General features: G+C 40.8%; 4 protein-coding genes across 4 annotated transcripts; all 4 read left to right on the forward strand.

Annotated features, from left to right (window-relative positions):
• The first annotated feature begins 3,781 nt into the window (after window positions 1-3,781).
• LOC122662126 (40S ribosomal protein S29) lies at window positions 3,782-4,661 on the forward strand. The gene is made up of 3 exons (XM_043857691.1): window positions 3,782-3,884; window positions 4,176-4,275; window positions 4,566-4,661. Exons 1-3 carry the CDS (start codon window positions 3,823-3,825, stop codon window positions 4,572-4,574), a joined length of 171 nt encoding a protein of 56 aa, XP_043713626.1. The 5' UTR covers window positions 3,782-3,822; the 3' UTR covers window positions 4,575-4,661.
• A 4,042-nt stretch (window positions 4,662-8,703) lies between these two features.
• LOC122662257 lies at window positions 8,704-10,989 on the forward strand. Its single transcript, XM_043857840.1, has 3 exons — window positions 8,704-8,831; window positions 10,516-10,574; window positions 10,702-10,989. The coding sequence occupies exons 1-3, from the start codon at window positions 8,738-8,740 to the stop codon at window positions 10,888-10,890; spliced, it is 342 nt and encodes a 113-aa protein (XP_043713775.1). The 5' UTR covers window positions 8,704-8,737; the 3' UTR covers window positions 10,891-10,989.
• Window positions 10,990-13,887: 2,898 nt separating this feature from the next.
• LOC122662451 (probable polyamine transporter At3g19553) lies at window positions 13,888-15,928 on the forward strand. The gene is made up of 3 exons (XM_043858083.1): window positions 13,888-13,939; window positions 14,137-15,094; window positions 15,282-15,928. Exons 1-3 carry the CDS (start codon window positions 13,903-13,905, stop codon window positions 15,820-15,822), a joined length of 1,536 nt encoding a protein of 511 aa, XP_043714018.1. The 5' UTR covers window positions 13,888-13,902; the 3' UTR covers window positions 15,823-15,928.
• A 31,810-nt stretch (window positions 15,929-47,738) lies between these two features.
• On the forward strand, window positions 47,739-50,609 carry LOC122661828. The gene is made up of 5 exons (XM_043857340.1): window positions 47,739-48,033; window positions 48,151-49,072; window positions 49,126-49,692; window positions 49,813-49,935; window positions 50,273-50,609. The coding sequence occupies exons 1-5, from the start codon at window positions 47,739-47,741 to the stop codon at window positions 50,607-50,609; spliced, it is 2,244 nt and encodes a 747-aa protein (XP_043713275.1).
• Window positions 50,610-72,089: the final 21,480 nt, after the last annotated feature.

A 72,089-nucleotide genomic window follows, 5' to 3' on the forward strand; every position in this document is an offset into this window, starting at 1 on the left:
AACAACTGTTACCCTAATAAGTGGCAGATTAAATCAGTTGATGAAAAAGATCTTGAGAGTCCGGGCAGACCCACGGATATAAGTAGGGCTTGTTTTTCAATTTTTTATAAAAATAATTTTGGTAATTCGTGTGTTAAAGAAAAGGGTTTCCAATCCACGTCAGCGATCTGTGTCTAACTCTTATTGTTAAATATGGGCGCTCGGATTGTAAGCCATTTGGCCATCCCCAGCCGTGGATGTTATACCAAAACTAGCTTTTTAAATGCCCTTCAGACTTTTCTCGAATTAACCAGAACCGTTCTCTCTCCGGTGTCTGTGTCCGTCTCTCTTTCGCTCTATCTATCTATCAATTCTGTTCATGTTTTGGACTTGTAGTAAGTTGGCTTGGTGGGTTTTATCTGCTACTAGTTCTGCTGAAGCTCTTCTTTTGCTGTTAATGAGATTTGGTAGAGAAATTCCTCGGTCTTAGATCTAATCATGCTTGGTCTCAAATTTAGAGGCAAAAAGTCTTTTGGTAATCCTGCAGATTCAACATAATCCCTTCTATTTTTATTGAGATTTTTGAAGCTCCAATCAAGAAAACGAGAGCTACATGGGAGACTGAAATGTGGTATGTAGTTATAATTAAATTGGGGCTTGGGTGGAGTCGGGAGGAAGATCCTTGTTTATTATAAATGGATTAATGCATTATCAACCTAATGTGATTACTAGGATTTAAAAATAGGAAGTAAGCATTAGATTGCTTTTTATTCTTGCAAATGTCTATTATAATTTTAACTTTAATCTTATAAAATCTGTAATTCTTTAAATGAAAATCTTCCAAGTGTTAAATATGGAATGATCATAGCAACTAATGATGAGTCTACTTTTCCTTATGCACATAAAATTTACTAGGCACATAGAGCTCATTTCCAAATAACATTAGTTGTAGAAAAATATTCAATCTCATGCAAGCTAATGTTCATCTGATGCTGCAGCAACAGGCCAACATGGTTTAATAGAAATTGGACAAAGTTCGATTCCCAATTCTGCAGGACAAACTAAGTAATATTTGTGTTTAAGATGGGCATGTTAGGCAGATGCATATGAAATGTTCAGGTACAAGATAATCACTACCACTAAAATAATTGCTATCAGTTCAAACATCCATTGTGGATACAAATTGTACACAACATTGAGAAATCAATTTAGTGTAACCAGATACAAGGAAATCTACAATGTCATTTTAAGGAGCGAAGCGAAGCGATTTGGGTTCCCCTTATCAAACTGAAATATAACTGCTCCATATTTCAACAGTCTGAAGATGAACTGTTTATTTGATTATCAAAGATTTGCAAAAATTCCTAAATGGCGGGGGCTCAGTTGAAGGCTCAACTAGTCCTTACCTATTATAACTGAGTGCTAGAAAATGATTTGTTTCTTTATATTGTTGGAGCATATGTTTGTTCACAAAGTGGTTGCAGAGGACATCTTTACTGCACAGGCATAACCAATTCTCTGCTGGGTGATGGCTCCTGAAAGAGCAAATGATTTTACAAGTTTGGAATGAAAGTATAGAGGATCACTGTCATTTAGACAGTAGTTCAAGGTCTAAGGCTTGCTAGGATGTTCCAACTGGAATTTAAGGCTTCATGTTCAAAAACCAAGTTTCAAAGCTTAGATAAAGCAGTTATGATAAGAATAGAAATTGGTCTTTCAGGGTTTATCATTTAAAGAGTTATTGGATCTGCCTTGAGAATATAGGGTTTTAGCATTTAGATCTAATTTATGTTCAGCACAAGGTAGAAATCTTCCATAATGGTCTCCCCTAAACACAGTCAGAAAAGCATGACAGATGCATCAAAATTCAAGGTTAGATGGCTTTGACAAAATATTTAGTATAAGTGTCAAACAAGGACTTGAAAGACATTTCGATGACATTTCCTATTAAGAACTTCAGGAGTAAAAAAGAACTTGTTAAACAAAATGATGAGCTTCTCTGTACAGACAGTTCCCAAATGCATATTTATTGCCTCACAGAAGGAACTAGAATGGTTACAGGAAATACAGTAAGAGTAAAGCAAATAAAGATGGTAATACATGGACTTCGCTACTGATGTTTTAGTTAGCAAAAAGAAAAAGCATTTAGGAGATGGAACAGAGACTATTCAGAGAAATGATTGACACAGAGGACCTGTTTGGACTTTGGATGCAATTTCATCGATCTGATCTGATCGATGAGATCGCATCCAAACAGGTCCTCTTCTACCAATTGGGCATATTTAACCTAATTGCCCTTACCTGATACCAGAAAACTTAATACCAAACTTTCCTTGCATTAACAATGAGTGTTGGAATTGCTTCTAGGGACTACAAATAGTCAGGCAGGTTATTAGCAGCTGATAAGAAGATCAGTTGATGGTCTTGGGAGACACCAAAGGAGGGCATCATTAAATAAAAAAGATTGGCATAACTTAAGGAAGAACTTAAATAGTATAATGGCTTGAATGATTAGAAGAACATATAAGAATTATAATGGGAAAATGACTGAGCTTGTAGCTTGGTTAGGAGTTGCTAGTATGTGTATAATTAAGGGATGTCCTGGCAGAAGTATAGAAGGATTCTAGTTCCATGGGGCCTAGCTGTTTTCATGGAGTGCTATTGACACAAGTAGGTAGAAGTTAAAATTTCCCCAGATTGTTCTGGATCCGGCTCCTCTCCAAGGAGTCCATCACCCAGGGAGTGCCTAGTGAGGCATCCAACAGCTGGGCTTACTGGGTGCATAGGCACACATCTTAACGTAGACTCCGTCAGCGAAGTCGTTGGATGCTCATTGGGCACTCCCTGGCAATGGGGTTCGCTGGAGAGGTGCTTGACACGATTATTCCCCATCCTTTCCATAGTTCTATGCAAAATATTTAGTTTTTTTTGGCCTTCTCCAGTCTCAAAATCTAAGGTCTCAACTATAACAAAATCATGTACACCAATTGTGGGTTGTCAGGGTAAAATTTTAAGAAATCACCGGAGTGAGGACGATGGTCGTCAAGGTCTTCTCGACCTTCGTCGATTGACATTGGGCTTCTTTGATCGTTGGAGTGAGAGTTTACCTTCAGTTGCGCAAACAGTAACAAAGGTGTTTCTCTCTGAGTTATTGGTTGAGGAAGAAATGGTTCCTTTATTTAAAAGGGTGTAATAGGTAGTTCATACACTACTAAGGACAAAATTAACCTACTGACATCATTACTTAACCGCCCTTGACTAACGGTAGGAGTGTTTGTAATTTGTTATTTTAAAATATGGGAGGTAATTCACATTCCGATACATTGTGGGTATTTCTTAAAATTTTGGCAACCTCAGGGGTGGCGTTGATAATTTTCCAAAAAAAACTAGAACACAACCAATAGGTCCAAAAAAAAAAAAAAAAAACTACAAGGTGACTAAGGTCCATGGTTAATTAGAGAACGTCATATAAGAATCTCTATTGAAAACCGTCGGATTAAAATCGTTGGACCATAAATAAAACCATCAGATTGGAATCTCTATCTCGATCTACGATATCGGTTCATGGATGCAAGTTCCAATCCAACGACTAAGTACGACTTACTTCCTTCCTAAGAAGAATATTATTTCAATTACTATATGCACATATATATCCGATCGATGAGATCGCATCTTAAAGTGGGACCCAATTTCTTGAACTGGATCCAGCCGGCACACATTGGCTCACCTTTATAAACTTTTAACCTTTAGGGTTTCACTATAAAACCCTAAGACGCCCTTCTTTTTTGACTACGACATCATTCTTGCAGACTAGAGAATTAGGGTTTTGTTGAGAGCGGAAGAATGGGGCACTCGAACGTGTGGAACTCCCACCCCAAGAACTACGGGCCTGGATCTCGTACCTGGTAAGAGATTTCTCTTCTTGTACTTCGAAGCATCCGCGTTTTAGTTACTATCTTAGGGTTTACAGTTTCAGAGGAAAGGATGATGATAGAAACAAATCTGATCTTTTTGGGCTTTGGGATTTTCAATTTTTCTTCTTTCCATATCTGAGATTAACTTGTATCTGTAGGCTTTTTTGTTCATCCTCATCATCCTTTTCTATTTTTGTCTTTTCGATTATTCCTTTTTGTGCTTGAGAAAGGGTGTGAAGATGTTTGTAACGTGTTGGTTGATGTGATTCTTCTTTTGAGCAGCCGAGTGTGCGGGAATCCTCATGGGTTGATCCGAAAGTATGGACTGATGTGTTGCAGGCAGTGCTTCCGTAGCAACGCCAAGGAAATTGGCTTTATTAAGGTAATCATGCAAATTATATTAATAGCCTCATCTGCCTGATTAGTATTTATGTGATTCCCTTCTTATTTGTTTCGTCTTGGCTTTTATAGGAACCCTAAAAGCTTAAATTTTAAGTTTTTTTTCTTCAAGGGATTTCTTGTCTTGTTTATGCTTTGGAATTTTCTTCCTGTACCCCCTTCCCAATTCTTTGATTTGATATTTACTACCTTGATAATTTGTTCTTTGTTGAGTTCTGGCGATGGATTTGTTATTTAGTTACTTATTTTTTTTTCTTTATTTTTTGGTTGCAGTACCGTTAAGGAATGAATCGTTTTGTTTGGGCCTTCGTTGGGAGTCCCTGAATTTGTGTTAGTAATAGTTTTTTTCCCCTTTATCTCTTGCAAGCAAAGAGTTATAATTGAAGTTGGATTGGATTACTGTAGCTCTTGAACCAAGAAATTTTGTTTTTCCAGAGCATTATTTTTCAATTTATGCCCTTTTGTGGTGTTTACATTGAATCAACCAATGTTACGTGATGGTATATTCTATCTTCGTTCAAACACGCCTAGATTATGCATCTCCTAATTAGGGATTGTTTTTACAGGTAATTGACACAGCGATAATCCTTGGCCTTCAACAATGGATTTTGAGGTTTAGATATTCTTATGAAGCTGAACAAATCAATTTAGTATTTTATGGATTTTGGCTGCATTACAGCCAATATTTCTCGACATTTTGTGATTACACGACACCCCTGGTTTTCAAATGAAACTCATATTACCTCTGGTTTGTGAAAAATCTCAAACCTTCCCTCTATAGTAACGGTGTTAACTTAAATCAAACCAAATAGTAAATATGTCATATTTCACATATTTACTTTTTGAGATTGAATTAAATAAAACAAATGAGTCTCTTCTTCCACCTCTTCCATCTTATTCGATCTCTACCCATTCCTCTCATCTTCTTCTCCCTCCAATGAGTATTGGAATCGGAACCACAATCAAAGCTAGAAAAAAAAAATTCAGAATCGTCAATGTCAACAAAAACCACAAGCAAAAGGATGAAATTGGAGGAATTGGGATTCTGCTGCTGAGTTAGGGTTCACGAGAAACATCGACGAATCCAAGTAATATGAAGGAAACTCAAATTTGAGGAACATAAACCCATCAGATTCTGGCACGAGGAAAGTGGGTTCCATTTGTTGCAACAACCAATGAGCAAAGAGGTTGAGCAGAAGGGATAGGGGTGGGGCAGGGCAGAACGGGGTTTCAGTGGTGGGGATTGGGATCACACTAAAATATTGGAATCGCTTGAATAAACTGTGGAATGCAGCGGGCTTCGTTCAATCGAGAGCGGGGATAGACTGCAGAAGGTTTTCTTCATTGCTGATTTGCAATAAAGGAGATGGGCTGCAATGGGTTTCGTTCAATCTGGAGTGATTATTTTAATGCGAAATAGATATTAGGCTGCTTATGGATTCTACTTTCTGTGATTCTTTCACTGGTTTTTAGTATTAGTTACACCAAATCTCTTCTCTTCTCTTCTCCTCTGAAATATTAAAAATCTGGGGAGAAGATTATAGAAGGGAAGAGAAGGAAAAATGAAGAAATCAAAGAAAGATGTTAAAACTTAGAGTATTTTAGAATAGAGCAGATCCCATATATCAAAGTCCATGAGAGCTCCGCAGCGATGGAGAAGGTAAACCTCCAAGGGACAAAGTCAGGAGGGAGGGGGAGGAGTGAGAGGAGAAAAATCCTAGAATTTGGGGTTTTTAGTTACAAGGGTAAAATCGTAATTCAACACTAATCAAGGATAGTTTAGAGATTTAAATTTATTTAACTGGCTGATATCATCACTTAACACCATAAAACTAGGGACTAATTTGTCATATCAGGATCTAATACTGGGGATGATTTAAGTATTTAAAAAAATCAAGGGGTGATTTGAGTTTCGTTTGAAAACTAAGAGGTGACATGTAATTTATCCTATTTTTAATATCACAAAGCAGGGTATATAATTGGCATCTTGAGGATGGGTACTTGTGCTGTGTTAGGGACTTGGCAACGTGCAATGAATTTCCCCTCTCATGTATTAAGGGTCCAGTTATTGTGCATAGTCGTGGTTCGACCCTTTGTTCAATTAATGATAAGTGATGTTTCACACTCTTCATTAAGATCAAATATTCTCTGTTTTAAATTTCTTGGTAACAAACAGACACCTTTTAGTAATAACGACTACAACAAATCAGCTTATTCCCAACTAATGGGATTGGAGCTAAATTCATCCTTGCAAATACAACTAAGAGGCGCTGTTCTCTGTGCCGTAGCGCAGGTTGCGGCCAGGCACATTAGGGTGAGTGCAATGACCACCTTGCCTCCCTGAGTGACAGACTCATGTGTCGGGATGCAGCTTGTGCTGTGGCACAGAGAACATTCTCCCTACAACTAAATAGGATCGAAGCTAAATGGATCCTTGAAGGCCCAGGTACAGGTAGTGTTCTTTCTCTATGAAAGTAAAAAGAAAAGAAATACAATAATAACTACAATTTAGTCATATACAAACTAACTCGGGTCGGCTACACATATCCTTGCCTTTCAATCATCTCTATTCTGTTTATATTTAAAACAAAACTTAAACCATGCAAGTCTTTCCTCGCCACTTCTATTATGGTCATTTTAGACCTGCTTCTAGCTCTTTAAATACCTTCAATTTGAATTAAGTCACTCTTTTGAATTGGATCATCCAAAGGCCTTTGTTGAACATTGATATGCCACCTGAAACGATTTTCTCGTAGCTTATCTTGAATCGGGGCTATGCTTAAATCAACTCTGATGTGATTGATATACCAAGAATAATCCAGTCTATGAATGGCCGACACTTGGTGAAGCTCCAAAAGCAAATCGTGATTGTTACAACCCATTTCCTAGGGGTTAGGGAGCACCGACCCAACAAGCTGTAGGCTTGCATTTGCCGCAGACTAGAGTATTTATGGTTGAGGGATCGGGGATGGGCCCGTACCTTTCACATCCTGGGTACGTCCCATCTCTTCTACTGAGATACGATACGATATGATACTGCAACATTTAATGCTTGCACGCTCAAGCCGATCCTACGGTCGTCGAAAGGCTCGGGCGCCCCATTGACGGGCCTAGCCCAACATTAATGCAGTTGTCTTCATTGTCGGGTTTGGCCAAGCATTTAATGGTAATATGACTGGGCCAACTCTGCCCAAACTGAAAGACTCGAGTGCTCCTCTGCCATGCTAGGTCAGACCGATCCTCTGATCCCTCTATAAATAAGGATCAAGGACCCCAAATAAAGGGATTTTTAAACACACTCAATCTCTCTCTCTCTCTCTCTTATCCTTTTAATTTTGTTACATAAATATTTTCTGCTTAAGATTTTATATATTTAGTAAGGGAGAAAGTACGATAATCGATGCTGTGCCTGGGCGTGTACCTGCGCTCAGACAGCTTGACACAAAAAAGATGGAAAGGACTAGGGGCAACACCGATCTTTTCATGCCAGGTCGTGTCTGGCGCCCAAGTACACGGCCAGGCACAACACTAGTTGGCGGGCTTTTTCCCATTTAGTAAATAATAGTTATGATAGGTAGGTCGTTAAGAACTGAAGGGGAGGCAGACCATAAAGCATCATATACTTGACTTACATTCCCTTCCCTTTCTATCTAACAACACTAATCCTTAATCATAAATCAACCTACAACAGTAATGCTGCAGTGATTAACTTGGATTATGCAAGTCGAAATAGAGTTGTAAGAAATAGGCTAAAAAAACTCCCATAACCTAAAGAAAGTATACTTGAGGGAGAAGAGATCCTTTGTTGGGCGAAGTCAGTCAGCATCAGGTCAAACGTAACAACAGTATGGGAATGGCGCCCACCAGAAATCTGGGAAAAACTAGTTGATGAAGAAAATATATCTAAGCTATGGGGTTTGATTGATTTGCTGTTACTCAAACAAATTAAATAGTTGGAATAGTATTGGACGAGTTCAGGATCGTTGAAATGGGATCAAATTTAGTCGGAACTTAGAACTTGGAATTTGGAACAGAAAGTTCAATCGTTATTTCAGTTAAAATACACCTGCTAGTACCAAAATCAGTAATAAATTCCAGTGGAATCGAAGGGAAAGAATTTTTATCCGCTGTTGTAATTGCAGCGCTGCTGTGTGCACAGCGGGCCCCAATCATTGCATGAACCATGGAGACCAAAAAGAAGCAAAGAATGACATGCCAAATGGCGCTCTCTGTGTGTCTCAGAAGGCTCGATTTCCACCGCACCCAGCATTCAATTCTCTTCAGGCCTCCTCCTGTCTATAATCCAACACATCTTTTCTCCATTATTGAGGGGCATGAAGGAGAGAGAGATAGTTTTCAAAGTTGTTTCAAGAAATTGCCATTTTTCGAGTTATTGGAGTTCCAAGTTCCAAGCATAACTGAGTTTTGTTTTCCATACTAACACCATGAAGGTTTTTGGGATCTCGGAGCTTTTGGTGGTGGTTGGAGCAGCTTTGATGTTTCTTGTCTTCACCAGTAGCAGCACCTCCACCTTCTCTAGTAATCTTCTTTATTTCTCTCTGTTTTCTTTTCCTGCTGCTCTCAATAAATTTTACTAATTGTGTATACATACACTAATTCTTTATTTTTCCTCTATAGGTCTTCCAATTTTGTTGAGATGTTTTGGTTTTGTTAATCTGTAGTTGTTGAATAGGTTTGATTTTTATTTTACTTTTGCTAGATGTTTGTTCTTTAGACTTTTTTAAGGAGATGCTTAGATCTCTGGGAACTTGCCATGGAATTTGCTTCAGTGAGATATGAAACATTCTGTATGGACCCATTCTTATGATTCAGGCAATAGCCACTGTTTAAGAAGAAACAATGCAAGTGCAAAAAGTTCTTTTAAATCTGTAGTACATTTCAATCCGAAGAGAGGAGAAACAATTTTCTTTTATTTTGATTGACAGAACTGCTGACTTCAAAAGCATGTAGAACCGAACAAAGGAAGCATGAGTAGCAATCTGAATCCTCTGTAAATTTATCTTTAATGAATCCTCTGGATCAAGTATAACCACCAGGAAGATATATCTAGCCTCAAATCATCAGGGCAGCTCCAGTTCTGCTTCTGCTGATTATAAATCTTTCATTCCTGTTTCTTGATATGATTTTGTTATTGCTAACATGCTTAGACTATCTGTTCTAGATAAAATTTTTTCTTTTTATTGTTTTAGAATGAGATTTCAATATGAGATGGCATGCTAGACAAAGGTGAGGGGTTTAGATCCATGACTTGCTGATCTTTGATTCATTCTGATGCTTTATTTGTTAGATATTGGTTCATGGTTAAACATCCCCTGAAAGTTCATAATATTGTCTAAATTGATTGTATCCTGAATTGCTGCAGATCTTTTGTTTATTTTTTTCTGGTCAATCATATTGTTTTCTTTTAGTTAACATGGTCTTCCATCATTTAGTTGGAATCCATAGTTTGGTTGATTTTAGATGGCTTCACTTATTTTTCTTTTTATTTCTTCAAGTAAAGTCATTAACCTGTTGAACATAAGAGGACACTTTAATTCAGCATGAATGAAATCTTAGATTGGATTGCTAGGATTTTATTTATTAGTGTTAGTCACCTCAAGTTTCTGAAATATTGCCATGCTTTATGAGATTACAAGTTCTGGAAATGCTTTAGATATGTGGCAAAAAATTGAATCAATATTTTCAGATTTTCACTTGCACCTGTATTCTTCATTTTCAGTATTCCATTTGTTTATCTTATTTTCTTTATAATTTTTTGGTGATTACTAATTTCCCACTCATAATCAATGGTCGGATAAAGTTTAGAATCTTAGTAGAGATTGAAACCTGTTGGGTAGAACTAGTAAGTAAAAGCTTCAGGTTTTATAACCACCCCTCCCCCCCCCCCACACACACACCAAAAAAAAAGGATCTCCAGAATCAGTTTGAGCTGAAACTGCATTTTGGAATTTAAATTTATGGGTTGTAGATCTATTTAAACAGCAACTTACCTTAATATATGATCGTCTCCAGAAAATTCTGGATTAGTGGAGTTAACTTGGAACCAGTTTTGCTGATGCATAGAGGTGTCAATTTTTTTTCCTGCTTACTTTGGGAGTTACCCACCTTAGCATGGATGCAGGCTGCATTTGTATGTTTATCTCTATCAACTCGCTTGAATACTAAAACTCGGAAAGTATGTTCTCCTTTTTCGGCAAACCAGATGTGATAACTGCCGGCCATCAAGATATAAGGACAATGACTTTAAGCCGGAAGTTGAAGGTACATATGCTGTTCTGAGCTGCCTAAAGACTCTGCGTCTTGTCCTCGTTTTTTCTTAAGCAAAACACTACATGGGACTTTTTCTGGTTTAGATGCTGTTCTTTCATCTTTGTACTATTATTTGCAGGATAATAATTATAATACTCACACCGAGAAGATGAAAATAGATGTGGGAAATGTGAACCTGGAGGATTACCACCTCATTGATCCTGCTCCGAGTGCAAAGGCTATAAAATCTGGACCAATTCAGCATGGCACTCCTCTTATGCCTTACATTCCAAATCCAGGGCCTCCAAGTCCCCCCCAGCTCTACTAACTCTCCTTAGGTTTCTTAAACCTTTTAGATCCAGCTGTAGTAGCTACGCTAAACTAAATATTGTAACAACTTAACTCCTAGGGAATGTTTGTGTTCTTGATACACTATAAAATCACAACTCTGTCTTTTGTTAAAGTGATATGTCTTCTATCATTCAGATGCCATGTTCATCTCTACTCTTGCAGCGAGAGTTTGAGTTCTGATATTAGGTCTGTGTTTGGTATGCATTCTCGGAATAAATTGTGGATCTAAAATGTATTCCAGTTTTTCTCAATATTCTCGCTTCAGAATGCATTCTAGACCCAGAATCTATTCCGTTAATGCATACTAAACACAGCATAGATATCAATAGGCATGTTTGTCACAGGAATCAAGATCAAATTGTTCATTTTTCAACTTCCAAGAACATAAAACACGAAAATGGTTCCACTTACACCCAGTCCCTCTCACCCATCCAAATGAGCTGTAACCATAGTGCATCAAGAAAATTTGGATTTCATCTTACATGATCAGAAGCTGTTAGACCAGTTGAGGAAAATGTGATAAAATGGAAGGCAATGAAATAATTGGATAGCAACATAGACTTTGTATGACTAAAGGCTTGCCTACTGTAGATTGTCTTACCAATTAAACAAGCTGACCTATTTAAGTTTCCTAAGGAAGCAGATAGAGCTACTCTGGAACTTGAAATCTCTCTATTCAAAAGAACATGACCAACTAGCCTAGTTGAAACATACTCTAGGTAAAAAAAAAAAAAAATGTGACCATTACACTCCTCAATGAGCATTTGCTTTATGGGAGAGGGATCTAGACACTGTCCACTTATATTGTCATCTTACACTTGAGAGAAGGGACCACTACATGGATTTAATTGGAACATCAATTGAGTAAGGGGATGGAGTTAATTGAGTTTTGTATGCAAACCTAAATAACACCAAACCAAAGGCTGTTTCTGTTAATTTTTAAGTAAATTATTGCATTTTCCATTTTTTCTTTGTTAATAACTGTTGCTACATTTAAATTCCTCTAATTTTATTTTGGGAGAAAGAATGCTACCTGGGCACTTGCGGTGCGCTGCCCTGGTGTCCAGACACATGGGTGGGCGAAATGACTGCCACACCCACACGGAAAGGTGGAATTTCCCAGGGGTGCAGCGATTATTTCACCCTCCCCTATTTCTAGACACAGGGGCAGTGTACCGCACGCACTCAGGTAGCGTTCTCTTTCCCTTTTATTTTTTATTCTTGACATTGATCTTCTATTTTCTTGGACAATGGCACACATAAAAAGTGGGAGAAAGTTATTTGAATAGTCAGGCACTACTCAAGCCTTGATAAGCTTATTAAGGAGGTCATCTCATTTTACCATGTGGAATGATGATCTACCATTGGATAGTAACTACATGTCCTTTATCAGTCACATGTCAAATTTGAGAGTCTAATTCAATCAAATTCCCTCCTATGAATTTGCATGCATTCCTATGTATGTCCATGCATATTTACAATACTCCGACCACTAGTATGCACTCTCCAATTGACAAAATTTCGGTCACATTGGATTTGCCAAGTGACAAATATTTTGAAGCATTTGCTAAACTTATCAAAGCATGCATTTTGATAAGTTTTGCACTTATAAAATATGATAGGATTTTCTTATTTGACACATATTAAGGTATCAAATAACCTTATTCTTTTGCCCTAGGTATAAGACACTCTTTTTTCTTCCAATGAGGGTAAAATTTTCTCATTTCACATGTATATTCGAAAAGTGTGCAAAACATTCTTACCAAGGGCATTATGACAAGTTAGATTATTTTGATTTTTTAACTTCTGACTTGAAAAACTTTTAGGAATAAAACAACAGGAATTCAAAGAAGGTTACATTTAATGGCTTATTGACGCTACCTAATTTATGGTATCAAATATCAATCAATGGGTAAGGTAGTGTGAAGTTCATGATTTTAGTTGTTGGTACTTTTTTGGCTATACATATCAGTATCTGCCATGACCAATATCGATATGATATCAGTGAAACACCTATGAAGCAATGTTCTAAATTTCGGTTTCTAAGAAGTCTGAATTGAGTTGTGTTGGATCTCATTTTGAGGTTTTAATATTCAGTTTCGACCCTAGATTTTATTCTGATCAGGCCAAAATAGAGCAATTTGAAAATATTCTATCAATTTCGAACCAAATTTAATTCCAAGCTATAAAATATGAACCCTAGATTTTAGATATAAAAAAAAAAGTGGACTTTTGATACTCTATCAAACCGATACGGACTAAAATCGGCAATACCGAATCCAATGCAGTATACTTGTGGAGTCATGATTTGAGGTATCGATATCGTATCGCTTGGATCGGGTGATATGTATCGGTTTGCAAGTTTGCGATCCTGATACCGTGCTGATGCTGTATCAGTAACACAGTACAAATAAGGGGTAAAAAACGTTAAAGGGTTTTTGTCAAATGCCCCCTAAAAATGCTCATTTGTTTAAATGTATCCCTATGACTTTATAAATTGTAAACTCCCCCCTATTTTCAAAATATTATAATATTTTGGTCCAATCCGTTAGTCTGGGCGTTAGAGATTAGTTTTAAGAATCTAATGATCCAAATGCCCTTACGATAAAAACCAACTAAAATTAAAGAGTAAAGTGATCAAATTGCCCTTATCTTTCTCAAACAGTTCAAGGGACATTTTAAAAAAAAATTAAAGGTAAATTAGTCTGGTACAGTCGATTTGTATATGGTATCGTATCAGTGTGGAGTGCGGTCATCAAATGGTGCGTGCTCAGAAAACGATCGCGACGTACAGACGATTTACGGCCGGTGACTCGGTGAGGAAGTGAGGAGCCTTGAACCTTACGCTGCCATAGGAAGAAGGAAGGAAGGTCAACGTGGTCCCTGAATAATGTAACGTACACAAACCACCAACATTTGGGTTTTTGTCAAATCAGAAGAGTAAGAGTGTAGATTTTTCTCCCACTTGGAGTTCGCATGACGAGAGCTGATGCATCAGCGACAAGTTTTCAGCTTCAGATCTAAGCGTAAACGTTTCTCTGTAACTTTACTTTTGCCATTCTTATAGACTAGAATTTCTTTCCTGTTCTTTATTTTACCACTGGGTTGGATTTTGTTTAAATTCATCATGGAGTGTAATTGCCTTCGTGTTCTAGATTCTGATTTTTCTCTTTAATTCTTATTCTTGTGTTATTTTGTTTGTTTCCTTTGATGGGTGATGAAGAAATGGTTGGTAGTGTAAAGACTACAGATGCTAAATCAAAAACAAAGTTGACCCTTCTACCATTAATTGCTCTTATCTTCTATGAAGTCTCTGGAGGACCCTTCGGGGTTGAAGATTCCGTTAGGGCCGGAGGTCCCCTTCTATCCTTGCTTGGTTTCTTAGTTTTTCCACTGTTCTGGAGCATTCCGGAAGCTTTAATTACCGCTGAGCTTGCAACCAGCTTCCCTGAAAATGGTGGATATGTTCTTTGGGTATCTGCAGCTTTTGGACCCTTCTGGGGTTTCCAAGAAGGTTTCTGGAAGTGGTTCAGTGGGGTCATGGACAATGCGCTTTACCCTGTTTTGTTTCTGGATTACTTGAAACACTCTTTTCCAATCTTCAATCGGTTGATTGCTCGAATACCTACTCTCTTGGGAATTACTGTTTCTTTGACATATTTGAATTACAGAGGTCTGCACATCGTTGGGTTTTCTGCTGTCGCCCTTGCCATCTTTTCCCTTCTCCCCTTCTTAGTTATGGGTCTTCTCTCCCTTCCCAAAATAAGACCTAAACAGTGGTTAGTCATAGATTTAGGAAAGGTGGATTGGAGGGGATACTTTAATAGCTTGTTTTGGAATTTGAATTACTGGGATAAAGCTAGTACCTTGGCGGGAGAGGTTGAGAACCCGAGCCGCACTTTCCCCAAGGCACTGCTGGGAGCTGTGGTTTTGGTTGTTGCTTCATACTTGATTCCCCTTCTTGCGGGTACAGGAGCTTTGGATTCTTCCCCGAGTGAATGGAGCGATGGATACTTTGCAGAGGTGGGGATGCTGATAGGTGGGTTGTGGCTCAAGTGGTGGATCCAAGCAGCAGCTGCAATGTCTAACATGGGGTTGTTTGAGGCTGAGATGAGTAGTGATGCCTTCCAGCTTCTTGGGATGAGTGAGATGGGGATGCTTCCTGGTTTTTTCGCTTCAAGGTCAGTCACTTTGGCATAATTTATTTCCTTTCTAGTCTTATAATGTGCAGAATTATGATTTGTAACTTTGATCTGAATTAACCATAAAGTATAGGCCGCTGCACATCTTCTTCCCATAGTTTTTTTGTGTGAAAATGATGCCAATCTGAATGAATGCATGATAACTTTGTGTAAACAAACCTTTCAGATCAAAATATGGGACCCCCACTATTAGCATCCTGTGCTCAGCAACTGGGGTTGTGTTCTTGTCATGGATGAGCTTCCAGGAGATCGTGGAATTTCTTAATTTTCTCTATTCTATAGGAATGCTTCTCGAATTTGCAGCTTTCATCAGGCTGAGAATAAAGAAACCAGATCTTCAACGACCATACAAGGTTCCCTTAAAAACATTTGGGGTGACAATTCTTTGCCTGCCACCTTCATTGTTGCTTGTTCTTGTCATGTGTCTAGCTTCAGTTAAGACTTTTTTAGTAAGTGGCAGTGTAATCATACTTGGGGTGTTCCTGTACCCTATTATAGAACATTTGAGGGAGAAGAGGTGGGCCCATTTTGACACATTACCAGCAGTACCTAAAGATAATGTTCAGGATGCAGTTCCTGTTTTGTCCCAACCACATCAAGAGTATGTGGATGAGTCTTCAATAAGTCTTTTATCAGAACTTCCATCAACTAATAGGGGACAACAATCTTCTGAAATTTTGCTGGAGGAGGTTTTAAAATTGGAATAGAAAAAGTATTTTTATTCCTGTGCTAGTCAGATAAATGTACTAATACATTGTAATTTTTCTTTTCAGAATTGTATGGTTATATCTTGTAAGGAAATATGTTTTCTGTATAATTTATTTTCTCCATTTTGCGTTGGCGGCTCTGACAAGCACAGTTTTTTAATCCTTTTCATTTGTAGACTTCCATGCAAGGAATAATGTCTCCATCACTTTTGTTCAAGTGTCAATTGGTAGTGCTGGACCTGTAAATGCATAGATTATAGGGAAACAGATGGGTGGGGTTTAGTCTCTCAAAGTGATTTGAGAGCAGGGATAACATTTTTTTTTTTTTTTTTCCTTCTAGTTTGATTATCTCATGGGGAGTTCAATACATGGTCAGGGTGTAGTGCATTTTACCAAAAGCTGCTTCCTGCAACTGCCAATTCGTTTCTCATCTTTTAATTTTTTTTTATCTATAAAGAATGTTCTGCTTAAACTGCCCTTTCCTCATTGAGCTTCACTCAGTTCCTGTTGAAATCCTCAACTTCATGGATATATAGTAGATGTAGTTGCTATATGTCTTTAACCAGAAAGACACGCATTGCATTTTGATATGTGAATGTTCTTATCATGTCATCTATCCGTAATGTTTGCTGAGGAAATTACTGTCACTTAATTTTTGACATCAACACATCATGCTTGACACCTTTTTCTTGTGATGAATTCATCCTATATGGTTCAATGGATTCGTTGTGCTTTACAGTTATTTTTACATGAAAAAACACTGGAACTTGTAGCAAAATAAAGATTGATCAGTTTGGAGTGCCATGACTCTGAGATTCTGCTTATTTCTAGGACATTTACACTGAAAGTGGGACTTTTGGGAATATTTCATCCAATATGGCATTGTAGATGCTAAATTGTGCACATCAAGTTCTGCACTTTACCACTCTTAAAAAGCACACATTTTTCTAAGTTCGACTAGGCATACTTGGCCTGTATACTAGTGGGACCCATGTAGTTAGTCTCAGATCCACTCAACTGTCTCTGGTTGAACAGCAGTCTGGGCACAGATGCACAACATTATGATCTATTCATTGATTTTATTTCCCAGAAATTTTTATTATTTACTTCTCTTGTGGGGGTGGGGATTTGTAGATTTGGTTTTTGGATTGCATCTATTTATTTCATGTTTGAATTTAGTTTGGTAGAATTTAATTCTAATAGGCTTTTACTAGTTGGTTTAGGCGTAACTTTTCAAAAATGTATTTTCATTAGGATTCTAGTAAAGACATCCAAGTGGTAGAGAAAGAATTGTCACCTATTCCTTTCTTAAACTTCACATGAGAAAGTTTATTTTGCTCTTCGAGACTGAATGTTTACAGACTGAACAACCCATTGAAATTTCTCATGGAATAATGGTAAAACTATGTCAAAGTTTCATTATTTTTGTCTATTTCCAGTCCCTTAAACCGTTCCGGTGTACAGTAGACAAATCTGAGTGTATCAAACACCCAGGATCTAAATCCAATATCCATGGCTAGGAGAAACTTCCCAAATATATCAAGGCCTTGAAAAACTTTAATTTCTCCCAAACTGACGCATTAATTTTTAACCTTTCTGTACAATTCATAAGGCACTTGAGTTTCCATCAAAATCTTAACATTTCTGGTTTCTAAGTTTCCTCCCTAATTCTTTTTTTTTCCCTCATCCTGCAAAGCTGCAACTGTTTTACTAATTCCTATTTGGTCAACCAACTTTAAGATATCCCTTGTTTCATCTTAAATTAAATACAAATTCCTCTCCGTTCGACAATAAACCTTAACCCTTATTCTCGTTAAGACCTTCGTTTTTTTTATTTTGCTTTCTTTTTGCTGGGCTGAAGCTAATGTCTATATTCCACGGGGTTGCCCATCCAACTCCCTTTCATTAATTCCACACCAAATTTTGGTGTTATAGAAAATCAATTCTAGACTTAGTGGTTGGTTATAGTTTCAATCCTAATATAGCCACTAGTTAATTCTTTGAGCAAGACTTCAAGGTACATAGAAACCTCAAGCTTTGATCCCCTGTAAATATGGGCCAGCTCTGGTAAAAATCATCATTAGGCCACGAAAATGCAATTGCTGACCAAGTACCAGGGGATCAATAAATGGTGGAAAGGATCACCTAGAACATCTAAGAACTTTTCTCCATGATTGAAAGCAATATAGGACAAGTAAATGGAAGCATAACAAAACTATCTGTAGGAGAAACCCCATCATTGATGATGTTAAATTGTCAAACAGAACACAACTGGTGAGAGGATGTATCCTACTTCGTGTCAGGCTTCAAACAAGGCTACTTTGGTTTTCCTACCACTATCCTTGGGACTTGCTTTGTTGTTTAAAAGAATTTCATGGGATGCCCTTATCACTTAAATCTAATGCCTCATGTTAGAGGTTCCCTGCTAACTATGAGACCCCACACACTCACTATAGCAGAGAGAACAATCTGTAAAAGTATTGCTTTGGGATTAATGTTTGATGGAGCATCACAATGTTTTGAAAACTTTGCCCAGGATAGTAATTCACAAATCTTTGAGACATACAGCTGCCACTCTTGAAACACCCATTGTATAAAATGATTCTCTCCAACAGAGGTTCATCAAAAGTGAAGTGGATGCTCATGTTGGCCAGATTGTCCCTGTCAGTTTGGCCTGAACAAATTCTGAATAAGAGACAATGGACTTTCCATATCTTTTACTTAAATCCATCTTTCTGATAACTTTCTATTAAATTCTTGACACTGTGTTTGACATAGACAGTTATTTTCTTTGTTTAAACCAATACTAATTTACTTGCCCACTGCTCTTGGAATTTTAGGGATCAAGATCTGTGAAATGCTTACACTGTCTAAAACAGGTTATCTTTCTTTGTACTTGTCTCTACTATTAACATGTGACAGATCAGAGAAAAAGCAATTTTGATTATTGCACTAAATTTCAACATATATGTCTAAGATTCCTGAGGGTAGAATATGTGACCTAAAGTTCAGCAGTTTGACCCTTCCTGTTCTGAGAAAGAATACTCTGTTTCTAAATTTTTATGTAGTCTTGTAGAAAGGTTAGCATGGAGAGGGAATTCTAATTTTCAAAAATTTCAAGAATTTGTGCTTATTCCAGTTAGATATTATTCATATTATAGCAAGCTCAAAATTTTTGTTTCTTCTATCGAGGTTGCATGATACTAGACTCTTGAATATTGAATGGGCTGGGCATTGAGTTGACATTTGACATGAGAGAAAGTTTTCCTCTACTGTGTGTGTGAAGGAAAGTACTAGGGTCATAATTACTCTGCCCCCTACTATACGAAGTCGATAATGCCATCACCACTGTTTCAAATGTCCATCCCAAGACACTCATAGCCATACCACTGTTTCAAATGTCCATCCCAAGACACTTATAGCCATCGTTCTTCCTTCACTGTGGGTGAAGGAAACTGCCTTCTTTGACATGTATCACATCATATTACTATCTACGAGCATAGCATATTATTATAATAAAAAAGAAGGTATGAATTAACTTTTATTGTTTGCAATATTTTTTCATTTGACAAGAATACCTTTTTTCATGATAGAATTTTTCTTCATCATCTCCCCTCATAATATGTTTAAAACTATCTTATGAAAGAAGTTTTCCTTCACCACGAGGTTACCGCTGTCAGCAATGGTCATAAAAATCTGCCCCCTATTTATGAATGGCAAACATACCCCTCTACTTTGCACGATACCCTATGGACACTGATCAAAGGTCTCCGTCAATGGATACCTCATTGATTGTGGCTGTCTGGCTGAAGGAAAACTCCGTCCTTATTGTCTATTTAGATTTTAGATTGGTAAATAGGTAAACAGTAAGAGGATCTTGCATTCCTTGCTAACCCCTGTTTAATTGTTTAACTAGGGGTTATAAGTGTACAAGTATGTATTTAAATATGCATACATATATATTATGAGAAAAAGAACACTAATTGGGCGTGTGTGATGCATTGCCCTTGTGCCCAGACACAGGGACACGTGAAATGACCGCCATGCCTTGGGGAAAGATGGAATTTTTCGTGTGATGGTTATTTCGCATGCCTGGTGTCTGGGCTTAGGCGCAGCACACCGCACGCACCCAGGTAGCGTTCTCTTTTCCATATATTATATAGTAACTCAAGACTTGACACATGACATATCTCATCTTATCTACCAATGGTTTTTTTCTCCTTTCCAAGCATCCAAATTTAAACATGAAACCTAAAACCCAAATCCTACCCCTTAAATCCACTCTCTAAACAATAAGACTCCCAATGCTCTTCTTTTGATGCTTTATCTACTATGCAATGAGAATTTTCACATGGATAAAGCCAAGGCAAATCCTTATCCGAGCTTGTGGGGTAAAGGCAAAAGGCCAGGGTTTCAAGAATCGGCGAATTGGATCAGGAATCGTCTGATTCGGGTTGGCATTGGTGATCATCAATCCCGATTTTTTATGATTTGACCAATTTCTGGGAAAAAATAAACACATGAATAATTATAATATACCTCAGATTAGCCGATCCTATGGCTTTTTCAAATTGAATTCCATGGAACCGACCACTTTCGTCCTCGTTTCCACGTTTTAAAACCCTGCGAAGCAGTCCACACAACAATTGAATGTAAGGAGGGTAGGGGCTGTAGGTGGCCGAATTTTGGGTCTTTTGTAGTGACACAGGGTGTGTAGTGCATCATTCGACGGTTCGTAGTGTTTGGGCATGCAGTCCAATATATAGGCAGGGTGTTGGGTTATGTGCCCAAGCACTGTGGGCCATTGGATGTGCGTTACACTCCCTGTCATGCTACAAAGGAGCCCAACGCGTAGGTGGCCGGGCTTGGCCAGGCATGTTAAAACTTAAAACCTCAGTCAAACCCTAGGGGTCTTAAAGTTTGTCAAGTCCAGCCTGGCCCTGCCAGGTCCTAAGTAATACTTGGCCTAGGCCTGACCTTGCAAGGATTTACCCTGGCCCAGCCCTGATTGACCATGAATTATAATTATAATATATTAATTTTGAACATTATAATACACTAAAGTCTTGAGGTAAATGTTTCCTAAAAATCGATGTCATAGGTCTGAGTGAATCCCTTGGCAACCAGTTTGGCATTCTAGCGAGCAATGGTTCCATATGCATTATGCTATATTGTGAATACCCACTTGCATCCAACTGTCTTCTTTTTGTTAGGACAAGGTACAAGCTCCCAAGTGTCATTTTTCTTCAAGGCCTACATTTCCTCTACTATGGCATTCTCCGTTTTAGGTCTGTGATAGCTTCCTTCCAACCCTGTGGAATAGACACAGAAGACAGAGAAGAAACAAAGGCACGGTAGGGGTAACAAGGACTCATAAGAGATAAGGTTATAAAAAGGGTGTTTGGTGCAGGCCCTTGAAGAGATTCACTACGTACTGCTTGGATCAGTAGAACCTGCTTGGGGAATGTAGATGAACATGGTATGTTTGGGATAGTCTTTTTCTTTTGGCCAAGAATACGTGATGAGATCCTTTTGTTTAGTGGCAGCATCAATCTCAACCACTTGCTCTCCCTGAAGACGAACAATATCAATGAAAAAAGGAGATGAAGGATTCTCTTCTTCTAGAGTCTCCCCCTTGAAGAGAAGACTGATAATAAGGTTCATCCTCGTGAAAAGTCACATCCATCGTAATGAACAGCTTGCGAGAGGGGGGATGATAACACTTATAACCATTCTGGGAAGCAGAATATGAAAGAAAGATACATTTGATAACCCGTGGTTCAAGTTTCGACCGAAACGGGGATGAGTTGTGAGCAAAGCAGACAACAACAGCAACAAACTCAGCCTTATCCTAACTGAATGGGGTCGGTGTTAAGAGTACATAGTTTCAGGGGTATATTTGTACTTAGGCACTTACTTATGTATTTTATGTGCTATTTGTATTAGGCTAAGGGCCTGAGTGTAATTAGATATTCTTCTCAATGTAAGGTTGTTTGTCTCAAGTTGAGAGACACAACAGATTACACCAAATCGTGTTTGAACTTTGCCTCCCTTGGAGCTCTTTTTTTTTTTTTAAACCTGAATATTACCTGGGACCCGGGCTGGCCCCTAAGCTTTTATTAGAAACATGAGAACCAATAAAGAATACAGGGGGGGACATTCCGCCTTACCCTAACCCACGGTCTCAAAAGGACACTCCACTCAGGACAGTCTAAACTCCCCATACAAGCAAAAAAGAAACTTAACATCCTAGGATAGGCAAACCAGCCTTGTCTTCACTAATAATTTTTTGGAGCTGTCCCACCGGCATGCTCCCTGGCTGAAAACTGGCAGATGTCTCCGTATCACAGGAATAGTTGGCTAACCAGTCAGCTGCTCTGTTGCTTTCTCGGTATGCAAACACTACACGGGCCCTTGTAGATGCCACTAACTCTTGAATCTCCTTGTAATAGTACCATCCACCCCACAGGCTGCACCTCTTCTCCTGAACTACCTTGACAGTAGCCTCAGAATCACAGTTGACTACCACATCCTGCAAGCCCAACAACTTGCACAAACTCAGCCCATCCCTTAAAGCCCGTAGCTCTGCCAGTGAATTAGTGCACGGCCCGTAAAAATTAGCAAAAGCAGCCCGGACCTCCCCCTGTATGCACCTAATGATCCCTCCTCCACCTCCTAGACCCGGGTTACCCCGACAGGCGCCATCCACATTCAGCTTTACCGAAACAGAAGGGGGGCACCAGTAAACCGGCATGGGGCGCTTTGTCCTGAGAGCAAGTACCGACAAGCCAAGATACTCCAAAATCAAGCCCTCCCTTGCCGAAGTGCGATTGCCTACCTTGGCCGGGTAGGGCAGTTCCCTCACCCAGGCTTTGATACACTCAACAATTGAGGTAGTTGTCCGTCTTATCCCCCCATGCCTTCTGTTGTTTCTCTCCTTCCAGAGTTCCCAAATGATCAGAGATGGAAGGATCCCTGTAATATAAGCAATGAGGCTATGGCAGCCCGCCAGTCCTTGCCAATAGATCAGCCTACTTCTAGCATCTTGGGTGGGGAGGAGGGCAATGTCAAACACTCTGGAGAAATGGTCCCATACTCTAGTCGCCGTGGCACCCTGCACCAAGCAATGATCCGTTGTCTCTCTTTGGGGCCTTCTACAGCAAAAGCATTTTGAAGCTAGTGGGATACCCAGCGCCATTAGTGAGTCATCAGTGGGTATTTTTCCATTCAACAGCTGCCATGAGAAAAAGCCTATTTTTACCGGGAGTATCTGGTTCCAAAGCCATTTCGCATAGGCAACCGTAGGCGCCCCTCCCCTTACCACATTCCAAACAGCCTTGGTAGAGAACCTGCCATTTACTGCATGGAGTCCAAACCAACACATCCTCGCAGTCCGACAAGATGAACGAACCTGACAAGATATGCTCTCTAATATGATCTGAATCAATGCTACCTACCACCTCCTGCCTCCAGGAACCGTCTGCGGCCATGGCATCTTTGACCCGCAGCCCCACATCAACTACTAGGCCGTTATCCACCGTGTCTAAAAGTGGGCCAAAACCTGTCCAGTTGTCCAGCCAGAAAAGAATGTTACCTGCCCCTAGTAACCATCTGGAGTTACTCAACAGTAGGTCTTTGTGAGCCAAAGTGTGCCGCCAAGATTTCGAACCAGTCACAGCCGTCTCTGCAAGTGCCACATGCTGATTTTTAAAAAACTTGGCTTTAAAAAATTCACTCCATAAAGATTGCTCCCCAAGTACCCTCCACAACCCTTTTAGCCTTAGTGAAAGGCCAACATCCTCCAGCAACCTGATTCCCAAACCACCTTCCTCAGCCGGTCTGCATACTCTGCCAACTGGGTGAAACATAAAAGTGATGTCCATGTTGCATTTACAAATTTCTATGAGTTAGTGTATACCCAATTTCAAACCCGGATCCAAATTGTTCGTTCTGACAAAGGTGGGGAGTATATGTATAGTGGTTTGGAAACCTTTTTTTCTGACCATGGCATTATTCATCAGGTGGCCTGTGTTGATACCCCACAACAAAATGGGGTGGCTGAAAGAAAAAATCGCCACCTTCTTGAAGTGGCTAGGTCCCTTTGGTTTACCATACATGTTCCCAAAACTTTTTGGTCTGATGCACAACTCACTGCTGTCTTTCTTATTAATCGCATGCCGTCTAGTGTCTTACAATTTCAAGTTCCTCTTGATGTCCTACCCTCACGGTCTTCTTCATTCTCTCTCCCTCCAAAGGTGTTTGGTTGTATTTGTTATGTACATGTTAGCAAATCTACCAGAACTAAATTGGATCCTAAGGCTCTAAAGTGCATCTTTCTCGGGTATTCCTCCACCTCCAAAGGATATAAATGCTATCATCCTCCCACTCGTCGGTGGCTTCTCTCCAAAGATGTCCGTTTCTTTGAAACCATACCTTTTTTTCAGTCACCTCTTCAGGGGGAGTGTTCATCGCTTGGTGGTGGTATTGCAGGTGAAGAGGTTCCCGAGTCTGTCTCACTTCCTATCTCCTATCCTGTTCCTATTTCACCTTTTCAGATTGACAAGAGGAAAGAGAAGTTACATTGAGGGGAGCCTTGTATAGAGAATGTAGTTGAGGGGAGCATCCTTGTGTACGGGGAACAGAGAACAAGGGAGCTACTGGTGTATACGAAAGAAAGGAGAAATCCTGCTTCATGGCTGCCTATAAAGAAGACCTGCCAAAATCCTTCTTCATCACCTCATCCTGAGTCTCCATCCATCGAGACAGGTATACCTTCTTCTACTCCTATATCCTCAGACTTGGACCTTCCTATTGCCCACCGCAAGGGAACTCGGGCATGTACTAATCCCATTGCCAAGTTTGTTTCCTATGATTTTATTTCCCTTACAGGTATAGCCTTCTCTGTAGCTATCTCCTCCATGTCTATTCCCAGGAATGTAGCAGAGGCTATGGCAGATCCAAAATGGAGAGAAGCACTGAACACAGAGATGTTGGCACTTGAGAAGAATCATACTTGGGACCTTGTTGAGCTCCCTAAAGGGAGAGTCCCTGTTGGGTGCAGATGGGTATTCACAGTCAAGTTCAAGTCTGATGGTACCGTGGAGAGATATAAGGCAAGACTTATCGCTAAGGGTTATACACAGGTGTATGGCATTGACTTTCAGGAAACCTTTGCTCCAGTGGCCAAGCACAACTCCATCCGGGTACTTCTCTCAATGGCAGCAAATCTTGATTGGCCTTTGTACCAACTGGATGTGAAGAATGCATTCTTACATGGCGACCTAAAAGAAGAAGTGTATGTGCATCCTCCTCCTGGGTTCAAACATATTGGTGACAGTGGGAAAGTGTGTCGTCTTAGGAAGGCTCTTTATGGACTCAAACAGTCTCCTAAGGCTTGGTTTGAGAGATTTAGACAAGCTCTCCTGCAAAACGGATATACTCAAAGTCAAGCTGATCACACATTGTTTATACAAAGGAAGGACAACACTATTACGGCTCTAATTGTTTATGTTGATGACATTGTGGTCACGGGAAACAGTGAAGCCGAAATCTCAAAGCTTAAACTTTACTTGTCTTGACAGTTTGAGATCAAGGACCTCGGTCCATTGAAGTATTTCCTGAGGATTGAGGTTTCTAGATCTAAGCAAGGGATCAATGTTTGTCAAAGGAAGTTTGTTCTTGATCTTCTTACAGAGATAGGCTACTTGGGATGTAAACTAGTCTCCTCCCCCATTGAGCAGAATCACAGACTAAGGGAAGATTGTGGTGAACCGCTTGTGGATGCTGAAAAATACCAGAGATTAGTGGGCAAGCTAATCTACCTTTCCCTCACCAGAGCTGACATTGCCTATGCTGTGGGAGTGGTGAATCAGTTTATGCATGCACCCAAGGTGGGACATCTTGATGCAGTTTACAGGATCCTCAGGTACTTGAAGTCATGTCCTGGAAAGGGTCTTCTCTTTTCTAGGAATGGTCACTTGAGAATTGAAGTATATCTGAGATGCGATTGGGCCGGGTCTATTTCTCGATGAAGATCCACCTCCCATCTTGTACATTTGTTGGGGAAACTTAGTCACCTGGAGAAGCAAGAAGCAACTGTGGTAGCTAGGTCAAGTCTTGAAGCAGAATTTAGGGCCATGGCTCATAGTGTGTGTGAAATCTTGTGGTTGAAGAAGCTTGTCCAAGAATTGGGGTTTGAGACGACAGAACCTATGAGTCTATACTATGACAACAAGGCAGCCATAAGTATTGCACATAATCCGGTCCAACATGACCGGACAAAGCATGTTGAGGTTGACAGGCACTTCATCAAGGAGAAGATAGAGTCTAAGACTATTTGTACCCCTTTTGTGAAGACAAGTGAACAAGTGGCAGACATATTCACCAAAGGACTTAGTTCTCATCACTTCAGTTTTATGTTAGACAAGCTGGGTATGTATGACATATACCACCCCGCTTGAGGGGGAGTGTTAAGAGTACTTAGTTTCAGGGGTATATTTGTACTTAGACACTTACTTATGTATTTTATGTGCTATTTGTATTAGGCTAAGGGCCTAAGTGTAATTAGATATTCTTCTCAATATAAGGCTGTTTGTTTCAAGTTGAGAGACATAACAGATTACACCAAATCGTGTTTGAACTTTGCCTCCCTTGGAGCTTTTCTTCTCTCTTCTCTTTCTCCTCTAAAACCTAATAGTCGGCTACATGGATCCTTGCAAAACAGAGTAAAAGAAAATGAAAAAAGAAAAGAAAATAAGAGGAAAGAGGAACAGCCTAAGAAGTCAAAAAATCTCAGCTAGATCAGGTCGGTAACATGGATCTTGGCCCTCCAATAGGCTCTATCCGAGGTCATACTTAGTACAAGACCCAGACTACTCATTCCTTACAACCTCTGCTATGGTCATTTTAGGCCTACCCCTAGATCTCCTTCAATCGGGATCAGATCACTCCTCCGTACTCAGCCTTATCCCAACTGAATGGGGTTGGCTACATGGATCCTTGCACAACAGAGTAAAAAAACATAAAAAAAAGAAAAGAAAGTAAGAGGAAAGAGGCACAGCCCAAGAAGTCAAAAAATCTCAGCTAGATCAGGTCGGCAACATGGATCCTGACCCTCCAATAGGCTCTATCCGAGGTCATACTTGGTACAAGACCCAGACTACTCATGTCATTCCTCACAACCTCTCCTATGGTCATTTTCAGCCTGCCCCTAGATCTCCTTCAATCCGGATCAGATCACTCCTCCGTACTGAGGCATCCTAAGGCCACTGCTGAACATGGCCATACCACCTCAAATGAGATTCTCGAAGCTTGTCATTGATCGGGGCAACTCCCTAATCAACTCTTTTTTTTTTTTTTTAGAAACCCAAATATTACCTGGGACCCGGGCCAGCCCCTAGAATTTTATTAATATCCAAAAAGAATGAAAGAATACAAGGGGAGGACATGCCACTTTACCCCTAACCCAGAAGACAAGATATAAACACAAGAACCTGGGAGCTACATTATGAGAACTGGCAAACCAGCCCTGTCTTCCTGAAGGATACGCTGGAACTCTCCGAGTGGCAGATTGTCATGCCTAAAAGTAGTGGAAGACCCTGAATCACAGGTGCGATTAGCCAACCAATCGGCAGCCCTATTGCTCTCTCTATACGCAAAAGAAACACAAAGCCTGACCAACCCAATCAGCTCCAAGGCTTCCTGAAACCAGTAGTAGCCCCTCCATAAATTACACCTCTTAAGGTTAACCATGCTCACAGTGGAACTTGAGTCGGAGTTAATCACAACCTCAGAAAGGCCTAAGTCACAACACAACTTCAAACCATCTCTCAAAGCTCGAAGATCAGCAATGGAGTTCATGCAGGCACCGTAGAAGTTAGAAAAGGCTGCCAAAACTAACCCCTCCGTGTTCCTTAAAACTCCTCCCCCTCCACCTACACCTAGGTTCCCTCTACACGCACCATCCACATTCAATTTCACCGACACAAAAGGCGGGCACCAATAAACAGGAAGAGGACGAATCAGCCTAGGAGAAGGAGCCGAGATCCCAAGAGCACGAAGAATCTACCCACCTCTAACCGAGGAGGCTCTGCTAATCTTGGGAGGCAAAGGAAGACGATTCACCCAAACCTTAATGCACTCAATAATACTCGCCGTCGATCTCATCCTTTCCCCGTGACTTCTGTTGCACCTCTCCTTCCAGAGCTCCCAAACAATCAAAGAAGGCAAAAACCCTGTAATATAGTCACTGAGACTCCTGCAGCTAGCTGATTCGTGTCAAAGCAAAATATGGCTTCTGAAATCCTAAGCATGGATAAACGCCACATCAAAAATCCTCGAAAAGAATCTCCACACCTTGGAAGCCATCCCACCAGACATAAGACAATGGTCTGTTGACTCTCTCCTTGAACTCCCACAACAATTGCACTTCGACGCCAGGGGCACACCAACAGCCATCAAGGACTCATCTGTAGGTATCATCCCATTAAGGAGCTGCCACGTGAAGAAAGCAATCTTTGTGGGCAAAGTCTGATTCCAAATCCATCTGGAATAGGAAAAATCGGCGAGCTACAGCTCACCTCATTCCAGACTGACTTCATTGAGAAACGACCATCACTAGAGGGAGTCCAAACTAGCCGGTCCTCATCATCCGAAAGAGAAAAGTTACCATTTAGAATACACTGTCTTACTCCATCAGAGTCTATTTGGAGTAAAATATTCTGGTTCCAAACGCCATTTACCCCCATCACATCATTAGCACGAAGAGCTGTATCAGCCTATAGGCCATTGTCCACATAGTCAACCAACGGCCCCATCCCTAACCAGTCATCCAGCCAGAAGAGAAAGTCACCTGTGCCAACCAGCCACCTAGACTTGGCTAGCAGACCATCCTTACATGCCAAAGCATTTCTTCAAGACTTCGAGCCGACACCATTCGGCAATGCCAAGGTAATATGGCAGTTCTTCAGTAACTTTGCCTTGAAAAAGTCACTCCAAAGCGAGTGATCCGACATGACTCTCCATAGGCCTTTAAGCCTAAGAGAGAGGCCAACCTCCTCCAACAGTCTGACCCCCAACCCTCCTTCCTCAAGAGGCCTGCAAACCTTATGCCAACTCACCTAGTGCCTGTGCTTTCCCCACTCCGACCTGCCCCAGAGAAATCAGCCAAAATTCCATAGTTCCGACAAAAGAAAGCCTTAGGAGGCTCCAAAGTAGCAAGCACATGGATGGGGATAGAGGACAAAACATGTCGCAAGAGGGTAATGCATCCCCCAAAAGACAACAGCTTACCCTTCCACCCTGCTTCTTATTTTACCAACCAAGTCATCAAAGAAGCAGATTTTTAGCCGCCCCGTGTGAAGAGGAGCCCCCATATAAGTAAGTTGTAGAGACCGTCTCGTGAAACCTGTAACCGCTCCCACCATACGAGCCCTAGCTCCCGAGACTTTGTCACCCAAAATGAAGCAACTTTACTGTTTATTGACCAGCTGCCCCGAAAAAACTTCATAACTGCTAATAAAACCAAGAATCTGCTTCAAAGAACTTTTTAAACCCCTGGTAAAGATGATGGTATCTTCTGCAAATAAACAATGAGAGATGCCTGGGCACCCCCACGGGAGACTAAAGTAAGCTGCACGCCCTTCGACAAACAGATTCTTGATGCCTCTGCTGAGAACTTCTTCTGCCAAGATAAAGAGAGCAGGAGATAAAGGATCCCCTTGGCGTACACCCCAGGTCGATTTGAAGAAACCGGACGCATTACCCCCCATCACAATGGAGAACCAGTAATTCTCCATACTTTCCTGATTAAACTTATCCAAGCCTCGGCAAAGCCAAACCTCGAAAGCACCAAATAGAGGAACTTCCACTCCAGACGGTCATAGGCCTTAGCCATATCCAGCTTGAGGACAACATTACCACCCTGAGCCTTTCTGTTCAATTCCTGTGTGACCTCTTGAACAATGGAGATGCTGTCATGAATGCATCTCCCCTATACAAAAGCACCCTTTTCTTCTGCTACCAAGGAGGGAAGAAAACCAGCCAGCCTGGACACAATAATCTTGGTAATAATCTTATAAGAAAAATTGCAAAGACTGATGGGGCGTAGATCAGACATTACCTCAGGGCAATCCCTCTTAGGAATGAGCACGAGGTTAGCAGAAGTATAGCTTCTCGAGAGCGGCCCCCCTGCAAAAAAAGTCACTAACTGCTGCCCAGATATCATTGCAAATCACATCCCAGCAGGATGTGAAAAACCAACCAGAGAAACCATCCGGGCCTGGGGCACTATCGCATGACAGCGAGAAAACCGCCATTTTCACCTCCTCTAAAGAGGGCAAAGCCAGCAAATAAATGTTTTCCTCCCCCGTCACAACCTGGGGAATAAAAGAGAGCAGCTCCTCATCCACAACACAGCCTTGAGAAGCAAAAATTTCCGTAAAGTGACTCATTGCTACCGTTTGCACCCCTTCCTGACTTGTGATCTAAGAGCCATCACTTGATCGTATTTTGCGGATCTCCCCATGCCTTCTACGGACATTGACCATGGAGTAGAAAAACTTGGTGTTTCTATCCCCTTCTTTCAACCAAGAAATTCTGGATTCTCCAAGACGTTTCTGGTCTCCACTAGGGCCTCAACAGACTGAGTGTCTGCAGTCTGGTTAGCAGCCACTTCCGCCCTGCTAACCACATCCTCCGCATCTTTGACTTTTTGGTGGATATTGCCAAACACCTCCCTGTTCCAAGTACGTAAAGAATAACGAAGACGTTTAAGCTTTAAAAACAGAATCACGAGAGGAGAGCCGACGACAGGAACCTCCCATTGACTCTTCACAAACTCCTGAAAATTTGGATGAAACAACCACATTTGCTGGAATTTAAAACCAGAATAGGAATGGTTGCGAGAAGCAAAGCAGGAAAGCCACAAAGGTGCATGATCTGAACAAGCTCTGTTTAAATGGGACACCTCACACCTGGGAAACCCTGCCAACCAGGCCGAGTTAACCAGAAAGGGATCCAGCCTGGCCAGAACCCTCCTTGCACCACTCTGATTATTAGACCAAGTGAACATATTGCCCACGTAACCCACATTAAGGAGACCTGCATTACTAACAGAATCTCCAAACTCATCCATAGACATCGAGTAGGCAGGCCTTCCACCTATCTTATCCTGAGGCAACAGAATTGCATTAAAATCACCACCAACAGCCCAGGGAAGGCCGGAGGTAATGGAAAACTGATACAGAGCCTCCCACATATCTCTTCTCTCCACCACTGTGCACAAACCATGTACAAAAGTGATATGGCAACGAATAGAGCTGGCCATCAGACAATCAAGTGTAACAAACTGGCGGTTCTCCACCGTAACATGTACCTGCGTTGTTGCCCTCCAAAAAATCCAGATTCTCTTCGTTAGAAACATTGAGTCCAGACCAAATCCTTCTCAAGATCAAACGCACCTTGGATGGCTGCACCTTAGGTTTAGTAATAGCAACAATGTCTGCCGTATGCAAATTAATTAGAGTTTTCAGACGCCTAGAAGTAGGCTTATTCCCAACCCCTCTTGCATTCCAAAATAAACAATTCATGTGGAGGTTGTAGCACGTGAGTCCACCGGTCCCATTGACCTAGTAATGCGGCACTGATTTCCACCTTGCGCCGGTCGAGCACCCTTCTTTTTTATTTTTTTGTTACCCAAGAGGTCCCACCGAGCACTCTTTGGTAAGCAAGTAGTCTTAGGCAATTTCCTTTTATAAACAATGACCGCACTGACCGTGGCAGGCCGGGACCCGCCCTCCACAATGGGGAGGTCTAAGGGGGCTGTAGAGATCCCCTCCCCCAACCTCCCAAGAGTTCTACGAATTCTCCCCCCTAGAGAAGCCTGAAAGGCTTTAAAGCTCTCCAGTAAGGCAACACGATCAACTTGGGCAAATTGTACCCTGTCCACCTGCAGATCATCTTTACAGCTGAAACTTCTAGATCTTCCCTCAAAATAAGGTGAGGAACAACCATCCACAGACTGAGAACAGTCTGCCATACAGACACCAATGCTGCCCTCTTCACTACCTTCCTCACAGATAGTTTCCAGACATACCCGCATATGCACAACACTCGTCCTGTCCCCAAAACCAACAAACTCCCAAAATCAGCTCTTACACGATCATTCCTTACTTTATCCTTCGGTATATATGTACATAACCCCCGTTTTATGTACTTTATGTGTCATTTGTATAAGGCCAAGGGCCTGAGTGTAATTATATATTCTTTTCAATATAAGCATGTTAGTCTCTTGTTTTGAGACATAACACACCAAACCAAACCAAAACCGTGGCTGCTCTCTTCAGCTTTCTTCTCTTCTCCTTCTTGCACTCTAAAAGATAACATGGTATCAGAGCATTGATCCTGCTGTTCGAAGGTCTGATTAGGTTATCTTCTCCAACTTGTTTCTCTCTTGTTTGGAAACCAAATGGAGTGCTTCTTAGTGCTTTAGTTTCGTTTGGGGGCCCTCTTTGATCCCCTTGGCTCCTCTTAAGCCTTCTGCAAGCATCCATTCATCCACAAGAGATCTCGGTTTGGCTGTTCTGCCCAGAATTTCCGCTAGCTAGAGTCTAGATTGGCACCTGCTCTTCAATAGAGCCTTGTTTGGCCATTGTTTATGGTTCATTTGCATCGTTTTTTGGTAAGGAGCACTACTCATCTTTACTCCGCTGCTGTTTGAGTATTTTCTGAAGATCTACAAGTGTTTCTAGCTTTTTTTGGCTATTGTTTGCCCTGTTTTGTGCTACTGTTTTGAGAGAAATCTGTTTGCTTGGAGTACTGCTGTTTACATCTTCTAAGTGGTTGATTTAAGATCAAATATGGGTGAGAAAAATGTTGAAACACCCTTGCCCCTTGTGGAAACAGCTCCTTCTCTCCCTTCTTCCTTTGAGAGCCCCAATATCCAACTTCCTATTGCCAAGCTTGAGAACCACAACTATTTGGATTGGTCCCGATCCATGAAATTGATTATTCGGTGTAGGGGGAAGATGGGATACATCAATGGCAGCATCAAGGCTCCCCTCCCTACCGACCAAGGATACTCCAAATGGGACACTGAGAATTCTCTTGTGATGGCCTGGCTTCTTTTCTCAATGAAGCCTGAGATTGGGAGAAGATTTATGAGCAAGGAGACTGCCAAAGACATTTCGGACAGTGTGGCCCGTAATTTTGATCGAGTTGGGGACTCTACAAAGGTGTACCAACTTCTCCAACAGATTGTTAGCTTGCGCCAGGGTGATAGAAGCATCTCTGACTACTATAGTCTTGTTGTGGGCCTGTGGGAGGAGTATGATCACTATAGAGATCTTCAGCTGTGTCCTGATGATGAGGTCAAAGTGCACCGGTTGTTTGAGAAAGAGAGGGTCTTATTTGTCCTTGGAGGCCTTAATTCTGATTTTGAACCTCTTAGGGTACAAATCCTTGGCCGCCCAAGTCTTCCCTCACTGGAGGAGGTGTGTGGATATCTACAGAGTGAGGAGACCCGTAGGGGTGTCATGGGGACTGCTCCCACTATTGAGCACTCTGTTCTGGTCCTCAGGACTCCACTAAGGGAGCTGATAAGGGGGCTGCTAAGGGAGCTGCGAAGGGCCGCTTCTTATGTGACCATTGTGGCAAATCTGGGCATAAGAAGGACTTTTGTTGGGATCTCCATGGGAAGCCTCCTTCTGGTTCCTCTGGGGGACTGAAAGGGCAGCGGAAGAAGGGACCTAAGGCTTATGTTGGAGTCCTTAAATCTGATCCCTCCTCTCTTTCCAAAGAAGACATTGCTGCATTTCGTCGGATTGTGGGCCATCTGGATGGTTCCTCTGCTCCTCCTACATCCACTGCATTGCAGGCCTCTTCCTCCTCCGGTATTACACCTTGGGTCATTGACTCAGGTGCCACGGATCATATGACTGGTAGGTCTCAGCTGTATAACTCCTATTTTGTTTGTTCTGGGAAAGATAAGGTAAAAATTGCTGATGGTTTCTTTTCTTCTATTTCTGGTAAGGGAGATATCCAGGTTGCACCACTTTTACCCTTGAAGTCTGTCTTTCATGTTCCCAACTTTGCCACTAACCTTCTTTCAGTTAGCCAATTGACTAAATCTTTGAACTGCTTTGTCACCTTCTTTCCTACCCATTGTCTCTTTCAGGATTTGGTGACGAGGAGGGTGATTGGCAGTGGTCGTGAAGCTAATGGCTTATATGTTTTGGAGACTGGTGCTTCCCCTGTTGTGCAAGCTCAGTCCTATGTTTGTGGGCAAGAAGGTGGACGTACTTAGGAGGATATTTTGCTTTGGCATCGTCGTTTGGGGCACCTTTCCTTTTCTATTATGAGGAAATTGTTGCCACATTTATTTACTTCTTTTCCTGTCACTCATGTTTTTCATTGTGAACCTTATCTATTTGCCAAGAGTTGTAAAACAGTTTATCCATCTATTGGAAATAGATCTACTTCACCTTTTCATCTTATTCATACTGATGTTTGGGGACCTTCCCCTGTTACCTCTTTGCGTGGCTTCCGCTACTTTGTTTCTTTCATTGATGACTATTCTCGGGTTACTTGGGTTTACCTTTTAAAACATAAGAGTGATATCTATATTGCATTTAAAAATTTTTATGAGTTAGTGTATACCCAATTTCACACTCGGATCCAAATTGTCCGCTCTAACAAAGGTGGGGAGTATATGTATAGTGGTTTGGAAACCTTTTTTTCTGACCATAGCATTATTCATCAGGTGGCCTGTGTTGATACCCCACAACAAAATGGGGTGGCTGAAAGGTAAAATCGCCATCTCCTTGAAGTGGCTAGATCCCTTTGGTTTACCATGCATGTCCCAAAAACCTTTTGGTCTGATGCCCTACTCACTGCTGTCTTTCTTATTAATCACATGCCTTCTAGTGTCTTGAACTTCAAGGTTCCTCTTGATGTTCTACCCTCAAGGTCTTCTTCTTTTTCTCTTCCTCCAAGGGTGTTTAGTTGTATTTGCTATGTATACATTAGCAAATCTGCCCGCACTAAATTGGATCCTAAGGCCCTAAAGTGCATCTTTCTTGGGTATTCCTCCACCTCCAAAGGGTATAAATGCTAACATCCTCCTACTCGTCGGTGGCTTCTCTCCAAAGATGTCCATTTCTTTGATACCATACCGTATTTTCAGTCACTTCTTCAGAGGGAGTGTTCATCTCTTGGTGGTGGTGTTGAGGGTGAAGACTTAGATCTTCCTATTGCTCACCGTAAGGGAACTCGGGCATGTACTAATCCCATTACCAAGTTTGTTTCTTATGATTCTATCTCCCTTACAGGTATAGCCTTCACTGTGGCTATCTCATCCATCTCTATTGCCAAAAATGTAGCAGAGGCTATGGCAGATCCAAAATGGAGAGAAGTAATGAACACAGAAATGTTGGCTCTTGAGAAGAATCACACTTGGGACCTTGTTGAATTCCCTAAAGGGAGAATCCCAGTTGGATGCAGATGGGTATTCACAATCAAGTTCAAATTTGATGGTACTGTGGAGAGGTACAAGGCAAGACTTGTTGCCAAGGGTTATACACAGGTATATGGCATTGACTATCAGGAAACCTTTGCTCTGGTGGCCAAGCATAACTCCATTTGTGTACTTCTCTCAATGGCTACAAATCTGGATTGGCCATTGTACCAGCTTGATGTAAAGAATGCATTCTTACATGGTGACTTAGAAGAAGTATATATGCACTCTCTTCCTGGTGACAATGGGAAAGTGTGTCGACTTAGGAAGGCTCTCTATGGACTCAAACAGTCTCCTAATGCTTGGTTTGAGAGGTTTAGACAAGCCCTCCTACAAAATGGGTATACTTAAAGTCAAGCTGATCACATTTTGTTTATACAAAGGAAGGGCAGCACTATTATAGCTCTCATTGTTTATGTTGATGACATTGTGGTCACGGGAAACAGTGAAGCTGAAATCTCAAAACTTAAGCTTTATTTGGCTCGGCAGTTTGAGATCAAAGATCTTGGTCCATTGAAGTATTTTCTGGGGATTGAAGTTTCAAGATCCAAGCAAGGGATCAATGTTTGCCAAAGGAAGTTTGTCCTTGATCTACTTACAGAGACAGGCTACTTAGGATGCAAACCAATCTCCTCCCCTATTGAACAGAATCACAAACTAGGGGAGGATTGTGGTGAACCTCTTGTGGATGCTGAAAAATATCAGAGATTAGTAGGCAAGCTAATCTATCTCTCCCTCGCCAGACCTGACATAACCTATGCTGTTGGAGTAGTGAGTCAGTTTATGCATGCACCTAAAGTGGGACATCTTGATGCAGTTTACAGGATCCTCAGGTATTTGAAGTCATGTCCTGGAAAGGGTCTTCTCTTCTCTAGGAATGGTTACTTGAGAACCGAAGTTTATACAAATGCTTATTAGGCCGGGTCTATTTCTGATAAAAGGTCCACCTCTAGATACTGTACTTTTGTTGGGGGAAACTTAGTCACCTGGAGAAGTAAGAAGCAACCTGTGGTAGCAAGGCCATGTGCTGAAGCAGAGTTTAGAGCCTTGGCTCATGGTGTGTGTGAAATCTTGTGGTTGAAGAAACTTGTTCAAGAATTGGGGTTTGAGACAACTGAGCCTATGAGTCTCTACTGCGGTAACAAGGCAGCAATAAGTATTGCCCACAATCCGGTTCAACATGACAGGACAAAGCATGTTGAGGTTGATAGACACTTTATCAAGGAGAAGATAGAATCTAAGACTATTTGTACTCCTTTTGTGAAGACAAATGAACAAGTGGCAGACATCTTCACCAAAGGACTTAGATCTCATCACTTCAGTTTTATGTTAGACAAGCTGGGTATGTATGACATATACCACCCAGCTTGAGGGGGAGTGTTAAGAATAGTTGTATCAGGGGTATATATGTACATAACCCCCGTTTTATGTACTTTATGTGTCATTTGTATAAGGCCAAGGGCCTGAGTGTAATTATATATTCTTTTCAATATAAGCATGTTAGTCTCTTGTTTTGAGACATAACACATCAAACCAAAACTGTGGCTGCTCTCTTCAGCTTTCTTCTCTTCTCCTTCTTGCACTCTAAAAGATAACACAACCCTCCCATGACCATGGTTAGAATATAAGAGACCACGTCCAGGAGCCTTCTTGATATATCGTAGAACCCGTATAACTGCATCCCAATATGATGACCGAGGAGCGGACAAAAACTGACTCAGTACACTAACAGGAAAGGAGATGCCAGGCCTAGTCACAGTCAAATAATTAAGTTTCCCTACAAGTTTCTGATACTTCTCAGAATCCTCAAGAACATCACCATCATCTGCCATAAGCTTCAAATTTGGATCCATAGGAGTATCTAGTAGTTTAGCGCCCAACAACCCTATCTCTGGAAGCAGGTCAAGAACATACTTCCGCTGTGAGACAAAAATTCCTTTTCGTGATTGAGCAACTTCAATGCCTAAAAAATATATCAATCTTCCCAGATCTTTAGTCTGAAACTGTTGTCCCAAATGTACTTTTAATTTCTCAATACCAGAAGAATCATCTCCTGTAATGACAATATCATCCACATAGGCTATCAAAAATATCCTTCCAGCATCCGATAGCCGGAAAACACCGAATGATCACTTTTAGATCGAGTCAGCCCAAACACCAACACAACATCAATAAATCGCCCAAACCACGCTCGAGGCAACTGTTTCAGCCCATACAATGATTTCATCGGCTTACACACCTTACCAGACTCCACCTGAGCAATAAACCCAGGAGGTTGCTCCATAAATATTTCCTTATGGAGATCACCATGTAAGAAGGCATTTTTCACATCTAGCTGAAATAAAGGCCAATGATGTGTAGTAGCTAAAGAAATCAATATGTGGATAGATGTAAGCTAGGCAACAGGAGAAAAAGTATCCAGGTAATCCACACCATATACCCGGGCATAACCCTTAGCAATGAGTCTGGCCTTCAAACGAGCTAAGGAACCATCAGGGTTGACCTTCACCACAAATATCCAGTGACAACGAATAGCAGACTTACCAGATGGTAAGGAAACAAGGTCCCATGTCTAATTCTCCTCCAGTGTAGATAATTCCTCAGTCATAGCAGCTCTCCACCCAGGACTAGACAAGGCCTCTACAATAGACTTAGGGATAGGATGACGCTCAACTGTAGACAAACAAGCAGTAAAACTAGAGGACAAACCAGAATAGGAAACAAAGTTAGAAATGGAATGTTGGGTACAACTCCGAACATCCTTATGATGAGCAATCGGAACATCTAAGTCAGAAACAACAAGAACAGCAGGAGAAGAGGAAGTACCAAGTGCAAGATCAAGATCTGCCGACAAAAAAGGGGTGGTAGAAGCATTCAACCGAGTGGTGTATCTCTCAAAAGGTGTAATACGTGGTGCAGCCTCGTTCGGAGTGCGAACTGAAACACAACACGAAGTTCTGGAGAAGTAGGAGGCAGAGCAGAAGACAAGGGAACCTGCAAACCAGGGAACTTTCGGCAACATATACGGGCAGATCATCATCCAAATCAGAAGAAACTATTGAAGACTCAACAGAAGGAGTAGACTCAAAGAAGATAACATCAGATGTCATAAAATATTTATTTAAATCAAAAGAATAACAGCAATAACCCTTTTCAGTTCTAGAATACCCAACAAAAAGACATTTAAGAGCTCTAGAATCCAACTTAGAACAACCAGGACGATGATCCCGAATAAAACAAACACTCCCAAATACACAGGGTGGTAACACGAACAATGGTGTAGAAGGAAACAACAAAGAGTAGGGAATGCCATCTCCCAAAACCAAGGAAGGCATGCGGTTAATGAGATAGCATGCAGTCAAGACAACATCAGCCCAAAAAGTCTCGGCCACTTTCATCTCAAACAGAAGAGATCGAGTGACCTACATTAAATGTCTATTTTTCCTCTCTGCCACACCATTTTGTTAAGGTGTGTCAGCACAAGAGGATTGATGAACTATCTTATGCTGCATCATAAAAGTACTGAAGGAAGCTGAAAAATATTCTTTACCATTATCACTATGAAGGATTTTCAAAGAAGTACTAAATTGATTCTGAATTTCAAGAACAAAGGTCCAAAAAATTGAGAATAACTCAAAACGACTTTTCATTAAATAAATCCAGGTAACTCTGGAGTAATCATTTACAAAAGTGACAAAATAACAAAAACCCAACTTGGACATTACTAGACAAGGACCCCATACATCTGAATGAACTAAAGAAAAGGGTTGGTCAGACCATTTATCGACTCTGGGGGATAACTTACACGGTGAAGTTTCCCAAATTGAAAAGACTCACAGTGTAAACTGGACAGTGACCGAAAATGACTATCCAAAATTTTTAAACTTTCCAATGAAGGATGACCCAAATGACAGTGAATTTGGTGAGGAAGCGCCACACTCAAACATGCGACCGCTGATGTGTCCTCAAGTAGATAAACCCCCCAGATTCATGGCCTCTACCAATTGTCTTCTTCGACTGTAGATCCAGAAAAAGGTAATAGAACAATTATAAGTTTTGGTGAACTTTTGAATAGATAATAAATTGCAAAGAAATTTGGCCAAATAAGAAACAGACGATAATGACAAAGAAGGGGTAACATGCACAGTACCTGTATCTCGGACTTCTGCTAAAGACCCATCAGCTAACACAACATGGAAGAGGACTCACGAAATAAAGAAAAAATACCTGAAACCCCAGTCATATGATTCAAAGCACCTGAATCAATGATCTAAGGATGATAAGTGGACAAAAGACATGCAGTAGCATTACCTATTTGAGCAAGTGTGGCAGTGGAGAACTGAGATGACTGGGAATTCTGAAATTGGGTAAAGCGCTCATACTCTTCATCAGACATCTTCACTGTCTTTCCCTCAAACTGTGGAGATGAAGCAACAACAGAATCACTACTAGCTGAATTGGCAAACTGAGCTAGTTTACCATGACATTTCCAACAAAAATGTTGGATGTGACCAGGCTTGCCGCAATGATGGCAAGTTCTCACTACCCCCGAAGCTTCTGAAGTAGTCTGAGTACCAGACATTGGGTCCTTACCAGCCCCACGACCACGGCCAGCACCACCATTCCCAACACTAACCCCATGGTTAGGGGTGAAAGACACCAATGCAGAAGTTTCCACAAGTGTGGCATCATGTGTATTCTCATGTGAGACACGTAGAACACGAGAAAAAGTCTTTGAAAGGGTTGCCACTTTATCGCCTCCAAGAATCTGAGAGCGGACAGCATCCAACTCTTTACCCAGACCACCCAAAAATCCCATAACTGCAAGTTGTTCACACTGATTTTGCATCTGTTGCACATCAGAAGTAATAGGAAGTAAGGAATTCAGTTCCTCATACATCCTCTTGAAGTCTCCAAAATACTGAGTCAAAGAACGACCCTTACGGTCAACACGATAGAAGTCTTGAGAAAGCTCATAAATCCGAGAGAGATTGTTCTGTCCAAAATACAGAACATTCAAATAATCCCACAGTTTCTTTACAGTATCGGTATGGGTAACCAGATCAACAATATGGTGATCCATGCAGTTTAACATCTGTCCTAAAATTCGGGCATCCACCACTGTCCATGTAGCATCAAAATCATCCTTGGTCTGTGTTAAGTGCTTCTTATGTCCTCGACTAGTCAAAACCAGTCCAACAATTTTCTTCCACTATTGAAAATTGTTGGCACCTTCCAACTTCTTTTCCACTAACTTGCCCACTTCAAGAACTCGCGAGATCTCGGTGAGTTTCTCGATTTTTTGAGAAACCGAGATGAGTTGACACACGAGTTGAAAAAGTGCAACAACTCGATTGAGATCTCACCAAGTTCTTGAGAATCTTTACCCAACCTCCTTTATATGAGTGCCCGATCTCAAGATCTTGGTGGAAAATCTTGGTATACAGAAACCTATCTATGCAAACCTTGGTAGACAGACATTTATGCTAAGAACCAAGACAGACACTTATTTATGCCTAATATCATTTAAGTAAATGCTTTTGTATTTGTATTTCATTTACTTAAGATACTATTCATAAATAAGCAATTACCCCCTATTTGAATCCAATAAAAATAGTTAAAAAATAAAATTCCAAAAGGAAAAAAAGTCAACCTCCCCAGTTCAAGAACAAAAACTGGATTTTCGGCGGTAGGTGCAACTTTAGACTTTCTAATGCTGGGGTTTTTCTCAAATCTAAAAATTTCATAAATCTTAATATGGTAAAACATTGCTAAAAACCAAAAGTGTGGTAAAATATTCATTTGTTTTGATGTCCAAAAAAATATTTTCATTCAGACCGATTTTGACAACATTCGCACACACCAAATTACGTTTGATCGTTACATAACTCCTTCAATATAAATCAGATTTAAGCAATCTTGGACTTGTTGGAAAGCTTTAAAGCTCATCCATTGCTTGTTCCCTCGGCCCGATCATCCAATTCGCTCCAACAGACAGGCATGGTTCAATAGTCAAAGCAACTTCGTCACTTTCGTGTACCCATCAGACAACAACCCTTTCGGGGGTTCCTTAGGGACCGATCGAAAGAATATAACGACCGAAGCGCTATCGCTCAGCTGCTTTGCGTATTACGAAAGCCGTATTGCCCGAAGGGGGCATGCTGGACGCCACTCTAAAGGATGCAACAGTGTCCTTGCTCTCCCAGTGCATCGAATTATCCCTCTCAAATGGTACCATAAGCCAATTTTGAGACCTCATCGCCTGCCAGAATTAGATAAGAGGGGTGGTGGCGTTCTTGAATTCAGTCTATCCGAACCGAATTAGCACTTCTCAGATCAGGCTAGGCCTCTCCAGCTGAGCTGGGCGCCGGGGCCCTGGATGCGCTAGCGATCTGCACATAGGGGCGCAAGCAACTGCTTGTTGAACAAAGAGTAGAAAGCATTCTTCGTGCAAAAGGGGTGAAGCCCGAAAGCATTTTATCGAATAGACACAAGATTCGGGGATATGTACTTTACCCCGATAGCTCCCCTGTAAACTAGACTTATGAGATGGGATTAGATAGATTCATGTGAGCATGTGACCTGTGGTGATGAGATAGGGATGGATAGTATTCATCTCAACCCAGCTCCAAGCAACGTTTATTTTCTCGTATAATTGCAACGCTTTGAACAGGTTAAGAGTTTTGAAACTCTCCCTTCAAAATAGAAGCACATTGCTCTCGTAGTTCGTGTATTTGTAGATCCTAACTCTCAAACTCAAGGAAAACAAAGCTTTCCAACAAGTCCAAGATTGCTTAAATCTGATTTATATTGAAGGAGTTATGTACCGGTCAAACTTAATTTGGTGTGCGCGAATGCTGTCAAAATCACTCTGAATGAAAATATTTTTAGCAATGTTTTAGCATATTAAGATTTATGGAATTTTTAGATTTGAGAAAAACCCTAACATTAGAAAATTGAAAATTGCACCTACCGCCGAAAATCCAGTTTTTGTTCTTGAACTGGGGGGTTGACTTTTTTTCTTTTTGGAATTTGATTTTTTAACTATTTTTATTGGATTCAAATAGGAGGGTATTTGCTTATTTATGAATAATATCTTAAGTAAAAGCATTTACTTAAATGATATTAGACATAAATAAGTGTGTCCTGGTTTCTGGCATAAGTAACTGTCTGTCCTGCTTTCCCACTAAGTGAAACTCCTATTTGGACTTTGTTTTTGCCAATTCTGATAGTGCCATTGTGTTTAAATGGCCTAAAATAGGCTGAATACCAAGTTTCAGACCCAAACTAGGTCTAAAACCCACCGAGTTGAGGCTTCAAGTCGGAAAAAAAAAAAATGCACCAACTCGGCGAGATCTCGACTCGACTCGGTTTTTCCAAGGGTCGAGTTGGAACCGAGTTCCGAGTTTTAGTACCTTGCTAACTTGTTGGAAGAGATTTCAGTAACAACAGATTTATTATCACCCATTGATCCAAATAAACAGTCCAAATATGATGCAAAATGTATCCAGAAAATTGACCAAAGACTGATATAGAATCTGTCCAGAAAAACTCTGAAAAATGATCCAGAAAACTGTCCCAAGAAAAAACGATGCAGATTATGTCCAGAAATTTGATGCAGAATCTGCCCAGAAAATTAATCCCTAAAGCTGTCCCAAAAACAAAACATGTTTTGTCCAGAAAAACCGATGCAGAATCTGCCCCGAAAATCAATCCAGAAACTGATCGATATCACTATCTCAAACACTTAGCAACACATACCTGAATTGAGATAGAAGCCGCAACCTTCTACTCCATAAATCGATCACCAAACAATAGAGAGCCCTAGTTCTTAAATTCGAAGCATGAACTAGGCTCTAAAACTCTCCAAAATACAGCCTAGGGTGATGTACCCCTTCAAACGATGAACGAAAGAAGTCTCAAATCACCAACCAGCAATGAACCAATTGATATTGGTTGAAACCGTGAGAAAGAGGAGATCAAGATACTAGGCAATATGTAGCAGCCCTAAGGATCTTGCTCTGATACCATGTAAATCTGTAAAAGAAGAAGAAAAAGGAGAAGAAAGGAGGGAGGAAGAAGAAGACGATGTGCTGAAACTCTTGGGAGTCACAACCGTAAGGTTGGGACTGCCCATCGATTTCAATATATAATAGGGAAAACCCCTAAAAACACAAAACAATAAAAAAGTCATAATACTCCCACAGAGAAATCGTGATTAAATCACGATTCCCCTCCCCTCTTTACATAGTGACTTCTAACAGATTTCAACATCATCATTAGATTCAAGTTCAGCTACAGCAAGATTAGCACATCGTGCTTTCTGTGGACAGAACTCAGCAAAATGGCCAGGCTTGTTGCAATGATAACAAGTTTGGTTTCTATCACTCTCTTGCATAGGGGACTTTCCTTTGTTAACAGTTTTAGGGACAACACTTGAGTGAAAAGGGGGCCTATTGTTGGTTGCCCGGTTGAAAGTAGTCCTCCTAGCATCTCTGGTAGAAGCGTTAAAAGACCTAGACAGTAATTTTAGCAAATCTTTAGCTTCCAAGGCCTTTTGATAACAGTCTTTAATATCATAGATACTAGTAGTTCCCATTGCTTTACGAACCTCAAGCTTCAAGCCAAGCTTGAATTTGGACATGAGTTGAGCATCACTAGTTCGAGAGAGTAAAAAAGTGAATTGTTCCGTGCATTCAGCCACGGATAAAGTTCCTTGACGGAGGAGGGTATTAAACTGATCATGGAGTCAATCAATGAAAAAATGGGGAAGATAGTTATCTTTCAAATAATCTTTCATTTCTTCCCAAGATGTGATGGGAGTGCCCTTGGCAGCCATCCTATTTTCATGCATTTTCCATCATTCTCAAGCCGGGCCTGTTAATTTGGTCGTGACGAGTTTGATTTTCCTTAACTCGGGCATCTCATACCAATCGAAATAATCATCAACAACATTTAGCCAATCAAGAAATACCTGGGAATCGAGCTTCCCATTGTACTCTTTCAGCTCCATTTTGACCTTGTGAGTATCGTCTTGCCTTAAGGGATGTTGACCAGCATTTTGCCAAAAAAAAAGTTCTCATACAATTCTCAAAGGTTGGTGGTTGATGTGGTGGTGCTGGTGCTGGTGCATGTATATTGGTTCTTAAAGGAACCCTGCTGGCTGCATAAGATCCGCTGGTGGATGATGTTCACTTCCAGCCTCCATGTTGTTGATCGGAGGGTGAGAAGTAGAGGGCTGTCGCTGCTCTATTGCTAATATACGAGCTAACATCTCTTGCATGGAATTAAGAATCTGCCTCATGGTAGAAGAAATTTCCCAAAGAGATGGGAGTTATTCTCTTCACCAGTCATAGCTCTGATACCTTTGATGCAAACCCGAGAGGGTAAGCAAGCCAAGATCGACTCTGGAAGAGAATTCTGATTTGAATCTGGTTAGGGTGGGTTATGGGTAGGTATGATGGAGGTTGATGGAGGGTGGCTACAGAGAATGGATGATGGAGATGATGAGGATGATAGTAGTTGAGGATGAAGGCATATAGGTGGCAGCCTAGAGTCCCACTAGTTGCCCAACTGCCGGAGTCCCACCGAGGTCACAATCGAAGGAGTCCCACCTTGATCCCACTTCAGGCTCATAAGAAAAAGTTCTCAAAGAGAGAAGACTAAGTCTTTTTTTTTTATGAATTCTGGAAATGGCTTTACAGCCTGCACGATTTTGGTATATATAGGGGAAGAGAAGACTAAGCATTCTCTGAAGATACATGCATATGAATTAAAGAGACTGTTGAAATTCCAAGACAAGTGGAATTCCAACACCTAGAAACCAGACCCCCTTACATAGAAACTATTCCCATGAAAATAGAAAATTGTTCCAAGACCTTGGAACTACAAACAAAACCAAAATAAATGAAAGCAATAAACTAGCCTAGGAATATGAAAAGGCACAAAATAAAGCCAGACTTTGTAGGGCCATCTTCATAGCTCCAAGGAGTCCATGTTTTAGGCTGGTTAGGTCCAAAGTGAGATTTAATTCTTGCTGGGCTCAATGGGGAACTTGGGCTGGAATTTCTTCCTAGTCTGGGCCTTCGGCTGCTGCTGGGCTGTGGGCTTGAACTGGGCCTTTAGCCGAGTATATTTCTTAGCAAAATAATGGTTTGGCTTCCTTGGTGCTGGATCAGTAGGATGCTCTGCATCACTCCGGCTGCATTACCTTCTCTATTACAAAACGAATCTGCCAACTCCTCTGAACTTCAGCAATGGCATGACCGATTAGGCCACCCACCTATAGGAACTTTATCTACTTTATTTCCTAATTTAGTTAAACAATTTGATAAATCTGAGTTTTTTTGTGAAGTATGATGTATTCTTGCGAAACAAACTCGAACTTATTATTCTATTTCTAATAACCGGAGTTGCTCTTTTTTTGATTTAGTTCATACTGATGTTTGGGGCCCTAGGTGGAAACCCTCCATTTCTGGTCATCGTTGGTTTGTTTCTTTTATAGACTGCCACTCTAGAACTACTTGGATATATCTTTTGTATACTAAAAGTGAAGTTTTTTCGAGTTTTCAATACTTTCACCACATGATCCAGACCCAGTACAGTGCCACTCTCAAAATATTGAGAAGTGGCAATGGCAAGGAATATATGGAAGGTCAGTTCCAAACATACCTTGCTACCCATGGATAATTCACCAAACAGTGTTGACACACCTGCTCAGAATGGCATCGCTGAAAGAAAGAATCGTCACCTCTTAGAGGTTGCCAGAGCAATTATGTTTGCTCGTCCTGTTCCCTCCCAATACTGGGGGGATGTTGTTCTTACTGCTACATACCTTATCAACAGGAAGCCCACCAAGATCCTTGAGAACCGCTGCCCGGTCGAACTTTTACTTGGCCATAACTTTTTTGTGGTTCCACCTAAAGTGTTTGGGTGCACCTGTTATGTGTGAGATACTCGCCTTCCCGGAAAACTTGAACCCCGTAGCTTAAAGTGCATTTTTTTGGGTTACTCTGTGACCCAGAAAGGGTACAAGAGTTATCATCCACCTACTCAACGTACCACTGTTGGTATGATGTTGTGTTTCACGAGACTAGTTCTTATTATTCCTCCCCACCTATTCAGGGGGAGAATGTTTGTGAAGAGATGTTTCCTATTGACACCCTTTTACAGTTTAGCCAAGCCAACCTAAGACCAATACCGAACTTTCACCTTAGGGGGAGAACAAGGAAACCGAACTTTCTCCTCAGAAAGAAAACGTGGAAAAAATGAAGAAACAGTTCCTATTCAGGGGGAGTCTACTCCGGTCCAAAAAACCATTGGCGAATTTTAGAAGAGAATTAATTATTCAAAATTATGACCATATCAGAGGGGTGACACCAGAGTATGGCAGCCTCCATCCAATCGAGTACCAACTGATGCAGATCCAAGTTCACGCAGGAAGAAGAAGAGCAGCCTTTGATTTTCGTTGGAGCCTTATTTTATATATTTAGTTTTTATTAGGGTTAAAACAGTCTTTTATTCCCCTCCACGATTTTAGAGGGATGATGTTTTTTGTTTATTTGTTTGTTAAACTTGTACTCCTAGTTAGAGTATGAGTCTACTGTTTTTATATTGTTTTTATTAGGATTCAGGTTAAGGGAAGTCACTACTCCTAATCTGATTAGGATTGGTTTTAGGATTTAGAATTAGGACTCCTAGTTCAAATCTACATATCTTTTGAAGGCCTTTTGCCCCCCCCCTTTTATTATAAATAGAAGAAATCGTGGGCAGGCTCCCCCACTTATTATTGCATTAAAAAAACTGTGTTTCAGATCTGAGATTGCTGCCATCAAGCTGCTGCCTCTGCTCCATCTGCGAGCCTGCATCCTTGTGGACTCAAGGTGGTTAAAGGGTGGGTTCTCCTACGACTCCTTGCACTGTGAAGGTCAGGAGGTCTTCTTCTATCTTCAAGCTGTTGCTGCTCCTGCACATTAACCCTGCAACTTATCCATTCAACCCTCAACCCCATTAAACCTCCAACTCCTACTTCAACTAGGATTCCATTATAATTCCAGATCTAGCCATCACCTTCAAACCCTATTCTCAGCCCACCTTCCCTACATCATTCCCCACACTCGACCTCAGCCCTAACCTATAATTCCCCCTCTAACCCCTTCATCTCTTCACTCCATTAAACCCTAAAGCCTGTGACCCGACTCTGCCCAAAATTGCAGAAATTCAAAACATCTCCAAACCCTAATATCTTTATACCATTAAGACCTCTGAAACCTGCCTTTTAAAACCCTATAAACCCCCTTGTCATTACTCAGCCCTGACCCTAAATTTTGCCCTAATAACCCTAGTCTGCCCATTCGGCCAAGTGGAAGTTATTTCACCTAGGCTACATCAAATTGGTATCAAAGCCATGGACAAACATGGCAACCCTATTGTTGATCCAACACTACCACCCCAACCTGATTCCCTTGCTGCAATCATGGCTATGCTGCAGAAGATCTCAACAGACCAGCAAGTTCTTGGTGATCGAATGACAGCCATGGAACAAAAGCAAGCTACGCCTATTATAAACAACCCTCTATACGTAGAGGAAGATCGGCTACAAGTCCATTCTGAAGTTCATGGCACTCTGGGAAGGAATGAGCACTACAGAGATCATTCCAGACGACACAGGGACCACAGAGATCAGTCTAGACATGACCGAGGCTACAGGGATCGAAGAAGATATGACAAGGATGACTACAGAGAAGATAGGGACAGAACTACTGAAGCACCTCGAAGATCTAATTTTGAGGAATATTTGAGATCCTACTTCACTGGAGATGAAGCCCAGAACAGAAGATTTGATACACAAAAGGTCAAGCTAGAATTGAAAGAGTATGATGGGATTGGTGATCCACAGAAATTCTACAACTGGCTTGCTGCCCTAGATGACTACTTTGATTGGTATGATTTGCCTGAAGATCGAAAGATGAGACTGGCACGCACTAAATTAATTGGTGCTGCTCGAGACTGGTGGCGCAAGACAGAGAGGGATATGGAACGTGAAGGTAAAGCACCTACCAACTGGGAGGATATGAAGTATGATTTGAAAGAGAAGTATTTACCAAGACACTATACAGCTCAGATGCAAGACCAATTCAACTCCCTTCGTCAAGGGAATATGACTGTATCCGAGTACATGCAGAAGTTTGATTCTCTCTCATCTCGCACCGACACAATAGAAAGTGCTACTCAAATGTTGTCCCGATTCCGATTGGGATTGAGATCTGACATCCTCAGAGCTATTGGCGTTGTGGATGTTCTGGACATCAAGGATTGCTTTGAGAAGGCATTGAAGGCAGAAGACCTATTGAACACTACTAGAAGGTTTGGTTCTACTGTTGTCAACACCAGACAATCTTTTCCAGCATCCAAACCAACTAATGGTTACAATAGAGGTAATAACACCACTGCTGGTTCTACACGGACAGCCCCTTACACTGGCAGCTCTTCACGTGTGGACAAGGGTAAAGCCCCAATGACTACCAGTGAGACCAACACTTGTTATCGCTGCAATGAGAAGGGATACTATGCTAAGGACTGCCCACAACGACAACGGCAAATTCATGTAACTGAAAGGGAGAAAGCCCTGATGAATTTGATGAACAGGGTATTTATGCATTACCCCCCGAAGATGGTGATGATGGGACTACTTATTTTGACGACTTGGGTGATGAATTTGAAGATACCTGAGGTGTTCACGTAGTAGCACGTATATTGAGTGCTGAATCCAAAGGTGAAGATTGGCGACGTAGTTGCATCTTCTATACCCGCTTGCGAGCAGGTGAGCGCACTGCCCAGATAATTGTTGATAGTGGTAGCTGCGTTAATGTTGTGTCTGAAGATCTTGTGAAGAAGGCGAATCTGAAATTTGAGAAGCACCCGATGCCCTACAAAGTCTCCTTATTGAATGGGAATAAGCTTGATGTGAACAAGCGATGCTATGTTCCCTTACAAGCCCAAAAATACTCAGAGGAAATTTGGTGTGATATCATTCCGATGAGAATGACTGATGTCCTACTAGGGAGACCGTGGCTTTATGACAATGATGTTGCTCTCCTAGGAAGAAAAAACCTCTGTGTGTTTCAACATAAAGGAGAAGAGATCAAGTGGTACCCACTTAATTTGCCTGCCGAAATATGGAAACGTCGTGCCATGCGCACTAATCAAAAGGGGACAGAATCTGAAAATAAATTGCTAGCTGTTCCACAAAGGGAATTTGAACAAATCAGCCATGATACGGGACTGGTTCTTGCCTTGGTGACTCAAGAGGTTGCTGCCCCAACCGAACAGAAGTTTGCACAACCCATCAAGGATCTATTGTAGGACTTTTCAGATGTAGTACCCGAAGAACTGCCCAATGAGTTGCCACCACTCAGAGATATTCAACATGCCATCGATTTGGTACCTGGTGCTATATTATCAAATCTGCCCGCCTACAGGATGAGCCCCTCGGAGCATGAAGAGCTTAATAAACAAGTTGGAGAGCTTCTCAAGAAGGGATTTATTGAAGAAAGCATAAGGCCCTTGTGCTGTTCCCGCCTTGTTGACACCGAAGAAGGATGGTTCATGGCGCATGTGTGTGGACAGCCGAGCTATCAACAAGATCACCATCAAGTATAGGTTCCCAATTCCTAGGCTTGATGACATGCTAGACATGCTGTCCGGTTCTAAGATCTTCTCCAAGATTGACCTCCGCAATGGATACCATCAGATCCGCATACGGCCTGGGGACGAATGGAAGACAGCCTTCAACACCAAAGATGGATTATTCGAGTGGAAGGTCATGCCCTTTGGCCTGACGAATGCACCTAGCACCTTCATGAGAGTCATGACCCAGGTACTTCGTCCTTTCATCAGTAAATTTCTTGTTGTTTATTTTGATGATATTTTGGTCTACAGTAAAGACCCCGATGAGCACATAGATCACCTGAAACAAGTTCTCAGAGTACTCCGGCAAGAGAAGTTGTTTATCAATTTAAAGAAATGTTCCTTCATGCTTCCCAAGGTTGTTTTCCTTGGTTTTATAATTTCTTCAAAGGGTGTTGAAGCTGATCCGGAAAAGGTTCGAAGTGTGGTTGAATGGCCTACTCCGAAGACATTTACTGAAGTACGAAGCTTCCACGGTTTGGCTTCTTTTTATAGGCGATTCATTCGCAATTTCAGTGCCATCATGGCACCCATAACCGAATGCACCAAACAGAACAAGGGTCCGTTCGCATGGACAGCAACCGCTTAAAAGGCCTTCCAGATGATTAAGAAGAAGATGACTGAAGCTCCAGTACTACGCCTGCCCAACTTTGACCATATTTTCGAAGTTGCTACAGATGCTTCCCATGTTGGTTTAGGCGGAGTTCTTATGCAGAGTGGGCATCCTATTGCATTCTACAGTGAGAAACTTAATGATGCCAAGACTCGGTACTCTACTTATGATATAGAGCTTTATGCTGTTGTTCAGGTCTTGCGGCATTGGAGACACTACCTTATTGGCAAAGAGTTCATCCTGTACACTGATCATGAGGCACTCAAGCACCTCCACTCACAGAAGTCCATTAGCACCAGGCATGCTAAATGGGTTGCATATTTACAGGATTTCAACTTTGCCCTCAAATACAAGTCAGGAAAGGAAAATACAATGGCTGATGCACTGAGTAGAAAAGTCCTGACCTTGAACACTTTCTCAGCCCATGCACTTAGCATCGAGCAGATCAAAGACGAGTATGCTAGTGACAAGGACTTTCAAGTCCTATATGCTGATTTGAAGCAGGGTGGACAGCACCCTAAGTACTCCTTGCATGATGGTTACTTGGTCTTCGGAACCCGGCTGTGCATTCCCGATTCGTCCTTACGACACCACATTATCAGGGAGTTACATGGAGGAGGTTTAGGAGGACACTTCGGGAAAGATAAAACCATCTTACAGGTAATTGATCGGTACTATTGGCCTCACTTGGCCAAGGATGTAGAGCATGTAATCAAGCAGTGCCGAGTTTGCCAGCTAGCTAAAGGTACCAAGCAAAACACAGGCCTCTACTCACCACTGTCGATTCCTCACCAGCTATGGGTTGATCTCAGTATGGATTTCGTACTTGGTCTACCCCCTACCAGAGAGAGATTTGACTCCATCATGGTGGTTGTTGACAGATTCACCAAGATGGCTCACTCATTCCGTGTCGAAGAACATTTGATGCATCCCACATTGCCAAGCTATTCTTCAAGGAGATTGTTCGCATCCATGGGTTACCCAATACCATTGTATCCGATCATGATGTGAAGTTTATGAGTTATTTCTGGAAGACTCTATGGCTGAAGACAAACACCAAGCTCTTGTTCTCTACTGCATTCCATCCCCAAGCTGACGGACAGACAGAGGTAGTCAACAGAAGCCTTGGTAATTTGCTGCGGTGTTTGGTCCGAGATTATGAGAAGACATGGCCCTCTATCCTTGACATTGCTGAGTTTGCATACAACAGCTCCGTGAACAGGACCACCGGTCGTACTCCCTTCGAGATTCTTCTTAGGATACAACCCCGTCGCCCGATTGATCTCATTCCCTTACCCCCTCAAGCTCAGGTAAGTGTTGAAGCCGATGAGTTTATTCGTCATATCACCGAAGTGCATGCAGATGTTCGGCGTAAAATTGCACTCAGTTATGATCACTAGTTCGTTGAGTTCAAGCCAGGCGACATGGTCATGGTACGGGTGAATCCAGAGAGACACCAACCGGGTGTCAACAGTAAGCTCCATCCAAAGAAGATGGGTCCATACAAGGTGTTGAAACGTATTGGCCCTAATGCTTATGTTCTAGAGTTGCTTGATGATATGGGCATAAGCAATATTTTCAATGTGGCTGATCTATATCTGTACACGGGGCATCATTCTGATGATGGCAACTCAGAGCACATGTTGCGGCTGCCCCAACTGAAGCCGCCTCCGGAAGATGTGATTGAAGAAGTTTTGGATGATATGCACAAGACGACTCGTCAAGGCGCCGGTTATCATTCTTTCCTTGTCAAGTGGAAAGGTCGCCCACGCCACGACAGCACGTGGATACATGCTGATGATTTCAAGAGGCTCGATCCGGAGTTGTATGATCGCTACATGGCATTCACCCATTCATCGGAGATGAATGTTTCTAAGCCGGGGAGAGCTGATGCAGATCCAAGTTCACGCAGGAAGAAGAAGAGCAGCCTTTGATTTTCGTTGGAGCCTTATTTTATATATTTAGTTTTTATTAGGGTTAAAACAGTCTTTTATTCCCCTCCACGATTTTAGAGGGATGATGTTTTTTGTTTATTTGTTTGTTAAACTTGTACTCCTAGTTAGAGTATGAGTCTACTGTTTTTATATTGTTTTTATTAGGATTCAGGTTAAGGGAAGTCACTACTCCTAATCTGATTAGGATTGGTTTTAGGATTTAGAACTAGGACTCCTAGTTCAAATCTACATATCTTTGTAAGGCCTTTTGGGGCCCCCCCCCCCCCTTTTATTATAAATAGAAGAAATCGTGGGCAGGCTCCCCCACTTATTATTGCATTAAAAAAACTGTGTTTCAGATCTGAGATTGCTGCCATCGAGCTGCTGCCTCTGCTCCATCTGCGAGCCTGCATCCTTGTGGACTCAAGGTGGTTAAAGGGTGGGTTCTCCTACGACTCCTTGCACTGTGAAGGTCAGGAGGTCTTCTTCTATCTTCAAGCTGTTGCTGCTCCTGCACATTAACCCTGCAACTTATCCATTCAACCCTCAACTCCATTAAACCTCCAACTCCTACTTCAACTAGGATTCCATTATAATTCCAGATCTAGCCATCACCTTCAAACCCTATTCTCAGCCCACCTTCCCAACATCATTCCCCACAATCGACCTCAGCCCTAGCCTATAATTCCCCCTCTAACCCCTTCATCTCTTCACTCCATTAAACCCTAAAGCCTGTGACCCGACTCTGCCCAAAATTGCAGAAATTCAAAACAACTCCAAACCCTAATATCTTTATACCATTAAGACCTCTGAAACCTGCCTTTTAAAACCCTATAAACCCCCTTGTCATTACTCAGCCCTAACCCTAAATTTTGCCCTAATAACCCTAGTCTGCCCATTTGGCCAACCCTTAGACAGAACTGGTCCTAAGTGGAAGTTATTTCACCTAGGCTACATCACCAACCCATCCAATTGCCATTCCCAGATCCAGAACCTACGGACAGTGTTCCTTCACCTGAATTACCCATTGATGTTCGAAAAGGTATTAGAACTTGTACTCAGCACCTCATATCTCATGTTGTCCCTTATAACTCTTTTTCTCCATCTTTTCGTGCATTTGTCTCTTCCCTTTCTTCTGTTTGTATTCCTCAGAATTGGCAGGAGGCATTGAAAGATGAAAAGTGGAAAGTAGCAATGACGGAAGAAATAAATGCTCTAAAAAAAATGATACATGGGATCTTGTGGTTCTTCCACCTGGGAAAAGACCAGTAGGATGTAAGTGGGTGTTTGTAGTGAAACAGAAGGTGGATGGCACCGTGGATAGATAATTAGATACAAAGCACGACTCGTGGCGAAAGGGTTTACTCAGACTTACGGGATTGACTACCAGGAGAGTTTTGCTCCAGTAACAAAATTAAATACTGTCAGAGTTCTATTATCCTGTGCTGTGAATATGGGATGGGATTTGCAACAGCTTGATGTGAAGAATGCATTTCCCAATGGAGAACTAGATGAGTAAGTTTATATAGATGTTCCACCAGGTTTCTCTTCTGACAAAACTCAAGATAAATTGTGTAGATTGAAGCGTGCACTTTATAGACTGAACCAGTCACCATGGGCATGGTTTGACAGGTTTCACAAGGCTATGATTTCTGTAGATTATAGACAAAGTAATGTTTACCACACTCTATTTATAAAGAGGACTGGAGAAAAAATTACTATACTCATAGTCTATGTGGATGAGATTGTGGTTACTGGAAATGATAGTGATGAGATCAATCGGCTGAAGAAATTCCTTGGGCAGAAATTCGAAATTAAGGATCTAGAACAGTTACGGTACTTTCTTGGAATTGAAATTGTCAGATCTTCAAAAGGTATCTTTCTCTCTCAAAGGAAGTACATCCTAGACCTATTATCTGAAACCGGAATGTTAGGTTGTCATCCTTCAGATACACCTATGGACCCCAATGGCAGGCTCAAGGAGAAAGAGGGTGGTCCAGTTGATAAAGGCCGATATCAGCGACTTGTGGGCAAGTTGATTTATTTATCTCACACACGCCTTGACATTGTTGTTGTTGTAAGCTTAGTGAGTCAATTTATGCATGATCTTTATTCCTCTCATATGGAAGTAGTTCATCGTATGCTTCATTACTTGAAGTCAACTCCAGGGAAAGGAATTATGTTATCTCTTCATGATCATTTACGGATAGAGGCATATACTGATACTGATTGGGCTGGCTCTTCGGACAAAAAGTCTATTTCTGGGTATTGTACCTTTGTAGGAGGTAACCTGGTTCCTTGGCGTAGCAAAAAGCAAAATAGAGTAGCACGTTCCAGTGTTGAAGCAGAGTTTCGTGTTATGGCACAAGGTATATGTGAGTTGTTATGGCTCAAGGGTTTACTAGAAGGCCTCGGTGTTCCTGTTCAACTACCTATGATGTTGTATTGCGATAACAATTCAGCCATCAGTATAGCACATAATCCGGTACAGCATGACCGGACCAAACATGTTGAAGTTGACAGACATTTCATCAAAGAGAAGTTGGAAGGAGGACTGATTTATGTTCCTTTTGTAAAGTCTTCAGATCAGCTGGCCGATATCTTCACGAAGGGACTACCCACCAAGGCATTTCATCCTATCTTAATCAAGATGGACATGTTCGACATCGATGCCAACTTGAGGGGGAGTGTTGAAATATATACCGAGAAGGCTATTCTGGTCCTTTTACACTTTGTTTATTTAATTTCATTTTTATTATATGTAAATTAGAATACCCCCAAGGTATTCTGGTATTGGTAGGATTGTGTTAAGTAGACTCCTACTAGGAATCCTAGTTAGAGTCTACTATGATTAGGAATTCTTGTTTCCCAAGTTTTACTTGTTTCCCAAGTTTACTTGTTTCCCAAGTTTACTTGTTTCCCAAGTTTACTTGTCTTTTAAGCTTTTGAATATTATAAATAAAAGGCTTGGGATGGAGTTCGATCCATCCAAACTGGTGTTCTCTCAATTCTGCTAACACATACCATTCAAAATAATCATCTACAACATTAAATCAGTCAAGAAACACCAGGGGATCGAGCTTTCCATTGTACCCTTTCAACTCCATCTTGACTTTATGAGTATCATTTTGCCTCAGGGAGGTTGGCCAGCATTTTGATCAAAATATGATCGTATGTAATCTTCGAAAGTCGGTGGATGATGTAGTGGTGGTGGAGCATAGGTGTTGGGTCTCAAACGAACTCTACCAGTAGCATAAGAGCCGGCTGGTGGATAATGCTCACTTCCAGCCTCCATATCGTTGATTAGAGGATGAGAAGTAGAAGACTGCCGCTGCTCTATGGCTAGTATTCGAGCTGACATGGCTTCCATGGAGTCAAGGACTTGTCTCATGGTAGCAGAAATTTCTTTAAGGGATTCGGGGGTTACTTTCCTCACCAGACATATCTCTGATACCAATTTGGTGCAGACAAAAATGGCTACTGTCAAAATCAAATCTGGTTTAATGGAAGGTATAGAAAGGGGCCACGTTTGGGGGTTTTAGGTAGAGAAAAGGTTGCAAATGAAAGGAGGATGAAAGGAAGGATTGTGATGAGGGAGGCTAACTTACTTGGTGATTTCGGCTGGTGTAGTTGATGATGAGTTGAACTTGATAATGTAGAGACAATAAGATAATTGTAGACAACTAGAATCCCACCAATGTCTCACCTAGGCCAGTTAATAACTCCAAGTACTCTCAAAGAGAAGAAGACAAGTCTTTTTTTTTTAAATCTGGAATGACTATAGCAGCCTCCATGAATTTCATTTATAGGGGAGGAAGAGCACAAGTTGTCTCTTGGATACATGCATTCACAATATGTGGACTGTTGAACTTCCCAAGCTAGGTGGAGTTCACACACCTGAAAACAATCCCCCATACATAGAAACTATCCCCAATAACTTAGAAACTTGTTAAAATACCTAGGAACAACAAACAAGAAAACTTAGAAACTTGTTCCAAGACCTAGAAACAACACACAAGAAAATAATAAATTTAGTGCAATTTCAGTGACAGGTCTGGAGTGATATTAGCTGGCTTTGTTCTACTACGAGTCCGAGTTCTGATGTTACGTCGGTAGCTGAACTAAGGAGTTTGAAGGGCGACCAGGTTGGTAGCATTGGGAAGGTAGCTTTTTGTGCTACAATATCTCATTTGAGGATAGAGAGGAATTTCATAATTTTTGGCAACAAGATTCATTCCAGGTCTGCCACAGGGGGGAGTATTAAATCGGATGTGATTGATCGTTTTCAATCTCTTACCATAAGGGGGAAAATATCATCTTGCAATTAATACCTTCTTGATAAAATGCTCTATTAAATGGCTAGTTTTTAGTTGTTGAGTTCCCTTTAGGGTCTGTCCAATTGAGGCTTGAGCTTCTTTTTTGGACTTCTTATTGTAAATTCTCCTGTATCCCTCATTTTTTCTGATTTATAAATTTGATTTACCAATCAAAAAAAAAAATTTGTCCTCAAAATATAATTAATAAAGGTTGGTCTACTTCGACCTTCCGTTAGAAACAGATCCAGCACAAACCATACCATGATGGAGCTGTAACTTTCAACTCAAAGATTCTAGAACTTCAGGTATGAAATCACACTGCCTTGTTAACTAATCCAAAGCCAGAAAATGGTTCAACAACAAGAGTTAAGATACCGCAATTGAATATGTACAACGAGACCAGAAAACATGTCATGTGTCAGTTGCAGAGATGGTATTCCGAATGGCCGAATGGAAGGGATTTCTAGATCTAGTCTTTCGAGGGTTTGAATTGCAGATGAAGGGGCAACCAATGCCCCTGAATACCAGACCAAACTGACCTGTGATGACATGTAGGTATACAAGTTTATTCAGCCAACAGTGTCGCAGGTTGCTAGAAAATAAAAGGAACAGTTGCAAAAGAATATATGGTTAGGATAACCCTGAGACTTAGGAGAGATCAAACCTGGGAAAGAAGTTCACAGAGAGAGAAATGATGCCGGAAAAGGATTAGACAACACAGCCATTCTTGGCTCCAAGTTACAGTAAGTCACTCCAACTAAATTTCAATTCATTCAAATCTCAAAAACTGTCGCATCGATAGGTGATTGCAACTTCTTATAAGACTCCAAAACCATAAATAGAAAAACTAAAAAGAAATAGAAACTCAATCAAAGCTCCTCCTACCTACTTACAAAAAAAAAAAAATTTCAAACTATCCCTAAATAAGTAACACCTTATCATGCAACGGCATCAGGTGGTTTTGGCATGTATAAGTAAGGCCATTGAATGAAGGGCAGGGAGGGATATGGTGCAGATTAGTTAAAAGTGCTAAGGATGGGCCAAAATGACCTAGGTAGAACTGTAGAAGAACTGAAAAATATTGACGACTCTGTGATTAACAAGAAGTATGACTTTAAAGCTTAATTGAGCTGAGTATGGGACAATTAACACAAGTTCTTTCTAGACCACGACAATAAAGAAAATATACACAAAAAAACATCCAACAATGAGAGCAGAGAAATAATATCTTGTTTTTGCTTTAGAAAGATAACACAAAATCTTGGATTGCAGCTTATGGAAGAAAAAAAGAAAGATTCATGACCCTGATAATACTTCAAAACAATCAAATCTCCAATTCTAAAGTTGAAAATTTTCATAAATATTTACTACACCCTTTAAAACAAAACTTAAATGGCACACTTATGCCTGTGTTGGCAAAATGTTATTAGTTATTGTTCTTACTGAACTTGAGCTGTTTCCATCAGCTTAAACACCTATAACTAAAGCACCTGGATATGATAACATTGAGACAATTATGAATGATTCAATTGATAACAGTGTAATGTGAACGTATTCACTGTAGGATAACCATTTACCTTAACTGCAACAGAGTAAAATCCATTATCGAGTGAACATTCAGCGAATGCTAGCCACTCCTCGTATGAAACATGAAGCCAGAGGTGAGTTGAGGAGTTATGTTCCCGAAGAATTAAGGCCTCATATCTTAACATCAAGCAACTCTGGAACAAGGAATGTACAAATAACGACAGATCATGATGGATACATCTCTTTTCAAACCTTTTCTTGGGAGAATTTTTGCTTTAAGTTCATGGAATAGAAACTGCCAGAAAATTTGAAATTCTGATAGAATTAAATGCATAAAGTGAGATTAACATAGATGAACTATAGCATTGCATCCACCTCCATTATCGCACATCAGCCTTTTCTACTTAATATACCAATAGTAGGAACAAAGTAACTACTATTATGAACCAAGGAACATACTTAGGAGTTAGGACTAAGAAGAGTTTACAGCAATTTAATGCATTAAGTACTTGAGGAATCAGTCACCAATTTAATGCATTAAGTACTTGAGGAATCAGTCATAAACAATAGTCACAAGGTGTGCAACTAAAACCAGGAACTTGGAATTGCTTTCAAATAAAGGTAAAATATATAATTTAGGTGTGTATCCCTCTGTGTACAGAAACAGAGAAAGTAACTCAACCATCATGCATAGGCTGATAGTTGTACAAATGCATCAAACATTAAGTGCCAGTATTTTGTGGTTGGATGATTTCTCAAAAATCTTGGTTTAGAACTTCCTTGGATCCATTTATACTTTTGCAATACGAAGTTCAAATACTACAGACTTCAGTCACTCACCTTTTTTGCCCTCTGTTTCTTATTCAAGTATTCTTTCTCGGGAATAAGCGTTATATTTTATCTTACTGAACGAGCTAATAACACCAAACAAGAAGAAAGAGAATCATGTAAGTGTTAGACTTATGATACTGTGGCAGTGTACAGTATTTGAATGTCACACCCCAAACCACCCCCTGGGAGGATTAGGTAGGTGACCCAAATTGCAAGACAGCAATCCGCCGAATCCCATGGATCTAGAAGCAGTTAATCCATTCACAGACACACATCCACCGTAATACAACATGTAAAACTCAGAGTGCTGCAGAAAGCTATATTTACATTAAAATATAAAAGAAGCGTAGCAGTACAGGAAATGATAATATATACAATAATGTGTCTGATCATTCCCTCTCTCACTCCTATAGACAGAACAGTAAAAACTACCATAGACATATTTTAAAACAAAAAAAAATATACACAGGGCAAGATAACTCAAACCCCAAAAAGAAAGAAGAAAAACTAAAAGCAGGGACAGGGAGAAACTCCTGTCAAAAACAAAAAGGAGTCCCCAAGACAAAAAGCATCAACAGCAACACCCTTCATGGGTCATCTTCAGTAACCACTGTCCGACCAGCCCCAATTCGTTCACCAAGGTCAACCCGACCAGCCCTCTGTGATTAACCTGCAAGGCATCCATCCTTTTTTTCTTTTCTTTTCTTTTCCCTGGCTTATAGCTCGGCTTATAGCCCATAATTCACCTTTTCAGTGCAATAATATTCCTTTTATTTTCTTTTCATTTCTTTTCTTTTTCTTTTCTTTTCTCATATATATGGTCACTCCCACAGGCATCCAACACCTTAACCTTTGTTGGCAAGGGTGTGTAGCACGGGTGATGAAACTCTAATCCCATGTCTATATGGCATCGTATGAGTCAGGCGGTGTCAACTGTATCCCATTCTATGGACTACACAGGCCTCATTTCCAAGCCGGCTACGGCATCTAATCTAGCATTCACATTCAACATACAGTATTCAACCACAATTTCCAGCAGTCAACACAACGTTGTTTTTTTTTTTAGTTTTCAAGATTCATGAATTAAATATGTAACACAGTATTATTAAGATAAGATTCAATTCAGCATATCAATTATGTTACATCTACACACGCGATGACATTCCACTCACCTTGGTCTGGTTCTACAAGTTCAGTTGCTGGTTCAGTTTCGGTCGGTGTCTGACAGTGCACCTCGAGCGCGTGATTAAACCCTAAAGTAACAAATCAGAAATGTATTATTTAGTTGGTCAAAACTGTTTTGGGTGTCCTAGTGCTAATCTAGGTTCACTGGTCTAACTCGGTGTTCAGTCTGGTATCACTTGGAATTCTGCGGGTTTTGCACTAGGCCTTTGGGTCCATGTCCCGGTGCATCATCCGGAGATGTGGATCAAGGTCAAATCTGGTATTTACCAGTGTAACAAGTTGTACATGGTCTCGACAGTCTCACAAGTCAGTCCTCAGGTCAGCAGTTCAGCTGAACCATTACTGGCAGGGTTGCCAGGCCCTGTGGGGCCCACTTGGGTACCCAAGGTATAAATAATAATGGACAGATGTGAGGAAGGGTATTTCGGTCATTTACCACCTCCTTACACTGTACATAGGCCACTGGTGAAGGCCCACAGAGTCAGGACATCAATTCAGCCCATTTCCATTCTCTGAGCGATAGGGCAATCGCCCACTGCATCGCCCAAAGTCTGTTTGACAGGCTCCAAAACTTGGATTTTTCTGCATGGGCAGGCCTAGGTCGATCCTCAATGCATGTAGGGTTGTTGTGGAACCCCTAGAGAGTGGATTCCAATGGTCCACATGGATCATGGCCTGGGCCCACCATTTGGCAGCCAGGAGCTGTCCAGCCAGCTCAGAGAACAGCTGCCCAGCTGTGTCTCAGCTCAAGGCCACGTTTTGGTCAACATGCAAGGACTATTTCACGTATGAAATCATGGTAGTAGGCTGTCCCTACCAAGATCCAGGCAAGGGCTAGCCTACATGCACAGATCCAAGCCCAAACTGCCTGTTTTGTGTGCAACAAGGCAGTGCAGTCTGGCACAGAGACTGATCTCAGTCTCAGGTATGAAACAGCAGATTAAAACATGTTAATATGCTCAGATCTTACATGCAATCAATTTGCATGTCTGATCTGAGGCAGCACAAGGCAGCCCCCAGGTGTTCTGGACTGTCCTTGGCCAGAATCACCTCCAAAAGGCAGAGATCCATAGAAGAAAATAGTAAACAGTGGTAGCAGCATATTGAGGTATGGATTTATACCTGAGATGGACTGGGTATGCTACAGGGATCAAAGGCTGGATGCAAGGATGGTCTCCCTCCTTCCTTCCTTTTCTTCTCCTTCTTCTCTTTTCTCTCTTCTCTCCCCCTCCACGGTTTGAATAGTGTAAGGGTCTTATGTTGGGCTGGGTTTGCCTATTTATAGACCAGCCCAACTTAGGGTCTGTTTGGCAGCCAGCCCTCTCCTCAGAATGCATTCTCCAAACTGATTCTGGGCCATTCTGGCCACTCTGGTGGGGTCCACAGGGGTCCAAGGGTAGGTAATGGTTCCCAAGACTCCCATTTACCCCTAGAGGGTGTCCATGGTCTGTATAGGTGGTCCCCACTTGTCTGGAGTTTAAAATAATCATTTTAACTGTTGGAATATGGGTATTTGGGTATTACGTGTGACATGGGTCGATCCATGATATAAGATCGACCCATGGGGTGTTATTTCTATTTTAGTTATTTTCCCTTTCCTAGTTCTATTCTAGCTCTATTTAACTAGTTAGAAGTAGAGTTATATTTGGGCTGTGACACTGTTCACGTGAACAGTGTCGTGAACAGTATTACCCTTTGTAATCTCTTTTATTATTATTATTATAAATAGAGAGCTTCACTGATCTCATTGATCAATCAAGCCATTCACTAATTTCTACATGGTATCGAGCCTAAACTCGATATCCGAGAAATTAATTCGCTCTCCTCCATCGTCTCCCTCCACAATTGATCTCTCCTAGATCAACTAACCCATTACCCTAAAACCCTAAATCAACCGAGACCCTCCTTCTCTCTTCCCTTCTCTCGTATCCATTATTTCATGGGGGCAGTACTTTGAGGTGATCTAACTATGATCTAGTACTTGCCTAGAATTTACCTCCTTTACTTTATCCTATTTTATGATCTCCATGCACAGTGAGATCCATGTTTGGTAAGCTTGCAGATTTTTTTAGAAGATCGCAGATTTATTTTCTCGACGATTGAAGACTGCAGATTTATTTCTCTCGAAGACTGCAGTATTTTTTTCTCCATGTTTGAAGGAAGCCTTGCAGAATTTTATTTAGAAGACCGCGAGATGTTTTAAGACCTGAATTTTTCTCAAGACCAGTAGATTTTTTCTCAAGAGACTGCAGATTTTTTTTCGAGACTGCAAATCCATATTGTGCGAAGATCTGCAGACTCCTTTCCTCTTTTTTTGAAGACTGCACTGTTTTAAAACACTGCAGCAGTTTTTATTGAAGACCTACAATTTTTGAAGCCTGCGGCAGCTTTTTGTTGAAGATTTGCAGATTTTTTTGCAGAGTGCAGTATTTTTTGAAGCCCTACAGATTTTTTTCGTATACGAGATCTGCAGCTTCTCTTTGTTTGACAACACTAGTTATTTCTTTATACAACCTGCAGAGTTTATTTTGAAGAACTGCTGCCTATTGTAGAATATTCTGCAAATTCCTGCACTTCTCGGTTACTGAAGTTCTATCAGTATGCCTGATTCAGCTGCATCCACTGCTACAAGACAAGTGGAGTTCCAGCAACTCTCTTGTTATGGCTTTTCTTCTCAGTGCAATGACTCCATCCATTGCCCGTGGCTATACACTACTTGATTCAGCCGCAAAAATTTGGAAAGCTGCTAACGGTACCTATTCCCAGGTAGGGAATGATGCACAAGTTTATGATATTCAACGAAAACTCCATGCAACCAAACAGGGTGAACTTACTTTATTTGAATACTACTGTGAACTCCGTAGCCTGTGGCAAGAGCTTGACTATTATGATAACTTTCAGCTTGATTGTCCTTCTGATATTACCAAATTTCAGCTTAGGGAAGATAAATTCAGAGTATACACTTTCTTGACTGGCCTTAATGTGGAATATGATCAGCTTCGGTCTCAAGTTCTGACTCGTTCACTTTTTCCCACTTTGGAGCAAGCCTACTCTATAATACAATTGGAAGATACTCGTCGTTCCACCATGTTACCAACTACATAGCCAGAGAGATCTGCTTTAATTTCTTCTAGAGGTGGCTCTTCTAGTACTAGTACACGTTCCTCGTCTGAGAAGGAACCTCTTAAATGTACTCATTGTGGAAAGGAATGACATACTGTGGATTTTTGCTGAAAGTTGCATGGTCGGCCATCTGACTCTTCTGATGGTCGTAGTGGTGGTCGTGGTGGCACACAGGCCCATCTTTTTGAAGCTACTGAAACAGCCCCTACTACCACACTTTCTGCAGAGGAACTTGCTGCCTTTCGTCGTATGATGACTACCTTCGCCTCTTCATCCGCATCTGCCTCTACCTCGATTGTGGTTCCCTCTTCGAATCGAACCTTGTTTTCTCCAAACCAGGTATTTCTTTTTCTTGGTCATTGTGCTTGGCATTATCTCATCCTTGGATAATCGATTCGGAGCCACTAACCACATATTTGGTCAATCAATTTATTTTTCGTTATTCTCCTGTTGTGCAAAGATAAAATTAAAATAGCGACGGTTCTCTTTCCTCTGTCTCGGGAAGGGAGCCATCCATTGTTCTCCTTCTTTATCTTTGTCCTCTGTGTTACATGTTCCTAAGTTAACTTCTAATTTGCTTTCTATCGGTAGTTTGACATCGATCTCAATTGCAAAGCTATTTTTATCCTTCGCATTGTGTCTTTCAGGACTTGGGGACGGGGAGAACGATTGGAACCGGTAAAATGCATGGTGGTCTCTACTTGCTGACGAGGATCTTATCTCTCATGTTGTTACTATGTCTGGCCAGGCTCTTACGCTACTTCCGCTGAACATCATTTATCCGAATTGCACCGATGGCATCGTCATGGGCCATCCACCTTTAGGAACCTTAGCTAAGATTTTTCTGTTTTATTTCAGCATTGTAACCCTCATTCTTTATTATGTGAGGCTTGTGTTTTTGCAAAACAAACTCGTTCTCGTTTATTCTAGTTCAAATAAAAGATGTTCTAAGCCTTTTCTATGATTCATTCGATGTCGGGGTCCCTCACGTACCTCTTCTATTTACGGCTTTAAGTGGTTTGTCACCTTTATTGATTGCCACACGCACACTTGGGTTTACTTAATGCGACACAAGAGTGAAGTTTTTTCTGTTTTAAAGTCTTTTATAGCATGGTTCAAACTCGGTTTCAAGCTACCATTCAAACTCTCGGAGTGACAATGGTCGTGAATATTTAGATGGAGCCTTTCAATTATTTCTTGCTACTTAGGGTATTATTCATCAAACCAATTGCGTTGACACTCTACCCCCAAATGGAGTGGCTAAACGCAGCAAAAATAGACATTTTCTTGATGTAGCTCGCTCTATTATGTTTAAAATGCATGTTCCTTCTCGGTAAGTCTTCAACTGAAATGTAGCCACTGCTTTTCTCACATCAGGCCTCAATCCTTGCTCAAACTGTTTGGCCCTCAGCTCCTCAGTAGCCACCATATGCGGAGCATACTTTGACAGTTCTTCAAATTTTCTTTCATAAGCCATCACAGATTGGCTTCCTTGTATGAGTTGTACAAACTCCATCATTTTTTGTTTTCTGACACTGGGAGGAAAATAATTATTGTCGAAAGCCACCTTAAAATCTTCCCAGGTTATCACCTTCCCTTCAGCACCTAGAATGGTCTTTGTCATCTGCCACCATTGATCAGCTTCACCTTATAGCTTGTAGGCGGCACATAAAACTTTCTGGGCATCCGAACACACCAGGAAATCGAATAACTTCTCCATTTCACGGATCCACGTCGTAGCAATAGATGGGTCCGTACCTACACCTTTGAATGATATAGGATGTAGCTTCTGGAAGTCCTTCAGTACGCTCATATTTGTGACTGCCGGCTATACTAGCATACTGCCACCACTTCCAGTGCCTAAATCAACAACCTCGATCTCAGGGGATGCTTCTTGAGTAGGTATTTGTTCAGGTACCTCCTCCTCCTGAATAGGCCCTGCAGCCGCCTGTCTTATAGTTTTCTTTCCTTTAGGCATTTCCTGATCAATAAAATCATTTCATCTTAGAATCTAGTCAAAGTTCCTAAACTTCAAAACTTAGAGAATTTGACTTCAAAGTCCTATGCCAACAGATTACAAGTCTACAGAACCCTTAACTCCGCTCTGATACCAAGTTGTCACACCCCTAGAATGACTAGACCTAGTGGGGCCCATGACACCGGATCTAGCTGGGGTCCAAGCATGTTTAACTTAAACATTCCCCAAAAGAATATACTATGCATAGATCATAAACATTCATTAAGGTTAAAATTTCATTTTTTTGCTAAAGATCAGCAAGGTATATATTAAGAAAATAAATGAAAAACATAATACATCCGGCGACTATCCCTACTTATTCAGTAGAGGGATAGTCACAACACATCTAGGTTAAAACTTGTAATATGGGTGGCCGAGTGCCTCCCATCCAATGGAGTGAGCTATACAATTTGGTGTTGTGACCCATGTCAGTGATTCTTTACTCCTTGCTGCCTTTTTTTCTAGCACATCAGCTATGTTGTTAACTTCTCTAAAACATTGTGTCATTCTCCACTGTATGGAGTCTAGGTATCCTGCTACTGTCCTCCAAAGCTGTAGAAAGTTCCATGGTAGATTTGTTGACAATATACAAGATACCACCGCTGTAGAGTCGCACTCTATCCAAAGGTTAAAATTCCATGGCTATCATAGTAAATCCATTCATTTGATCTATGCCATAATAACTATCAGAGTATTAGCGGAAACTTTCATGGGTTAGGGACATCAAATTTAAACCATTAAACCATAAACTATTCATCCACCCCATGTTCCCACCCATTGGGTAGTAACACTGTTGGCATCTAGCTTTGTATATTACAATCATCCACATGGAATACAATCATAGAACATCATTCTTATAACGGTCTAGTCAAACATAATAATGACCTTAACTATACTTGGAGAATAGCAAGGTCAACTTCAGTCTAAGTGAACCTGCTCGATCACAATTCCTTTTCCTTTATCTTTCGCTCCTTTCTCTGTAAAAGCATTCATAATAATAGAATGAGCTTGATACCCCAGTAAGTATGATAAACAATCCTATATAACAACACTTATACATAATTCATAACCATTTACTAAGGTAACAAGCATCTTTCACTATCCCTACTATTTTTCGTATCAATCATATAATACCCGTCTTTTATTCTTAGCCTTAGCCTCAACTCCTCATTGGAAGTGGTATCCCCTCATGTCGGGTCGTGTCTTGGCTAAATCCTCAATGCCTCTCAAAACTTTTGTGTCTGGTCATGTCTTAGACTTAGCCTCAATGCCTCTCAAAACACCTATTTTTTTTTTTTTTTTTTTTACCACCCCGAGTTGTCTATCGGCTTAGGCTTAGATTTACGTTCTCACTTAAAACTTGATCTTTCATCATGCACAAGTGTACTTTCATAACAAATCTTAGGCCTATCATGAATATGAATATAATACATGGGCAGCATCATATAGTTGCAAACACTATATAAGCACATACTTTCTTACCATTTTTAAACTCATTCGAATATTTAATCATGCACACATAAAATTCTTACTTCCATTATAACATACACATCTATCATGTACTATACATACACGACTTACAAGTGGCATATAACATATATTCATTTATCCAATTAATCATTAATACATATAAACACAAGTTAAGTAACTACACATTCCATTAGAATCATGTATCGTTACTTACCGTCCGACGCTTCCAAGACTTCCAAACTTTATTCCAGTTCAAGGAGTCCTAACTTCATAAATACCTTCCTGTTCCAAGCTGTTTTTGAGTTATTTCCAGAGCACTTGGGTTGTTGATTCCTTCATAGAAAAGTTGTATTTTTAAGTCCTTTAAACACAGAATAAAAAATCAGATCATTTTCTTTTGAAATGATCGAGTTATACCCCTTTTACTGAGCTACGGTCATTCTGCCCCTGTACCCAGAATTCTACCCGGGAGTTTACATACCCTGACTTTGCATAAACGTTTTCCCCTATTTAAGAGCAGAATCTGGGATTGAATCCTTCTCCAATATTTTTTTCCCATGTGTCTAGTTTCCAACCCAACTTGAGTCATTCACTTTAGATTTATAATGAAGTAGATATGCCCTCTAGACTGACCAAAGGTCATTCTACCAGAGCAGGGTATCCGAATTTTTATGGGATGAAACAAGGGGTAAAGATCGGAGGTCTTAGCCTCACTCCATTACATCTATACCATTCTAATTTTAGAATTCAATGGTTTACGATCAAATTCTCATTAATCTATAAAAGGGACACTCATGGAATCTAGTTAGATTATACAAGAAGGACAAACAACCAAACTTACCTTCACAAGGTCAGTTACACATCTATAGAAATCCAACACCTCTTTAGATTCATTCATTTTCCTTAATCTTTTCTTCAAGTTCCAAGAGTTCTTCACAAAGACCTTCAAATTTGGATTACAATTTCTTCAAAGAATTAGTAACCCAGCATTAGAATTATGTAATCATGCTACTAACACTAACAATCCTCTAAAACCCTTTCTTGAGAACAAAATTAAACTATTAATATAGGCTTTCTTACCTCCAAATTATGTGCATGAAATTCATTCTTCTATTAGAGCCTTAATCCTCCAATAGTCCCTTCAAAATCACCATGAAAATCCTCAACTTCACAATCTTCTAACCAATTTCCCCTTTTTCTCTATTTTCCCTTCTTTTTCTTCTTTCCCTTCTTTCTCTCCTTTTTAGAAATGCTAAGGGAATCTTAGGTTATGGGCTCACCTCCTCCCCCTTCGACGATTTTTCCTTTCCTCTCCTTTCTTTCTTCATTCTTGATTTTCTCTAAATCCCTTTACTTCTTCTTTTCTTTGACTACCCATATTTCTCTCCTCTTTTGTTGACTTACCAAGCCATGCATTTATTTCATGGGGAGCATATTTTCTTTGCATTTATTTCTCTTTTTGGCTCCTCTCTCTTTTCTTTGCTTACCCACCTTTTCTTCTAACTTTTGTTGACTTACTAATCCATTCATTTATTTTCTTTGTCTCTCATTTATTTCCTCTCTATTTCTTTTCTTTTTGACTTAGCAAACCATGCATTTAAATCTGTCTCTTATCCATAATGTTGCTCCACAACTTCCATCAACCTCCTTTCAAAAATGTGGAGAGCTTCTTGGTCTTGTTATCTTACTTGTGCTTTTTCCTTTCTTGTTCAACTATGGAGAAGATGTAACCCATGTCGGTATGTTCCCTACCCCACTTTCTAGTAATCTTCCCATTTTATTTTTAACATTTAGAATGTGGGATCCATTAGATTTCTAGGTACAAAAATATACTTATTTGTTCCCAAAGGGCTTGATTCCAACATCCATAGCTTATGAGAATAATTTGATGGCCATTAGGCTATTAAATCCCTTGGTTATTTTAAGCACATACTAAATATAGAAACCCTAACCAATTCCATATAAACACCTATATGTGCCATTTTGCCAATACATACATACATATATATATATATATATATATCATGTATTGTGCCTTACAAAATTTAATATGTTCACATACATATCATACTCTAGAATACCATTCATCCAGATGTACCCTAGCATGCATACATTATTATGGTTACTAGAATTCGGGGTATTACATTGAATGTACCAAGACCCCAGAGAAAACCCATTGCATTTGGAGTTCAAATCTATAGGTTTTGTCCCCTACGGATGATGCCTAGGCAGCCTGCGGTGATGCAGTACATCATCTGCAAGCATCGTCCACAGAGGCTAATTTAGCCCAGTATTGTAATTTCTGCTCTTGGTTCACTCATGCTCGAGCCTAGGGCTCAACCCCAAGTTATTCTAGGTTGCGTATGACCTAATCAACCTAACCTAACCTCTAGGATGATTGACCTAAGACCTAATTGGACTCTAAAGTGATGTAGAAACCTTCCAAGCCTTAAACCAAGCCCCAACCAAACAAGCCCTTGAATCCTTAGCCAAATTATGTGTAACCCCAGCCTCCTCCACATTTCTCCCATTCCTAACACCTGAGAAAAGGAAGAGAACATGGAGAACAAGAAAGGAAGAGGAAGAAGAAGAAGAGAACTCACCTCTTGTTGTTCCAACCTCCATTGCTGCCTTTCTTGAGCTTATTCTCCATTTCAACTGATTAGGAGCTCATCTTCTACCTTGGAGCTCGTGGGAGAGGAGTATATTGATCCATTTCCAGCTTAGAAGTCATCTCTCTTGCTATTCTAGCTAGTTTCTGCTGTAAGCTATCCAATCTTCTTGAATTCCATTCAATTCCTTATAGATCTTAGATTGTAGTTGCTCAATTACTGTTCAGATCATAGGGCTTCTTGATCTACTGATTATAGACCTTCAATTGGATGCTAGAAGCACCAATTACTGAGCTCAGTTGATTGATCCCTAGCCCCTTGACCTATCCACCATGAAAGCCCCATCTAAGCACCTTGAAATTTGGGGATTTTTTATTGGAAACTCCAATCTATGATTAGACCCTAAGTGGGTTGGGTCCCTATGCTAATTAGTGACCCTAGAAGGCTAGGATATTTGCCCAATTGAAGCCTTGAAGCTCCCAAGCTTGTAGACCACCCTCAACCCCTGAGTTTTTTTTTCTGAAAAACAGTAAAATTAACTGTTGAGGTCGATGCCTGCGGACGATGGGTCTATCATCCACAGACACAGTCCGCAAGGACTAAAATGCTGTTGTTTAAGGGTTTGACCTCTGCCCACTATTTAGACCATAACTCTGTCGATACATAAGCAAACGACACAATCAAAAATGCGTTGTAAACTAAACTTCAAGGTATACATTTCCTATGAAGAAACCTTTGACCCAATCAGAGGGGAAGGCTCTCGAAAGTGGGTGTAAAGCTGGCTATTGTGCATTGACATCTTTAGTAGAACTGAATTTACTCTGGTGATCTCGTCTACTTCAAGGATATTTAACTAGGGATTGTGAGGTATTTTAATGACGTTTGTTTAAAAAAAAATATCAACATATTTTAAACATATTAAATTAGGAAAAAAAACCATCGGGAGAGGTCTCACGGGTACGCGTGAGAATCGGATTTTGGTTAGAATCATCGACTCAAAGAACAAGGTGAGTGGATTAGATACTTGAACTTAATTTCAGAATGTTTCTCTCATTGCTTGTGACTGTCATTCATGCATATGTCATGCTTAACATGTTTAAATGCTATATTCACTATGAATGTTAGATGGATTTGAATCCTTATTGAATGCCAAAACAGGTGAAACATGCTAAGATACCTACCATGTTGAATGCTAGTTGCTTAGGGATTTACAATTATACTTACACTGTTATGTGTAGGATATATGATGTTTAAGAGATGAGTGTGAGAGGTGGGATCCAAGTGCCATGAGTGGGCGCTGGACTTGAGATCGCTATGAGTTAATCAACGGGTTTGTGACTGAACAACCATGATTTTGGTATCACATCCGCCGTACCTTTGTATATGTATGTGTAAGCTAGAGGAGGCGAAAGGATAGCCGGGCCGACTATTATTTCGGTAATATGGACTCGACATCTAGCCTATACATATGCATGCACCTTCATTTATTTAGATGCATATGGTTAGGATCATACCTTTGTTGGGGTAAAATCCACACATCACCTTGTATGGTTTTGATGATAACAAATAAGTTAGTTGTACTAACTTGTGCTAGTATGTATAGAGACTTCATAAGAGTTGAGCATCAAGTAAGGGGGAGCATGTAAGAGCTTGATGCGCCATGACAAAGAATTCAAGATGTTGAACTAAAGATGTTAAAAACAATAACATATCTCAAGATTTCTATCCAAGACAAGTTCATTAAGCATTTGTCTATTTTTTTGTAAAGATGTAATTAAGTCTAAAGTCCTCAAACATTATGTAATGCACACACTCACGCATGCATACATGTAGTAGACCTTAGGAGGTTATTTTAGACCTTTCCTACATGGACTTAACCCAAGAAAATGGCCTCATACTTGGACTTAGCCATTTTCAGCAAAATCAGCTGATCCGGCATACCGAATCCCAATCTGACATGCTGAATCCATTTTGACCTGCATATTTGCAATCTCAGGGTTTGCTCACAGAGAGCAACTGGAATGTGCTGAATCTGATCTGGGATACCAAATTGCAAATCCGGCATACCGAATCAGATCCAGCATACCGAATTGCAATATGACTGTTGGGATTTAACCATTAGTCAACGGATAGATTCCATGATCCGGCATACCCAATTGGGAACCGGCATACCAGATTAGGATAGAATTATGTCCTAAATTAGCAATGAACCTTAGATGCTTTGAGCACCTTTGCCTATAAATAGGTATGCTCATTTGGACTAATCACAATCAATTAAGGCTAATCAAAAGCATCAAAAAGGCATTCGAACTTGATCATTCAAAGTATTGAAGCATTCATTCATCAAGGCAATCAAGTTTACTTCCCACTCTAGCTAATTATATTCACTTAGCATTAAAGCTCCAAAGTGGAAGTTAGCTACACATTCACTAAGGTTGAGG

This window comes from Telopea speciosissima, chromosome 5 (genome assembly GCF_018873765.1).
Source record: "Telopea speciosissima isolate NSW1024214 ecotype Mountain lineage chromosome 5, Tspe_v1, whole genome shotgun sequence".
In the NCBI taxonomy this organism is placed as follows: Eukaryota; Viridiplantae; Streptophyta; class Magnoliopsida; order Proteales; family Proteaceae; genus Telopea; species Telopea speciosissima.

What these genes read in the sequence shown, in the direction of transcription:
- LOC122662126 (XM_043857691.1), top strand. Translation starts at nt 3,823, where the DNA reads ATGGGGCACTCGAACGTGTGGAACTCCCACCCCAAGAACTACGGGCCT. An exon ending in GGGCCTGGATCTCGTACCTG is followed by an intron (nt 3,885 to 4,175) that starts GTAAGAGATTTC and finishes TCTTTTGAGCAG; the next exon opens with CCGAGTGTGCGGGAATCCTC.
- LOC122662257 (XM_043857840.1), top strand. Translation starts at nt 8,738, where the DNA reads ATGAAGGTTTTTGGGATCTCGGAGCTTTTGGTGGTGGTTGGAGCAGCT. An exon ending in CAGCACCTCCACCTTCTCTA is followed by an intron (nt 8,832 to 10,515) that starts GTAATCTTCTTT and finishes TCGGCAAACCAG; the next exon opens with ATGTGATAACTGCCGGCCAT. An exon ending in CTTTAAGCCGGAAGTTGAAG is followed by an intron (nt 10,575 to 10,701) that starts GTACATATGCTG and finishes TATTATTTGCAG; the next exon opens with GATAATAATTATAATACTCA.
- LOC122662451 (XM_043858083.1), top strand. Translation starts at nt 13,903, where the DNA reads ATGCATCAGCGACAAGTTTTCAGCTTCAGATCTAAGC. An exon ending in TTTCAGCTTCAGATCTAAGC is followed by an intron (nt 13,940 to 14,136) that starts GTAAACGTTTCT and finishes TGGGTGATGAAG; the next exon opens with AAATGGTTGGTAGTGTAAAG. An exon ending in CCTGGTTTTTTCGCTTCAAG is followed by an intron (nt 15,095 to 15,281) that starts GTCAGTCACTTT and finishes CAAACCTTTCAG; the next exon opens with ATCAAAATATGGGACCCCCA.
- LOC122661828 (XM_043857340.1), top strand. Translation starts at nt 47,739, where the DNA reads ATGGACAAACATGGCAACCCTATTGTTGATCCAACACTACCACCCCAA. An exon ending in TCAGTCTAGACATGACCGAG is followed by an intron (nt 48,034 to 48,150) that starts GCTACAGGGATC and finishes ACTTCACTGGAG; the next exon opens with ATGAAGCCCAGAACAGAAGA. An exon ending in AAGATACCTGAGGTGTTCAC is followed by an intron (nt 49,073 to 49,125) that starts GTAGTAGCACGT and finishes TTGGCGACGTAG; the next exon opens with TTGCATCTTCTATACCCGCT.